General features: G+C 48.3%; 2 protein-coding genes across 4 annotated transcripts; both read right to left on the reverse strand.

The window, feature by feature from the left end:
• Positions 1–226: 226 nt before the first annotated feature.
• On the reverse strand, positions 227–34,574 carry LOC126521652 (uncharacterized). 3 transcript variants are annotated; one of them, XM_072288627.1, is made up of 4 exons: positions 34,169–34,574; positions 29,351–29,482; positions 1,786–2,056; positions 227–783 (listed from the first exon to the last, which is right to left on the reverse strand). In XM_072288627.1, exons 3-4 carry the CDS (start codon positions 2,024–2,026, stop codon positions 599–601), a joined length of 426 nt encoding a protein of 141 aa, XP_072144728.1. In that variant the 5' UTR covers positions 2,027–2,056; positions 29,351–29,482; positions 34,169–34,574; the 3' UTR covers positions 227–598. The 3 variants fall into 3 exon arrangements, with proteins under 3 accessions (XP_072144728.1, XP_072144727.1, XP_050026331.1); XM_072288626.1 differs by lacking the exon at positions 29,351–29,482 and having other exon boundaries at positions 34,169–34,569; XM_050170374.2 differs by lacking the exons at positions 29,351–29,482; positions 34,169–34,574 and adding an exon at positions 5,074–5,130.
• A 5,110-nt stretch (positions 34,575–39,684) lies between these two features.
• On the reverse strand, positions 39,685–43,601 carry LOC126521518 (uncharacterized). Its single transcript, XM_055065714.2, has 3 exons — positions 43,238–43,601; positions 42,147–42,254; positions 39,685–41,700 (listed from the first exon to the last, which is right to left on the reverse strand). Exons 1-3 carry the CDS (start codon positions 43,241–43,243, stop codon positions 40,537–40,539), a joined length of 1,278 nt encoding a protein of 425 aa, XP_054921689.1. The 5' UTR covers positions 43,244–43,601; the 3' UTR covers positions 39,685–40,536.
• Positions 43,602–72,089: the final 28,488 nt, after the last annotated feature.

Genomic DNA, 72,089 nt, shown 5'->3' on the forward strand with positions numbered 1-72,089 from the left:
CTCTCCTGCTAATACCGTGCAATGGCGAACTGCACGTGCTTCGGGCAGCGATGAAAGGAAACATTATTTAAGCTTACCATCGTAAATTTCGTAATGATTTTAACCGAGCCATCAAAAGTTGCAATGTGTAGCGAAGCCGCCCTTTTCGAGCGCGCGTGACAAAAGAGTTCTGCTGGTGGCAGAGCGTAGCTAGAGAGAGCCGAAAACAGCGACATATGAAACACTGTCTCGTGGCGCGTTCGCCACGCCCAGCTTTTATTTAGGAATCCATCTAATATGACGCCGTTTGTGAAAAGAGCATAACTGTTGCAGTATTTCATTCACAAGTTTAATTGTGCGTTGCCCTGTATGCCTGCAACGAAAACAGCCGTGCAAACAGCAGCTGCTTTTGTGTGCACGGCCGAAGAATGGTTTCGTCGGTCGTTTCCCGGTGATGTCCCTCCACTTCTGCCGCGAGACGTTAGAACGAAGAAATCGACGCGCAGGCAGCATTCAGTGACGCGCAAATGAACACGTCACACGCTCTGTTATGGGTGTGAAGCAGCAAGACAGTGTGGCCGTCGAAGAATTAAGAGAGCAGCGCGGGCCCAGTTCCGGCTCAGTAGTGCCCGTATCCTCCTCCGTGGCCGCCACCGTAAGACTTCCCAACGTGATGCCTGGCGCCCCACTTGAAGTTTCCGTCGTAGTCCGTCCTTACGTACGTGTGCACCGGACCTACGACGCCGTAGCCGCCCCTCCTGACTCGGCGGTGAACAGACGAGCCAGCGACCGCCATGGTGGGCTCTGCACGGGAGAACGTAGCCAGGATTCACCGCTCGAGTAAACAACGCTTCCGGGGCGCTCTTTGCGGGTTGAGGAAAATGAAAGCGAAACACCTGCTACGGCGAATCAGTTCGTCGAGGAAATCCGAAAGGTGCAAGAAGATTAAAGAACGTAAAAGGTGCCACCTGAGAATAGCACGAAGGTGAGAAAGAAAAAAACACATGGGATTCTCAGAAAGCTCCCTGTTGCAGAAAATATAATCTGGCCTGGGGATCGAACCCCGAGCCTTTCCGGGGCGATCGTTCTAACGCCTGAGCTAACCAGCAGGCTAGAGGAAAATCTGGCTGATCAGTTCTGCGGGGATCCGCAAGGTAGAGGAAAGCGTTGGTCTCTAGTTGGATTCCCGGACAAAGATAAATTTGTCTTCAACTGCGAAGCTTTCCAAGAAGCCCATCTGTGTTTCCTCTGTACCTTCGTGCTACACTCAGGTGAATTACAATTTTTCCCTTTTCCGACACACCTACTAGCTCTTCTCTCTCACCGTTAGGGAATGAAGGCGCTACCACATGAAACTCGATTGCGCATAACTGCTATTAACACTCAGGAACAAAAGAAACGGTTATAAAAAAGTGAAGCTTTCAAACAATTGCATGATCGAGAGGTATAACCTCTTTTTTATGAAAAAAGAAAACGCGTGTACCATGTATACGCATCGTCGCTGGCAGTCTAGAGTTGATACAAACAGATAACGTATATACCTATAGCATGCAGAGAATGCTCAGTGTTTAGTAGTAAATATAGTCCGTATTCTTGCTTGCTCCTTTCGTATCTTCTCACAGTTACTCTTGTTTCATGTATACACTATCCGTGTCTCTTACTTTCTTTCTTAATTTTCGATTTCTTCGCCCTCGCAGGTCTGCTAATTTTCGAGTACACAGAACCTTTCCTCTCTGCACGGGCACACCTTTCCTCGATCCGGATCGTCATCGCGGCCGCTGAGGGCGCCACTGGGCGGAGGCTCACCGTGGCCGGGGGAGCGCCTCTTGCGGTGAAGCACCACCGCGGGTGCCGCGATGGTCTCCGACGCCACATACACGGGCTGCATGGCTGTTCCGTCGTAGGCCCCGTCGCCGTATCCACCTTCGCCACCAACGAATCCGTCGTCACCGCCTCCGAAGCCCCCACCGAAGTCTCCGCCTTCGCCGCCGTCAAAGCCATCGTAACTGCCACCGTCCAAGTGGCCGCCATCTTGGGCGCACACCATCACCACGGCAGCGGAGAGCAGCAGTGCGAACTACGCGCGCGGAGGTGAAATGTGACAGATTAAGTCGCATTCCAAAAACAGACATTCTGCGCAGAAGCGTTTCACGTACGGCTTTCTCCCGGTGACTTCCTGCCAGGCACGTTTGTAACGGAAATGGCACCTTGGCACACCCGCATATCGTTTTACGCAACAATTAAAACGCACTGACGCTCAAATATGTGTCGAGCCGTCCTGACTACTATACTGTAGCGGCACCTTTGGCTCGATCTGAGGCCGCTCTCATCACCTTTCACGGCCGGCTGGTTCCATTTATAACGCGGGCAGAGTGTCGTACTGAATAAGCGCGAAAAGGAATGGCCTCGGAAAAGGCGCATCCCTACAAAATCGCGGCCTTGAGTACGTTAGTCGGGAGCAGCGTGCCTGTTGACGTGCTTTGATTCAGAAATAGAGCGAGTGCCCGGACGACATTACGATCGCAATCCTTCATGGCGCTTCGCCGTCGTTATCACCTGCATTGGCAATATATATATAGTTAGCGGTGGATGGTAAGAATGGGATGTGATCGAGCGAAAGAAACCGACCCAACTTTCTTTTTTCTTCTCCTTGGCGGTGGGGCCCTTAGAGACATATTGCCCTTGCACGTTCATATCGCTGCAAGCCTTTACAGCTGCAGCGGTGGTGGTTGTATGCTAAGGGAGCACTGTAAGACTTGGCACGGACGATTCAAATTGATGAGCAGCAGCGGGACCTTCGACGGTGATTTTCTACCCAACAAGATGACATGTTGGCACACAGAAAACGGTGATAGACTTCTAGACGAATAATCTTTCGATCTAGCACCACCTAACATTTTAGTTGAGTGTCCCTTTATAGAAAGGAAATGCAGGCAAGATAAATGAGGATTAATCGTTGGGGACAAAATGAGCCTGAAAAGGTGCACGATTTTCTTAGGATGTAGCTATACGGCACAAATGTCGAACGCTGCCTCTTCTAGCTGACGCCTCAGTGTTCCTGCTGCTGCGATCGGTGTCGCGCGGGTTCGGCTCTCGGCCGTATTTGGATGATGAGGGCGAAATATGCAAGAAATGGGTTTACTTCCATAGGCGCACAAGCCCGATAGGTGTAAGTGCACAACATCAGGGCTCGGATCGCGTCCGCACTTCTGTCCCAGGACCATAGGAAATCACTAGACTGCATTTCTCCTCGTACAGCAAGTACTCGCTGTTAATCGCGTGGTGGTACACAGCGGCGGTGACACGGCGCATCATCAACGCCATCAGGTAGTTTGCACTCGTTGCACAGCGCCGATCTGAGTTGCCCGATCTTAAACAAAAAGCTACTCGTGTAGACCGCACGAAGACTCAGCCGATGAGCGACGTCCTCAGCGTGCTTGCCCGTGTAGTCCCCAAGGGCCGTTGTAGGTGCACTGACGGCCAATGCCGAAAAGAGGGGTGCACTGACTATGAGAGCCGATTCTACAAATAACTTGCATCCATCTGATCTGCGAGACAAGAGCTCTGATATCCTCAAGGGAAAATGTAATCTCTGTAGTGGATTGCACACATCCCACGAATCACGAAATCAACATTTAGGTTCAGTGTATATTACAAACCACGGAGACCAGGCCTGTTTCATGCTAGTTTGACAGCTATATGAGCTTCACGTGCCTTTTTTTTTCTCTTTTTCTCCTACCATGGATCAACTCCTATCGTCGATTACCCCTTTCTAATTCTCTTTGTTTCTTGGCCCGTCCCCTTCAGTGGGCATGTTCCCCCAGGTCGCACTCAACGCATCCGGCCTCCTTCGCCAGTAGCACGCAAACGTACCCTCGCGCTGCACTCTGTGTGACGCTCGCCTGCACACACAAGCGGCGCTTGCCACGCAGTGCTGCATGACACCCGTCGCGCGCGAAGCTGTCGCTGCCCTACCGGCTCCGTCGCCGTGAAAATTGGTTCATTTGCCATGCCACACAGCGCGGTTCCGTTCGCGAGCCACATGCACGAAACTCGTGGCTCTGCACGGACCTTCCCTCAGCCGACAACCGGGCCGCCTGGTGGCTACACTTCGGCGGGAGGACGCAGTCATCATCAGCGCCACGCATGCACTCCTTCATCCTGACGCTTATTTGTTGCTGATCTCGGAGTCACTCCTACTCGGCGCGTGCAGTCTCTGCACTTTTCTTGAGCGCTAGAATCGGCCAAGCCTTGACTATGATCAGTCAGCAAACTCGCCACATTCGCCGCCGAAATGAGCCGCTTGATATACGTTAAAAATAAAATAACAAAGCTTCTTTTCATTTGCCTATGCATTGTAGGTCCTTGTGGGCCAATTCTTTCCGGTATTCGAATTCTAGGCAGGAGTGGCAATGCCTTGGCCAGAGAAATCACGGAGGCATATCATATTAGAAAGAAAGGAAGTGCCTGTATTACCGATACGTCGGTTGTTATGCGTAGCAAAGAAAAACTGTTTTTAGAAATGATGCTGTAACCTATACGCTTCTTGATATGATGCATTGGTTGGCTTGATGGGCAGAGCGCTTGCGCGATCCTGGTCTGCTGTGTACTTAAGCAGGCGAAGTCTTCAGAATAAAATTTAATTGCGAGTTAGCGCTTGTCCTGTGCCTCTGTATGTTCTTCTGTCCCGTCTTAGAATTGCGCTTGCCAGTAGTCAGTTGCTGAGCCGCCTTGAATTTGGGGCGCGACGAGCAGATGGTTGAAAACTCGGGTCTCGCGCGATGTTCGTGGTTCGACAATGTTGAAGCGAAACCTTCGCGATCTAATAATCATATGTATGGTCCCAAATCAGCCACAACAAATAAAAGTACATCATTCAGACCATCACGTTTCCATTCGGTAGATTCTCTCCTATTTCAGGTCTCGTGTTTTAGCAGGTCTAAGCGCGAAGTTATTCGATCGTGCCTGTCGCCGCACTCCAAGTCGATATCTGAGCCGACATATGCAGCCCTCATAAACAACGAGAAACCTAACGGGCCGTCAGAGGCCTTGGCGTGAGCGTGCGCTGAGGTATAACGAGACAAACGTTCTCACCCTCCAGAGCGATGCCATACCAAGGCTGCTACGGTTGTGACAATCCTGAACTGCGCCTGCTCCCTGCCGTTTATATACGAGAAGTAAGACACGGCGTGCCGAGTGAAGCGCGCCGGCAGGCACAGGCAGGCACAGGCAGGCAGGGACTTCCTGCGCGGGCCGCGTGCGCGCAGCGACGTCGCGAGAGGAAAACAGCTTTCGACGCTCCAAGAACGCGTCCTCCCTCAGCCATACACACACCTCCCTCTCCCGGAAAGAAAGTCCCGTGAGCCCGAGTTCCGCTTCACTGCCGCGATGACTCCTTCCATCGCCACAAAGGAGTGCCTTTGCACGCCGTGTGTGCCACGCGAAAGGACTGCCACAGTTTGCACCCATGGAAACCCCGAACGCGCAGCTGTTCTGCCCATAGAGCTTCTCACAAAAATAACTAATGGGAACTCCGACCGCGATCGTTCAGATGCCACGGGAATGATTTACCACGCTATTTTCAAGAAACTATACTTTTCTAAAACGCATGAAAGCAATAAGTTTCTGCGCAATTACATGTACGCTGCGGCTTGTTACATTTATAACGCAATAATTTGTTGAAAATGATCAATTTGCAAATTCACGAAGCCGTTTGAAGCCGGAAGGACATGGTTTAGACATATATCCATGCATCATCTGCCATGCTGGCTGATACCTGCCGTAGGCTCTGTAGCGTCACATTCCTGCCCATCAGGCTGCGAAAGCATCCTTTCCTGTAATGAACTCTCTCTGTGCTGATTACTGCAAAAGCGCCTTATAATTTACACGTAATTTGGCAGCATGTCGCTGAATTTCGCGACGCCTCTTGCTATCAATATTTGCTTCTGACGTTTTTGTTTAAACTTCTGGCGCAAAGTACATAATTATTATTCGAATTGTATACACGCATCCCATGTAAGGAATTTGTTTGATTGTAGAATACACAGTCTTTTCGATTAAGATAATCTCTAAGTACAATGCGACATATATGAATAAAGTGATTATTTCAGCAATCTGTTAGTAGCGGCGTGGGTGCTACGTATATACTTGTTTAGCTACCTAACACCGGCTAAGCTTTTAGTTTGTAACTTTAAGCGAACTACTGCTCAGGCCCTGTGAAACATTTTGATGGACTTGTTGGTTCGTCATGATGAAGTTAAGCTGCAGAACAACATAACAAAGGCGAGAACAGAGAGATAGCGCGATCCGTCTTTGTCAACGTCACGCTGCAGTTTCAATTCAGCACAATGTTGAGATAATGTTTGTTCAATTAGAATTCTCAGGTCAGCGCCAATCATGATCTCTTCCTCCCCGAAATGGGCTAAATAATCTGGAACGTCGTCTAAACATTTCCCCACGAAGTTATGTTGTGCGAGAATAGGGAGAAACGAGGGGCTGAACATTTTGTTAGTCACAATTATAACAGTCAATGAAGCCAAAGCAAGCCTACATGGGAAGGTTGAAAAACAACATGTATTAAAAGAATGCAGTCTCGTAAGATTAGCCACGCGATTCCAGTCACGCAGCAAAGCCGCTGCTGATTATACTGCAAAATGCATTGTTGTCTGGATGTGAGTTATTAGGGAAATTTAGAAATCGCCAATTCAAACGCTGTTGGCGGGTGATAGGTCCAAGCAAAGGTCGAGTTTCTGAGAACATGCAATGCCGTCAATGCTTGGGTGGGCATTTTATTAACCTCTCAGTCGTACCTCCCCACATTGGCCAATGGTATGCGGAATTTCAGCGGTTTCGCAACGCGCTTTGTGAAATAATACCTCCAGACTGGAGCTGAGCTTGTCGTGGAATATCGATCGAACTGAAGTACTCCGAAAGATTGGATGGTTTCAATATATGAATTAATAAATGCGGTTTCAAGCTTCCAAGTATAAAGTCGCTAATATTTGTTAATTGTGCACTACTCTCAGAAGCCCGACGTCGCTGACAATGTTAAATTTTGATGCGCTCTATTGTTACCGCCATTTCATGTTTCTTTTTTTTCCCTTTCTTGGCTCTGTTTATTTATTTCGTTTATTTATTAATTTTCTCACTCCATCTCATTTTTTCTTCTTATTTTTTCAAAGTGCACTATATGTGCTCAAAGAGGTAAGGACGCACACAGAAACGCTTCAATGGAGGCAGGAATGGCAGCAAGGCCAGCCGCAGCACCTCAAGCTTTCTGCTAGACGCCTGCTTCAACGAGGCACGTGTGTAATGTGCCGTTGCAGCATTTAAGTTTAATGAGTTAGCGACACTCCAAGCGTGAAGTTTATTTAATACCACGTTGCCTTTTTCTATGAGGCTAGAAGGATCACACCCTGTTATGAAAATACTTGTATCGTCTGCGTATATAATACATTTTCTGTTAGTGTATGTTTACTATATCGTTCACATATATGTTGAAGAGTAATGGGCCTAAGATACTGCCCTGAGGGACACCAGCATGACAGGCACGTACCCGGACCCCCCCCCCCCCCCCCGAAATTAAGACGCATACCCCCCCCCCCCCCTCCCACACCCACACTCTTCGTCCACGCCACCGCTTCTCAAACGCATTCCTAAAGCGCCGCCAAATCAATGTTCAGACTTGACAGCTATTCGGCGGTCAACATTTTGCTGCCTTTTTCACTCCTTTTGGGTGGGGTAGTTATCGGGATCTACTGGCATGTGAAGGCCAGTTTGCTCATTGATTCCGTGCCCGCGCGATTAACTCGAGATGCATTCAGTTGTCACCGTATAATCAACGGTCACACGCATAGCTGTTGGTTCGTTAGTTCAACCTTCTTTGTTAAAGCTGATCTAGGGATTAGGAAAGGGATTCGGTTCGTGGTCAGCTGGTCTGTACGCACGTGGAACGAGCTGCGGCCCGATAAAACGCCAATTGCGTTTAACATTTCCTTTTGCTTCATTATTTCTTCAAGTGACGGCTCGCCGAAACGCTGACAGATCCTCAAAACCATATGTCCGTGATATGGGTTAGTTAAGGTGGAAAATAAAATAATGCGAGGCAGCATCCATCATCAAACTCTGCAATAACCCTTACACTCATGGGCAATACGACTTTCACCAATTAACTCGTCTGGTTTTTCCCTAATTGTACACCTCTTTTCGTGCAAAATTGCCCGCTGGAAACGAGAGTCGCAAGGAGTTGAGAAATTAAGCAATCTACTAAGAGAGAGAGAACAGCCAAACAGGAAGGAAAAGTGAAAATTAACAAATTTACCCATTGTCTATGAAAATATTTATGGATCAACATTTTTTTTATTTAACTAGAAAGCAGAGAAAATGCCGCCGGAAGTGGATGACGCTTATACAATTATCATTCGAGCCGCCTGACGTAGCCTCTTCTCTGCTGTGCTTATATATATAAGTGTCTTTCTAACCTTCAGCGGTGGGCGCAGTACGTTTAGAATCCCAGCGTCCTGTGCCCTACGCGGTTGTATGGGACTGGCGGCCGCGCATCGTTACGTAACTTCCCAAATAAATATACGAGTCAGTTGTGGCACTTGCTGGAGCAGTCAGCGAGGGATCCAAAAGAACTGTGATTGTTCCGCAAATGCATATTTTTCTCTATAATTATTCCAGAGCGAATTCAACAAACACAACTATAGTCGGCTACAGCTTAAAGGGACACTAAAGGTTAATATTAAGTCAACGTGGACTGCTCAAATAGCATCCCAGAAACCTCGAAACGCTTGTTTCATGCGAAGAAGAGACTTATTTTAAGAGAAAATGCGTTCTGAAACGTCCGCGTACCTCTACCGCTGTTCAAAGCGCCTGCCCTCCGATCGAGGAGTGGTCACGTCACGGTCTCATAGTGACGTTGCACCGTCGGTGAGTAAAACGGCGGCCACAGATGGCGCTACGGATTTTCTGCGCAAAACGCAAACGCGCGGCCAGAAACAGAGCCAAGACAGAGCCGACAGCAGCGCGAAAGCGGTACTATGGTTATGGTGGCTAGAGGGGGGTAGTGTGACGGGCGCCTCATCCGCGCCATGGAGGAGGAGCGCGCGGAACGCGGTGAAAATTTAGCCTCCGCTAGGGGCACTGCTGTGTTCAAAGGTGCCACGCTTACGACGGCCGGGCACTGACAAGGCTTCGCCGGCTGCGTTGACGCTTCGCTGTCGCCTCTGTCGTCGTCCGTGAAATTTCTCTGCAGTGTTGGGTCGTCGCGTTGCCACACGAGGAATGGACTCTTCAGATTCAGACTGTTGGATGTAATTAACCCTGCCGTCAAGCCGCTCAAGCACGTGCTTTATACTTGGATGCAAATGCGGGTATCGATCTTGCTCGCAAAAGCTTTCTGTGTTAAAAGCCCCAACTGATGTCTTGCGAAGGGAGCAGTGGGCCTGAAATATTAAACGGGCTGAAAAAGCGCTTACTAACGACAATGTGGTTTGTGAACGGCACTTCGACGAAAGATTCGTCGAAAGGACCTACCGGCACACAGTCAACGGTGAGGTTGTGGAATTGCCGCGCGATCGTCCGCGTCTGAAATAAGACGCCGTGCCCGCTGTGTTCCCTGAGGCACCTAAGTATTTCACGAAGAAAGCTCCGATGAAAAGGAAAGAGAGAAATATATGCGAGCAGCTTGGACCTGCTGCAAAACGGCAAAAGCTGAACGCAATCAACAGGCAAGACGCCCAGCAAGAAAACACCGTAGCGCAGTGCGCGCAGCTACGCCAGGGGCCAGATATACCAGATATCGTTGCCTCAAATAAACAGCACGCCGTGCAACTTGAGCGTGCGTGTCATAATGTCTGCCTACCTGATGCAACATGGAATAAGGTAACGTTTCCAAGTGAACGTTACAGTGAGTTTTTCGGAGCCAGTGAGCTCGAGGGCGAGCAGGTTGACCACATCTTGGTGCCGAATTTAGGGAAATTCAAGTCAGAAAGCAACCAACCGGAATCGTTGTGTTGCTATGTATTCCTCAGGGGCCAACTGCGCTCACAGTGCACTGTTTCTTCGCCGGAGGAAGCGCAGTCAGTGCTCGACAGCACACGTGGACTTGTATTGTGTGGAGGCTGCGGCGTGAAACCAGAGAAGCAAGAAACATACATATCGTTTGCTGGGTGTTACTTTTCCATCAAGTGCACTTACGTATGTGAAAGTAACGCCCCTGAATTCATTGCAAATACTTGAGAAAACTGCTGCAGAATCAATTTTCACGAAAGCGACGGAACGGGAGAGAAACAGTTAAAAAAATAATGAATGAAAATGTTCGGTGCAACAGAGCCCTGACTACAGCATTGCTATTTCTACTCTAAAAATATAAGCTCTCCAAGGAAAAGAGAAAATTAAATTTAAATGATTTCAACACTGAACCTTCGAGAGCGAAAAATAAACACGCGAACCATTGCTTCTTATAAGAGAAAATATTAAGCAGTTTACACTCCAAAGCCCATAAATAAACAAACACTCAAGACACAGTGACTGTGCGCTCACGTAAATGGATTAATTCACATAAAGTTGGCGAAAGATGTGAAATCTGGTCAATGCTGAGAAACATTTAATTATAACCTAAACGCCGCTTGCCAGTTGCGTCTATCAGAAATATTGTGGTTTTCGTTTATGTTAAGTAGCACCATTTAAAATTTCAAACGCACGGTTTTCAACGAACTAACAAAATTACTAGTTTATGTCCTGTTGACACGGACCCGGCGTGTAATTATTGGAAACAAGGTGAAAGTAAAAACACGCGGCCCAACGCGATACCGGCCAGCGCCGCTGGCACCTGTCGCGCAGCCAGCGCCATCTACTGGGACCGCCATTTTTCATCACAAATTTGTGCACCCCTCCGCTCCCGCCCGTCACACTACCCCCCTCTAGCCACCATACTATGGTGGCTAGCGGAAGGGAAAGCGCACGACGATAAGCCAGGCCCCGCACACTCTCAAGTTCAACAAATGGCCACAGAGGGCGAAAAATCGATCGAGGCGCGTTTCAGCATAAGCGCGCAAGTGGAGCTACTGTAATTTGGTCGAATAGTTTAATTTGTGCTTTCTCTGCTAGGGGCGCTGAACATGCTGAATTTTTTAATTTACACAAACCATTGACATGAACAATCGAGGTGTCTAAGGATGCTTTTTTACCTCAGGCAAATAGGAAGTTGATTTTCTTTTAATTTGATTGTTGACGCTGCTTTTTAGTCATAGCGTCAAGGTTTTTGTGCTCGATTAACCACCGACAGCCGACAGCCTATTGGTATCGATGTGTTTCCTGGCCGTTGGCGTTCGAATACTACGGCGGTAAAACATTTTCGAAAGTATGCTGGTTTCGTCTGCGAGTCATTACATAGACTTGCTGTAAGAAGGTCTACTCTTGGCAAAGAATAGTGCCTCATTTTGTTTAGGCGTTGACTATCATAATGAATGCGGCGGAGGTTGAGGGAGTACGCTTGAAGGTACGTTTTTATGCCGTTGATCTCCATAACACCGTAAGTACGCAAACCGATGTCGCAGAACACCCGATGCATCATTGTGTGTTCTCCGTCATCGCTTGTTTGCTGTATGCCTACTAATTCTTCATTTCTTCAAGTGTTGTATCCTCCTTTTGTCCTTGTTCTCTTGTGCTTCACTTACAGTATGTCGTTCCGTCAGCTGTAATGCGCATTTGCAAAACCAATACGTTTGATAAGACGCAGTGGTTATCATAATTTCACTACACGTGTATTAAGCTGGCACATGTGGTTCAGATACAGATACCTGTATGCGAACTTGCACGACGATGATGCGGAGATTAGGATAATTATGACACCCGTATGGAAGAGGCAGCTGACGGCCGTATAAGCTGTTGCGTTCTTTCCGCCAAACTACCCGGCCTGGTAGTGCTGTAAAGATGCTGTATAAAAGTGACACGCGGTGACAGGGAAATTAATATACTTAGCAGCCGACCGTACGTTTTGTAGCTTAGGTCTTCTTTCTTGTGCGTTTGTGCTACCCTTATTAATGAGCCATCTCTTGACTATGTTCTTGACTATGTAACCGCGTTTGTGTGGATGCGTAGACGTGTGCTTTTTGTTGTACTTGTAAAATGCAAATAAAATATTTTCAGGCTTACTCAATCTTTGGTGTCGTGTGCGTTTATTCCAGTCGAGGCCATCGTGCCACCTGGAAACCGCATTCTGTCAGTAGCCCTACACGAAATACAACAGCTGGAGCGCGGCGGCACAACTCGCCGTAACGGCGGCGTAATAAACGAAAAACCGCTCGGAATGCCCTTAAAAGTCAGTTCAGAGTGTGCCTTAACTCGATATGACTCAGCGCTACATGTATTCTGCTGCGCCTCGATCGTGCTCCCGCCAGTTTGGTTGCTGTGTGGCAAGCGTAGCGCCTACATAAATATGTAGGCGCTACGTTTGTTACACAGCAACTAAACTGGCGGGAGCACGATCGAGGCGCAGCAGCCAGAAACCCAGTAAAGCCACAGAACACCTGGTAAAGCGTGTGCAAACCTGGTGAAGCGTGTGCAAAACCCCGTTTCCGTTTCCTGTTGTACAGCGCCACCCGTGGTCACATACTTTAGTTCACGACGCCACCGCTACGCTTATTTCCGTAGCACTGTGGAAGGTACAGTTTCCCTTCTCTAAGTTTGTATAGGTGTTCTGTGGATAAGCTGATTCTTCATTTTATGACGCCAACTTCGACGCTCGTGGCAATGGACGACCCTGACAACGACACATTGGCTCGCGATGCTGGGCTCGACTTCAGCGATTTAAGCACTGATGAACGTGACCTGCTGCTGAGGGCTCGCGCTGCCGACGTCGTTGCGTACTACTGCGACGGCAACTGTATGTCATGGCTGCAAATATTCGCACATTTGTAGGTTTTCCTTCGTGAAAACCAAATGCCGCACTCACCGCCGTGTGTTCGACTTGCAGTTGTTCTTGCGCTTCGGAGAATGCAGGCAAGACCAATGAAACAGCGCTACGGGAAAGCATTGCTTTGAAAGGCACTCCACACGACTTCAGTAAGTCGGCGTTGAACTCGTAATCCTCTGAACGAAAGTGCAGCGAGCACACTATGCGATTTTTCGGCTCTTTGCCAACGCGCTGTGGCAGAGGCACGGCACTTAACCACTTCGAACGGAGAGGTTCACTCGTTGGTACACAGTGATAAGCAACGTAACGAACGTTAGATTCGTCGCTGCAACTGCCCTTGGCCAAGTTCCGTGGACCGTTCGCGCATCCCACGACATCACATGGACGTGTCATACTCGCTGCTTGCTCCAAATGCAAGTTTCGCGAGCCAGCAGAACCAGCGCAGCACAACGCGATAACGAAACAACTGAAACTCCCAAGCGCGCACGGCGCAGAGTCGAGTGCGCAGAGGCGAGTGAAAACAAAATCTTTCGACCACCCATACCACTCAAGGGTAACGCCAAAAAGTAATTTTTTCTTTGAATCGAATTGAAGTAGACAAGTACTATTTTTTTCCCGTCTTATAATCTAATGAAATGATCTTTTTACTACGAGTAGTTGAGTACTAGTGACATAAATTATGATGAGGAGTGCCTTCGTCATCGGGATAGTACCGGAATGTTGCTGGGGGGTCTCAATTCGTGTCATGCATTTACCTCAATTTCTCGGTTACTAAAGCTCTGTTCGCGATTATACTGACGCTTTAGACGTTCTGGAGCATTGCTTTATCACTTTAACTTGACTTTATAGTAACCTTTAGTGTCCCTTTAAGTCCGCCAGCCACTGTTCCTCCGTGAGGCCGCAAATAATTCGTACTTCAAACTTTTTCTGTTACCCTATTAAGGCGGTAACCACAAGAATAAAATTATTAACGCGTAATTTTATACCTTTTCCCTCGCCTATTATAGGGGAATGGCGAAAGCCTAATTCTTTATTGAACTAAAATAACACACTTGCTTCTCTGCAGCTATTTATTGTCAAGTTTTACTTCAGTTGGCGGCGAAGTTTCATGAGTAAACGGCTTCAACAGTGAAATGAACTGCACCGCAGACTTTTGAACAGTGAGATGCTCAGACTCCATACACTTTGTCCATGTCTGTTACACACCTCATTGTTTCCGCCGATGAAAAGACTCTTCAAGAACAGCAGACGCTCTGGAGGTATCAAGTACGACGTCATTTTGAAAAGTCCGCATGACGATTTTGTTTGCTTCTGTGATTGGCTGGCGGAGTAAAACAACTCCGCGCGGTCCGTGTGCCTTGATTCCCAACTGCTGCTTTCTTTAAGTTGTATTCTACTAAAGTAATTTGTAGTTTACGCTTTCGGTTCTTGTTCTTGGCACTGTTCTTCCTGCGCTTCATTCCTGCGCGAGTCCAGTTGACATGGTTCCTTATTTTCCAAGTAAAGGAGAGGGGTATGGCATCGGTGTAGCTGTAAAACACACCTTATTTCATTTCTCTTTTGTGGATTTACACTTGTTTATGGTGAATGGTGGGTGTTATTCACATTTCTACTAGTAAAGGTACGCCCCCCCCCCCCCCGTCATTTGCATAGAAAAGTGACCTTGGGTTGGGCCCCCCCCCCCCCCCCGAAAAAAAATCCTGGGTACGTGCCTGCAGCCTGAATTGGTTTTACTTCATATTGAAAACTGTTAACAGTGGTTTGCTGCCGACGATGATGAAAGGATGATGCGAGAAGTGTTAGGAAAGTGCCTCTAAAGCCATAATGTTCCAGTTTCTCAATTAAGGAATGGTGATTAATTGAGTCAAATGCTTTAGCGTAATCAACGAATATGCCTAGTGTACATAGTCGGTTTTCAAAGGACTGCAATATGTGTTCTTTTTCACTGAGAAGGGCCGTTTCGGTTGAGCAACCTTTCCTAAAACCGTACTGACATGGCGTGATAATGCTGTGCTTTATTGAAAAGCAGGATATGCGTTCATATATCAACCTTTCAATGCATTTTGAAAATACGGGAATAATTTAAATTGGCCTGTAATTAGATAATCAAGTTCTACACCCAAATAATTACAGGAAGCACTAAGGGCGATAAGATTACTACCAAGGTAGAGCAGAAGAACGAATCCGGATGAGCGCTAGTGGGACGTGAACAAAACAAATTTAGTTTTAGACTGCTTTATATTGGTCGCGGTGCAACGAAGACAGGAGAAGAGGACGCGTGTAACAAAACAGCTTGTTTTAGGATGATGATGATGATGATGATGATGATGATGATGATCCTCTGTCATGCCTCACACCCACTAAGGGGGATAGGCCATGAATTGGGTAGCAGGAGGTAGCTAAAGGAAATTCTTATTTGAAGACGATAAACGCAAAGCAAATGAGGTACAAAACAAGTTGATGCAATAACTAGACTAGTATACGAGCGAGCAGTCAGACTAACTTAAAGGTTAATAGGTTACAGTCAAGGAGAAAATTATTGTTAGTAAAGAATTTGGGAAAACCAATTTAGGTGAAATGAATACAGATTTGATATCTTGAATAAAGATACAATAATTCGCAGGGCAATCGTTTTGTTTCAGTTAAATAATCAAATACTGCGGAACAAACGTTTCTGTGACTATAGCCTAGTGTCGAGGCCTCAAACGATAATAATACTGGTATACTTAACCCTAATCCAATTTTGCAGAGTGGAGCCTCAAGTTTTATCTTTCTCTGGTGTGAATATCCTCTACATGATAAACAGTAGTGGCCTATTGATTCGATTTCCTTACATTTGTGGGATAGAGGGGACATCGCCAGACCAGCTCTATGTAAATAAAAATTCAATTGCGGGAAGCGACAGCCTAGTCTGGTGTACGTAACTTCCAATTTCCGACAAGGAGACCACTGTTTATTCTAGCAAAAACCGAGATGCTGAAAGTCTGGAGATGGTATCAGCGATAATTTACTTACATCATTTTGCAAACAAGCTTTTCTGTATCTCGATGCAGTGATGTAATCTGTATCCGGTAAAACAGGAATCAAATGTCCATTTAAAGACGCTCTGGCTAATACATCTGCTATTTCATTTAAGTATAAACCGAAATAGCCAGAAACCCACAGCAAATTAATTTTTTGTGAAGTTTCAGGGACTACATTTTGAAACATACCTATGATAGCTGTATTTGTTGCCGTGGAAAGCGACACACATACCGGTCCATAGAGAATCTGAAACTACGACAGCTGACGATTGATTAGCGAGAAGATTAAGCAACGCTACAACAATAGCCAGTAATTCTGCCATGAAAGTAGGCGTGTAATCTGGAAGGCAATAGAAAAAGACCAACAGAGAGATGGAGAGAAAATGCCTACGCCAGCCTTCTCTTCAGGCAGTGAAGCATCAGTGGCTATCATATTGCTTGTTTCCAGGTGAGAAAGGTACTCTAGTAATTGGTCATTTAAATATTCGCATGGCATTAGTTTAGCATTTGAGGGGAAAATATCGTCAAATTCTGTCTGGAGACTTATCTTGGATTGACCTGTTCGTTGACCTTATTTTGTTGTAGCGCAAGCTGAACGACAAGGACAACAGACACACACAGCGCTAACGTTTCACCAACAGATTTATTTCCCGTTCTCGTCGCTATATATACACCCTTGCAACGTCATACGGCACGTGTAAAATTTCGTCAAAAAGGAAAATGAAAAAAGGTATATATAAATAAACTACGAACCACACGTAAGCAGTTTTTTACTCACATATTAGACATGTACGCCTTCAGCGCGAACAAAGATAATTGAGCTGTTTTGAGGATAATGAAATGGAAGGTTTACTGACGCATGTGTCGCCGAATGTTGAGATGTGTCTAGCATCTATTATCAAGCGCGTCATCTCACACCTGCTTCTGCTCACAATGGCTGTTTCTTTAAATCTAGATTTGTATTTGCATCTCTGGCAATGGATGGCAATAAAACCGTGGGCGGCCAAGTTGTTTACTTTGTTATTGTGTTCTCGTAACCTGTCATTTATGCATCTGCCTGTTTGACCAATGTAGGATCGTCCACACCCGAGAGGAATGTGGTATACCACACCCGCGATGCAATCAATGAATTTGTTTTCATGTTCTTTTTCGCACGCGGTACGTGCGATTCTTTCAGGCCTTGTGTTTCTACACAAGCTGACCAATTTATTGGGCGCCGAAAATACAACGTTGATGCCGCTCCTTCCAGCAATCTTCTTTAATCTATGGGAGAACCCATGTATGTATGGGATGACAGCAACCTTTCTTTCGTTCATGTCATCTGTAGATCACAAAGCACTTCAAAGTGACCTCGATCACGTAACCGCTTGGTGCACATCATGGAAAACGTCACTTGACATCGATAAATGCAAGTTAATAACATTCAGCCGGAAAAAAAGTAACTCTTATTGCAGTTACTTACTCAACCATTCTTTAGTGTCTCATGCGTAGATACCTTGTTCATTTTACGAAGACGAAGTGTCTGCGAGCCAGAACGTTATTTCTCTAGTTCAGCTGTTTTTTCCTTATTCCTGCGTACATCTTTGGAGAGCAGGCATGGATCGTGGCGCGGATGCAAGTTGACGTCCCCGTGCCTCTGCCGGGAATTGCGACTTCAGCGGCGGCTGCGTCTAGGAAGCGGACCGGCCTCCAGAGCGACATCGACGGCGATGACACCAGCGTCTACTCGCTCAGCAGTGAGGACTTCTCCGATGACGCCTTCGAGCTTGTGCGGAGCCGCAAGGCGAAACGAAGACACACCACCAGGGCATCCATGTCTTCGAGCACGCCAACGGCAGGACCAACTCAGAATACCGCAGTCAGTACGATTCTATTTGTACCAGAACTCGCTACCAACAACCTGAGGCGACTTAACAGAAAGTCTGTATCGGTGCAACTTGAAGCGGTGGCGCCAAATCAGATAGCAGACGTTAGAGTCAACACACGAAAAAATGTGTTGGCTATCGACGTCACACATGAGATTGCGCTGAGAAATTTGACTAAAGTTACAAAACTAGGTGGCGTTAAGCTCCACTCGTACATCCACCAGAACAGTGATTCAACTACTGGTGTCATCTACGACGTGGACGTCTCGATCTTCAGCGCCGACTTGCCGATTTTAGTGAAGCCTGCCGTTGGTGGCGTCGCCATAACACATGTGTATCGCCTCGGCACATCCCGCTGTGTGAAAATTATATTCAAGGGCGAGACTCTCCCTTCGCACGTCAAGGTCGGCCACTTTAGACACCCTGTGCGATCATTCATCCCAAGGCCACTGCAATGCCACAATTTTATGAGGCTGGGACACGTGAGCGCCGTGTGCGAGAACACGACAGTTTGCTCACGCTGCAGCGAGCCCCACGCTGCAGCGAGCCCCACGCTGCAGACTTGTGCAGCCACAGTTCTGAAATGCACCAGTTGCCTTGGGTCCCATGATGCTTCCTCGAAGGACTGCCCCAAAATGAAGAAGGAAAAGGCGATCTTGAAGCAGATGGCGAGAGACCATTCGTCTCGTCGGGAAGCTGTTGCGGCCGTTAAAAAGCGACCCTCCCGACGCCGCCGGACTTCAAAGAACGCTGATGCCTCTGTGAAAAGTACGCCCCATCCGACAACACCTCGTCCTCTGCCCCCTAGGCCTGGGACAATTAAATCTAGATCTGACAAGGCCATGGCAGAGAACAATATAACTTGGTCATCACTACTAAAGCAACAACCAAAGCCAGAACAACAGCGGAAGTCACAACCGAAGCCACAGCTGATGCCGCAGCCGATGCCAGCCGGAGGAGATGCCACAGCCGGAGGCGATACCGCAGCCGATGCCACAAGCAGAGGCGATGCCGCAGCTGATGCAACAGCCAGAGCCGGAGCCACGTCAAGTGATACAGCTGCGCACGCCTGTAGAGCGAACAGCGCGTGTTCCTGACAAATTGCCCGAAGAATACCGGCAAGTGGTTATGATGCTCCGGTCTCTGATGAATACCTTTCGAATGCTCTTAAATAACCTCCACACTCCGTCAGCGCGAAGCGCAATGCAAGTGCTGGATGCTCTCAATTCAGTACTTGCAACACATGAGTAAGCATCATGGCTCACCCGCATCATTATATTCGCACTGAAGTCAGAACGGCTGGGGTTTAGCTTTATACAAAATATACTGCCACGCACTGCAACGTACTGCTGACGCTCACCGGATCCTTGGTCTTCAGTGGTGACTTCAACGTGCATCCCCAGCTATGAGCCACCAAGATTGACGGCAGCCTAACGTATCGACGGAACACTTGCTTTGACTTGACTGATTTCCACGCACTTTGCTGCGTGCACAGACAGTGTTCCCTCTATCCCGCTTTCCTCTTTCTGTTCCCCCTTTCCCTTCCCCCAGTGTAGGGTAGCAAACCGGACGCTCGTCTGGTTGACCTCCCTCCCTTTCCTCTCTGTGCTATCTCTCTTGTTCATTTTACGAGTAAACTCTGCTCGTCCACTCTCATACAGAAAGTAATAGCTAAAGTGTCACGCACATTAGGCTATCTAAAACGTAATCTCCATGTAACCCCAGCCACAACACGTAAGATCGCCTACCAAACATTCGTTCGTCCGCAGCTCGAATACGCATCACCCGTCTGGTCCCCCCATCAGGCTTATCTAATAAATTCCTTTGAGATGGCTCAAAATCGTGCAGCACGTTTCATTTCCAGAAACTACGACCGTCACTCGAGCGTACCAAACATTAAATCATCGCTCTCTCTTCCTACATTGCAATAACGGAGAATAATCGCACTAATCTGCCTATTTCACAAGATAGTCTCTAATTCGGGCCAAAAATAGTCTCTTTCAAAAAGTCCTTCTTGGAGAGGTTCTCTTTTTCATATTTTTTAGCTTTTGACTTGAGGGAAATTTCAAGGGGAGGAGATCTGGTGCACTTCAGACTCTTCAGTTCCATTTCTACATCCTGGAACTCTTTATAATCGTCCGTTAGTGGTTTTAGTTTAGAAGGTCCTGCACAAAAAGAATCAGCTAACGGATTGGGTGACGATGTTTGCTTTTGACCTAGATTTAGAATATCAGTAACTTGGGATGTATGACCCCGATTACAGGCAGCACTAATGAACTGTGCCAGCTGACTAAACAGCATTTGTGCGAAGGACTCAAAAATAGTTGTCGCAAGACGTTCCATAGCCTTTTCCGTAGCTTTCTCTACTGCGTTTGCTATGGCCTTGGATACAGAAACATCTAAGCCAGCAGTTTGACGAGCTGTACCGCCTGCATAGCACTGGGCTTTTCCTTGAATTTCAGTCACTGCTTTCCGACGTGAGCATCGCCTGCGTTCCACCACTTCAAGTATCCTTAATTATCGTTCTTTCGCAGAACAATTCGAATAGCCTGCAGCTGTGACCTTCATAACACAGACGACAGTTCTCTTCCTGAAATTTACAGTCTGTGCTATCATGATTTTCTCCGCAAAGTGGCCATCGAGCAACTGACCTGCAGCCTCTGATGCTGTGCCCGTAACGCCAACATTTCAAGCACTGCAGTGGTCGTGGAGAAAGTGGCTCTACTCTATATATCAGAGGCGATGCCTTTATTTCAGGAGGATGGACTGTTCCCGCGAATGTAACAATCACCACTTCCATAGGTGACTTCTTGTTCTCAATAAGTCGGCTACGTCGTTATACAGAAACAGCACTCGCAACTGAAAACAGTCTAATACTTCTGACGGGTCCAGGATCACGCCTACCCCGCGAACTAAGCCGTTCTAGCAAACAAGGTGTGCTGGAATAAACGGGCTCAGCTGATTCGATGCAAACTCGGAACAGTTGAGGTCTCAAGGGCACTCCTGGTCAGTTGAACAGCACAGCTATACCACCGCTACCAAATTTACGGTCCTCGGTAATTTTTTTTTAATCGGGAAGTGGCCTTCCGAGGCTCCACCTGAATAGTTTTCAGGTTCCTCATCTGAATGGATCCCCCATTAGTAGGCACTAGGACCACAGAGACACTATTGACACACTGCGTAAAAACGTCTATCGGTCACTCTCGGGGACGGATGGAAGCTAGCCAAGAGGAATGTCCGTGACCAGGAGAAGAAAGAGACATGAGGTTAGTCTGACTGCATGCCTTGAACTCTCGACACATTAAATGGACAGGTGAAAAAAAGAACGATATACAGGGCAAAGGAACAACGAAAATGCGAAACGAATAGTATAATATCGGAGCCCGACAATTAACCCTACCGCCAAGGGGCCAGGCGACCGTTCCAGTGGAGATAGGGAGACCGGGGCTGTGATGCCGGCAAGAGTCGAGCCTAGAGATGCCTTCGTCTTCTAATTTCCGCTAGGCCGATGAACGAGACGAAGTCTACTAAAGCTCCAATCGTTGTCTTTGTCGACATAGAAGAGACGAGGCATTAGCCTCCGTCTAAAAAGAAGCATCATCCCGATGCTAGAGGAGGTCACTGGTGTGAAGTTTCTCGCACAATCACTCGCTGATGTACGGTTTCATGCGTACTACGTGCACAACTGCAGACCGGTGTTGGCGGCGCCTCGTGCAATAGGGATTATCTGGGACTACCTCGTAGGCAACGTCACTTAGGCGTCGTAGTACTCGATACGGTCCGAGGTATCTCGCCTTAATAGCTTCCCGCATATGTCTTCTCGCATACGTCTACGAATAGGCGTCCAAACCCACAATCTGTCGCCGGTTTCGTAAGTCACTGGTCTATGGCGAGCATTGTAGCTGCCTGCGTCGTAGTCCTGCTGTTGACAGATACGTACGCGTGCGAGCTGTCTAGCTTCTTCTGCGCGTTGTGTAAACGCATCTGCATCCGTGTCAGTGCCATCTCATTCGTGTGGGAGCATTGCGTCCAACATTGTCCGTACTTCTCGTCCGTGAACAAGGCTGAACGGATTCATCCGTGTCGTTTTTTGCTTAGCAGTGTTGCACGCAACAGTTATATAAGGCAAGATCTCGTCCCACTTTTTGTGTTCGACATCCACATACCTGGATAGCATGTCTGCAAGACATTTGTTTAGGCACTCTAAGTCCGCTGGTTTGGGGATGGTAGGCTGTTGGCTTGCGGTAGGTCGTTCCACTGAGCATCAGGACGTTATCTAAAAGCGCTGCCGTGAATTTCGTTCTTCTGTCTGCGATTACGATGGTTGGTGCACCATGTCTCGACACAACATTCTCTATGAAAAATCGCGCCACCTCTGCTGCTGTGCCTCGCAGGAGAGCCTTTGTTTCGACGGAGCGAGTCAGAGATAATCAGTCGCGACAATAACCCAGCGGTTGTCTGCACTAGACGCAGGAAGTGGGCCCAAACGGTCCATTCCGATCTGGTCAAATGGTGTGCGCGGGACCTCAACGGGTTTTAGCAGGCCGGCTGGTTTTGTTGGGGGCGACTTGCGCCTCTGGCAATCGAGGCAAGTCCGTACATGATGTCTTACGGATTTGGCGAGTCTTGGCCAGTAGTGCCTTTCGTACTATGTTCAGTACCTGCGTGTAGCCTAAGTGGCCAGAAGTTACCACGTTGTGGCATACTTGGAGTACTTCAGTCCGAAGTGGTGTTGGAACGACCAGTAAATAGTTGCATCCGATGGGTGAAAAGTTCCTTTTGTAGAGAACATCGTTGCGTAAACAAAACGATGACAGTCTTCTTGAAAAAATTCTAGGAGCCTTGGGAGTTCGTCCGTCTAAAAGATTGATAAGAGCAACATTGCTGGCATCAGTGTGAAGCGTCGTAGGGGCTGATTCGTCAAAGTGGGCAAGTACTGGAGGTGTTTGTAGCCGTTGCCTCAGCTCATTAAACACAGTTTTCTGTGCGTCATCCCACACAAATGCCATATCGTCTCTCGTGAGGTGAGTTAATGGCGATGCAATGCATGCAAAATCTGCGATAAACCGACGCTAATACGTGCAGTGGCCCAGAAAGCGCCGACAGCTTTCTTGTCGGAAGGTATAGGGAACTGTGCGACGGCGGCAGTTTTCTCAGGATCGGGACGAACACCAGCGTGACTGACGATGTGACCAAGAAACTTCAGTTCCTCAAAGCAAAAGTAGCATTTCTCTGGCTTCAGCGTGAGGCCCGCCGACCGGATGGCTTGTAGAACCACTTTCAGTCGTTGCAGGTGCTCATCACATGTTGCAGAAAACACAATGATGTCGTTGATATAGACGAATCAGGTTTTCCACTTCAGCCCCGATTGCACAGTATCCATGAGCCTTTAGAAAGTTTTGGGCGCACAGCACAAACCGAAGGGCAAAACTTTAAATTCGTACAGTCCGTCTGGCGTCACAAAAGCGGTTTTCTCACGGTCTCTCGGGTCCATGCACCTCGATTTGCCAATATCCACTTTTCAAGTCCATTGAGGAAAAGTAACGAGAGTGTCGAAGCCGGTCAAGGGAGTCATCTGTACGTGGGAGTGGGTAGACGTCTTTCTTTGTAACTTGATTTAGCTTGCGGTAGTCGACACACAAACGCAGGTTACCGTCCTTCTTGACTAAAACTACAGGTGATGCACAGGGGCTCTTTGACGGTTTAATTACGTCGTCTTCGAGCATTCTAGTTACTTGCTCCTGTATCACTTCACGTTCTTTTAGAGCCACACGATATGGCTTCCGGTGGATTGATCTGGCCGCGTCTTCATTGATTATTCGGTGCTTGGTTAAGGGTGTGCGACCGACTCTTGATGTCGACGCAAAGCAGTCTTGGAACTCGGCTAGTAATGGGAGGAGTCTGTCTTCTTGCGGCAAGGTAGCGCTGCCGTCAAGCGCAGGAGCCGGACCTTGGGCACATGCTTCTTCAAGCATTGAAAAGCAGCCCTGAATATATGTAGCACCGTCGAAATAGGCTGCAGCCGAGCCCTTTGGAAGGTGCCGACGCTCCGTACTGAAATTTGTCAGCAACACATCTCTGTTCCCATTAACGACGTTGACAATAGCTCGTACGACTGAAATACCTTGAGTAAATAACAGCGGCGTTAATTGGTCTGCAACTCCTTCCCCGTCGAACGGCGCGTCGCATGCCACAGAAACCAGGGTGCAGGACCGAGGCGGGTTGACAACGTCGTCATCACAGCAGTCCTTATCTCTCACTAATCCTTATATGGGGCCCTGTCCACGCCGTCTTTACTTTCTTGAGACGACCTGCGAGGTCTTGGCTTATTATGGAGAAGCCAGCACCAGTGTCGACCAAAGCTGTCACTTGCTGCCCGTCAACAAAAACAATAAGGTATTCGCTTACAACTTCCTCGCTGTTATGCCTCGTCGGCTTCATAGCGTCCTGCGTTGGAAGCAACGGGGGCTTTTTATCGCCGTGACGGCTTGCAAGCTTACCCCCAGAGCTCGCCGCCTTTAGTTTCCCCGGCGTCAGCTAGGTGACCTCCTGTCCCCGAGGTCAGTGAAAGTGCGGCGTATTGGTGTAGACGAATCTGTAGGAAACGGAGATCGCGACCGATCGTCCATGTCGGCCTGCTGATTAGGCAGCGACTCCTCGTCGTTAGCTCGGCGATCGTCAAAATGAGAGCGGGTGGCTGGAGGCCCTTGAAAAGGAGCTTGGGGGCGTAGCGAGTAGTCCTCGTTGGCACGTCCACCGTCAAACCATGGGCGGAGAGGGCGAAACGATACGTCGTGAGGCCAGCAATGGCGAGAAATGTGGCCGACACCACCGCAGTTGAAACAGAGTGTGCGCCGGTCTGCAGTCCGCCATACGTCCGTTTTCCGAAACTGCGGACGTCACGGAGGCTCTTCCTAGGATGACCAAGGTGCGGAAATCGATGGCTGGCGGTAGGGCGGTATCGGCATAACAGGTGGTGAACGTCGGACCGCGGCGGCGTAGTACATGGAATGCGGCTCAGGACTAAGGTTCGGAGACGAGAACGCTTGCCTGATTTCGTCACGTATGACTTCGGCGACAGACGCCACTGTAGGTTTCACTGTCAGAGTCGCGAGCTTTTGAATTCCTTCGCGAACAATCACCCTAATCAGATTGCGCAGAGAGCCCTGAGTGTCAACAGTTATGGCAGCGGCGTTGGTTTCGTTGCTGCTGGACAAGCGATCATACTCCCTGCATCGTTGTTGAAGTGCTCGCTCAATAGCAGTAGCTTCCTTGATAAAATCAGCCACGGTACTTGGTGGATTGAAGCCAGTCAGGCGAACAACTGCCCTCTCACGCCGCGCATAAGGTAGCGTAACTTCTTATCTGTCATGTTTGGGTCGGCTCTACGACCCAGACGGTCCATGTCCTCGGCGCACATTTCGACGGTTTCGTTGGGTTTCTGAAACCGTAACTCAATTATCTGCGGGGCACGGTCCCGTCGGTCGGCACTCGTAAAGGTGCCAAGGAGCTGCTGGCGGAAGCCACTCTAGGTCGATAGACTGCCTTCTCGGTTGGTCAAATTGGTCAAGCCAGTCTTCGACGTCTTCAATGACGCCACCGTGAAAGCGATCAGGAATCCGTAGTTGAAGGGTTACCTTGGGCGAGCTGGACAAACGGACGCTTTCGGGATCCTGTGGCGGGATGGCGTCGGCTATGGGCGGCGATGGGTAGCGCCTGGAGGAAGGTTCCTGCAGGGGGGTAAGCTCTGGAGCAAGGCCTTGCAATTGACCGACGACTTAAACGATCAACAGGCGTTGCAATGGACGACAAAGTGTCCAGGCTGGATGAACGGCTCCCAGGAGGGGTCCAGAGCATCGGGTTGTCGTACCGCACCTCCTCCAGTCTCGCGGTGCAACGAAGATAGGATACGAGGACATGTATAACAAAACAGCTTGTTTTTAGTGGTCGAGCCTAGAGATGACTTCTTCGTCTTCTAATCTCCGCTAAGCCGATGCACGAGATGAAGCCTGCTAAAACTCCCATCGTTGTATTTGTCGTCGACATAAAAAGAGTCGAGGCAATATCGACTTGGTTAACATTGCATCAAGTTTCGTTGGCATTAAGTTTCGACACTAGGTTGGTTAAACATTTGTCAGAGTTCAAGATAGTTGTGTCATCTGCATAAAGAATGTAGTGTGGGGGTCTCACCCGTGCTCTTGGGACAAAGGAACAACAACACGGTAGTGCAAACAATTACAAGGGAATTTGTTGCACCTTTCGTACATTAATGCCTACTAGCCGAATTGCCATCTAAGAACATGCCGATAGATGCGCGACCAATCGAGAAAGTCCGACTCACCGTGACCGGATAGCGAGCGAATATATTCGCCCCATGCTATATGCCAACGCCGGGTCGTTCGCATGTAGGGTCACGCGAACGGTGGCGCGTTCGAACGAGGTCTCGCGAGATGGTCTCACAGGAGCATGGATCGGCACACGCGCGGAACGTCCGTGCCGCTTCCCGAACCCGAGCGAAAGAGGAAGAGTCTATACTCCCTGTCGCGCCCGACTAACCCTACGTTAGGTGGCGCTAGCAGCGCAACACTCGCGCACCCTAGTCATAGTAGTCGTGCTCGCGCGACCTTGACGCGTGTGCAGCATTGTCATAGCGGCAGGTGGGCTAAATGACGTAATAAACAGGAAAGGGACAAGCTAGCCCAGCGCTTGGCGAAGGGGGTGGACGACTTGCGCGAGCTATCCCCTCAGGTGCAGATCGCGGTGTGCACGGGGCCGGAGGTGCCTGTACGTGACAGCCGTAGTGGCTGCTAATGCGGCTATATGGAAAATGAGCCGACAGAAAGGTTTCGAGGTTGTCGAAGTAAACAGGGAAGCGAGAAGGTGTGGTGGTTTTGAAAGAGACGGGATTCACTCCAATTCCAGGCTTGGATGAGAAGTGGATTGGCGACTTCCTGGTCGCGCTGTTGGCTCTTTAGGGGGTCCACGATCGCTCAGGAGGCCAGAGTAGGTAGTAATGAAGGTCCCCTAAGGTAACCTAAGAATCGCATCGCCGTCAATAACAAAAAAAGGAAGAACGCAAGAAAGAGAGCTCGCCATGCAATAGGCTACATAAACATGCATGCGGGCAGAAAAAAATGAAAAGTGGGCAGAGATTGAGGAGCTGGTAAATAGAGAACAAATAGGGGTGTATGCGGTTACAGAAACGCACCTTAGAGACTCGAGTCGCCATTGATTGAGAATTATGTTTGGGAAGGGTGAAACACAACACTAAGTCGGAAAGAAAGGGAGGGGGAGTCGGAATGCTCACCCATCAGTGAACCAAATGGAAAAGAGTAAATTCAAAATGTCAAGAGCATCTTTGGTTATCAGGCACAATGAGTGGAAAAAATACTTGGCTGGATGTTATGTATTTGTAAACCGGAAATAATTGCGCAGAGAAGAATAGAGTAAGTGGAATGCATAAGCGCTGATATTAAGGGTTTCGGGAATGGTGCTGAAATTATCCTATTAGGTGACATGAATGCCAACGTACAGGATTTAGATGGCTATACTGACAACAACGGGAAGTCAATGCTAGGCCTTTGTAAGCAACATAACCTTGTTATCGTGTATACAGGGCCTAAGTGTGAAGGGCAGATCGCGTGGGAAGTGGGAAACCGGCAATCAACCATTGATTACTGTCTGATGACAGAAGGAATTCATGATAAGTTAGAGAAATGGTCATTGATGAGTAAGGGCATAGCAGCATAGGGAGTTATCATAAACGCATCGTTTTGAAAATGGGATATGTAGTTGGGAAAGAGAGCAACGAGTGCAAAATGACCAGTGCAAGTTTGAACACTGAACAAATAACAAATATAGTCACTAGAGTCGAGGAAGAACTTGGCAAATGGCCAAATAAAGAGTGGGAATATAGTGAGCTTCTAAGTGTAATAACGACAGAAATACGGAAAGAGAAACAACATATTCGTTGGAAAGGAAAAAAGATACCGAAAAGCTGGTGGAACAGGGAGATACGAGAAGCGATCGCCGAACGACAGAAAGCATCCCGAGAGCACAGGCAGGCAAAGAAGGCGCACTTGCCGCAGGATGAAGTAGCCAGTAAATGGGAAATATACCCGGGAAAAAAAGTACATGGTTCCAATACTGGTGCAAGCAAAGATAAAAAGTGAAAGCGAACGTTGGTTGTCAGAAATACTTGAAAAAAAGAAGGCCACATCTAGAATATTTTGGAACCACATAAAATTATTAGGCAGGAAGTCAGCAACAATACAACAACATATCCTAAACGAAGATGGAAACAGACTAGAAGGAGAAGCGGCAATAAATTACATCCGAAAAATAACAGCCGAACCTTTCCAAGGAAATGACGAGGTTGTATTTGAAGAAGAAAAGAGCATAGAAGAGAACCAGGTGGAAAAGGAGTTGGTGCTGACAAATTTCAACTGGAAGAAAGCCGAAAAGAAAATTTCTAAGCACACAGTAACGGAGCTAGACGAGGTTCCCATTAGGCTGATTAATGCAATAGGACCAAGAAGTAAGGAAGCTCTGGTGAAAGCAGTGAAAAAAAAATTAAAATATAGACGAATACCAGACAGGGGGCGTCGAAATAGAATGATTTTAATTTATAAACGTAAGGAGGAGAAAGATGGAATTCACTCATATAGACCGTTGACCATTACATCAGTAATATACGGGCTAGCAATGCAGGCAATCAAATTAAAGCTGCAAGCATGGGCAGAGAATAATGGCATTTTGGGAGAACTTCAGAATGGCTTCAGTATATGTAGGCCGTTGGATGATAACTTATTTGTTCTTACTCAGTGTATTGAAATATCAAGAGTAGAAAGCAGACCGTTATATGTGGCCTTTTAACACATTACAGGAGCCTACGACAACGCAGAGTGCAACATTTTATGGGATATTCTGGAAAGGGAAGGCTTAGGTGACGATTGTCTACAGCTTTTGAGAGATATTCACCCAGAAAATACCGTTTGCGTTGAATGGGAAGGGATGAGGAGCGAGGAGAAAGTTCATATCAACAAGGGACTGAGGCAGGGGTGCCCTTTATCCCCTCTGCTGTTTATGATGTACATGGTGAGGATGGAGAGGGCGCTAGAAGGAAGTAATATCGGGTTTAATCTCTCCTACCAACAGGCGGGTACAGTAGCACAGCAGCAGCTTCCAGGTTTATTTTATGCGGACGACATTGTGTTGCTAGCTAACAAGCAAAGTGATTTGCAACGTCCGGCTAATATTTGTGGGCAGGAAGGCAAGAATTTAGGTTTTAAATTTAGTGTTAGAAAATCAGGTGTTATGGTATTCAATGAAAACAGCGAACAGAAAGTGGCGATACAGGGCCACGGAATACCTCTGGTAAGAGAATATAAATACCTTGGTATATGGATAAACGAGGGCAAGATATATATGGACACACAGGAAAAAACAATAACAGTGAAGGGGAAGAGATATGCAGCCATAATGAAGCACAGAGCGCTATGGGGATACAATAGGTACGAGGTCCTCCGAGGTATGTGGAAAGGTGTAATGGTTCTAGGACTTACTTTTGGAAATGCGGTTGTTTGCTTTAAATCAGGGGTACAATCAGGACCCGGTGGGAACCAAAGGTCAGGGGGACGCCTCGAATTGGGCGCTCTCGGGAAGACTACAAACGAAGCTGCGCAGGGTGATGTGGGCTGGACAAGTTTTGAAGTAAGGGAAGCTCACAGTAAAATTGATTATGAGGAACTACTGAGGAATATGGAAGAAAGTAAATAGGCTGGGAGAGTGTTGAGGTATCTGTACAGGAAGAAGTTAAGAGGAAAAAATGAAATCAGGAAAGAAACAATTTATGAGAACTCAAAGGGAAGCACATTACTTTTCGAAGCGAGGTCGGAATGCCTTCAAGGTCAAGTTCATTTATTTACTACATACATGGAGTTTTACACAAGTGGTTGGGACGAGGGAAGAAAAGCTGCATTGAAAACAGCTTGACTAGCCCCAACGTCCCCGGTTCACTGTGGCGGCATGTCCAGTAAAAGAAAAAATACATTACAACGTCGGTGTCAAATGAGGAAACACATGATATCCACAGAAAACATATTTTACAAAAAGTGAAATTTAACTAGGAAGATATTTAACACAGCATGCTTAAAACAGAAGTGTTAGAGAGTGCGAACGTTTTCATAAGAAATCTTGAATTTATTTAATGTCTTCGACAAGTATTAACTTAATGTTTGAAGGCCTTAGTTTGTGCGCGGCCGTGGCACATACCATTCTTCCGAGTGTCTGTTTAGGCACGAAGAAGGATTTAGTTGCAAGTTAGCTACACTGTGTATATAATCGCGATTTTTTACAGTATCAGATCTAAAGGAAAGTAATAAACTGTGTTCATATAGCACGTTTAATTTAATTACATTATATTTAACGAATAGTTCTGAAGTATGTGCATTAAATGGTAGGTTTGCAACAGAACGTAGGGCCTTTTTTGTGGGATAACAAGATTAGTTATGGATTGCTGTGTTCCGTTACAACAAATCAAGTTGCAATAGCACAGATGTGATGAGAAGAGTGCCTTAAATATCGAAAGCTTTTGAGGAAGTGGCAATACACGCTGACATTTTCTCAGTACGCCCAAGACCTTGCAAAGTTTGTTGTGTAAATGTTCCGTATGGTGATCCCATTTCATATATTCGTTAAAAATTACACTTAGAGATGTTACTGTAGAAGAAAATTCAAGTTTATTATGATTCAACATGAAATTGTAAGAATGAGTGAGCTCATAAAGTGGGTATTTAGAGCGAAAAGAACAGCTTTAGGTTTTGCGCAGTTAATTTGTAAAGAATTTCTGTGTGTCCAGCTGCATATCTTTTCTAATGTCAAGTTAGCTAGATTCACGAGATCATGTATATTTGTTCCTGAAAAGAAAAGACCTGTATCATCAGCGTAGATTAGGTATTGGATTGAAGGGTCAACATTTAAAATATCATTAATAAATAAATTAAACAAAAGCAGCCCCAATATGCTTCCTTGGGGAGCTCCGTATTTAACAGGTTGCATAGAAGACAGAGTTCTGCTTATCGATACACATTGATGTCTGTTTGTTAAGTAGTTTTGAATTAGATGAAGGGCCACCCCACGAACTCCAGAACACTGCAGCTTTCCTATTAATGTTTCATGGATAATTTTATCAAAGGCCTTGGACATATCTAAAAATATGCCGAGTGAATTTTTTTGCTTCAATATTTTTAAGAATCAATTCTTTTTGAAACTGTAGAGCACTTTCTGTTGAAAAATCTGATCGAAATCCGTATTGCGATTTTGTTATGACAGAATGTTTGTCAAAAAAGTTTGACAGTCTAAGATGATTAATTTTTTCAAGTCCTTTGGAGAACGGGGGAAGGATTGAAATAGGTCTATAATTACCGATCATGTTTTTATCTCCACTTTTGAATATTACCGTCACCTTATAGCATTCTTCATATTATGTGGGAGAATGCAAGTTTGTAAGGAAAGGTGGTAAATATGTGTCACACGGGCTAAGAAGATCAATAATATATTTAATCGGCTCCATTTTTAGACCATTTATGTCCTCGCTCTTACTCGTCTTAAAGTTTTTAAATACTCTTAATACTTCATTTTCATCAGTTGGGCAAAGAAATATCGATTACTTGAGCGGCACGGGCAAGTAATCAGAGGGACTATCTTGATGTGAGCTCTCAGTTACAGATGTAGAGTATTCATTGAATTTATCGGCTAACTCCTTGCCTTTGATAACTTCATTGTCAACTACAAGTTCTTCTAAACTATTTCTTACTCTAACTGGAGATATGATGGAGTGTAATTTATTCCACATTTGTTTGATATCTGTGACGCCCTCGAACATGTTATAATAGTAATTTCGTTTTGCTTGCCGTTGTAACTTAATGATAAAATTTCTAGATTTTTTAAACATCCTCAAAGCATGTGGATTTCGGTTATCTAGGAATGCATGAAAAAACCTATCCTTTTTCTTCATCATTTTTAGGATCTATGCAGTCATCCAAGGTTTGCGGGCACGATTTGCTTTTCTAAAAGCATGAAGTGGGAAATATTTATTATAAACTGAAGTGATCGTTCGGATAAAGTAGTCGTAAGCTAAGCCAGCACAGGAGCAAGAACATAAGTCACCGCATTGCGTTTGCTCAATTTCATCACGAAAGAGTTTAAATTTACAGCTCTATAATGTATACCAGAAGCAGCCTGCCTGGGTGTGCAGCGGGATTGGTGTACAATAAGGTACACAGGCAGGTGATCACTGATAGCGGTACAAATGGTGCCAGAAAGTACAGAATCAAAGGGAAAGTTTGTTATGAACGGGTCTATTAATGTTGCACTCGAGTCAGTAATACGAGTAGGAGTGACAACAACATTCGATAAAAAGTGGGAATCAAGAAGTGCCGAAAGATCGTTTTGCTTATTTGTGCTTGCTAACATATCAATATTCAATTCTTCACCTCCCAACACGAGTCTATATCCATTGTCATTAACAAAGGAAAATTAAATTGTTTATGCTGCCATCGGGTGGTCTGTATACTGCAAGAAACACACAGTTTTCTACTTTAAGACATACAATTTCAATATCAACCGTGCATTGAGACCACTCGTTAAGCCATTCGTATCTCACCTCATCTTTAACATACATACATGCGCCACCTCCTGTCCTTACTTTCCTATTTAAATAAACTGGATTATAACCTGCGATAATAATAACGTTCGAGTCATCACGGTACCAAGTTTATGTTAGCATAACTATGGAGAAATCAAATTTAAACTAATCAAGAAGAACAAAGACGTTGTCGTCTTTGCAACGAGCAGACTGCATATTAATGTGAAGCACGCCTAGGGGTGATATGCGCTGGTCTACAATGCGTGAATTTAGTTCCGATGTACTATAACCCACTGTATTAGAGTCCATTAGTAGACAGTGGTCATAACATATATGTATACAGAAATTAATTATAGCAAGTATAACAAAACAGCAGCCTTTGAATAGGGTAAACGTACTCACTAAGAGATGTTGCTCAATCGTTACGAATCCATACTTTCGTTGCACAATGGTAGAAAAAGTAGCATAAACAACAGAGAAGTGATATACGGCACTAATCCAGCACACAGCAATATTCAAAGCTTTATGCAGCACTGGTTACAGAAAATGCTGTGTAATACGAAGAAATAGGTTTAGACACATATAACACTCTACAGAAGGACAGGATTATGTTTTCCTGTTTAACAAAGTGATGAAAAAAATAAAGAAAAATGACATGCAGGATCACAACTAAGAAAACCATTTTTCCACCGTGCAGACCTGTTAAACAACTTGCGCCAAGTCCTCACACGTTAGGCGCAAAACTCGTGTCTTTTCCAATTTCCGCATGAGAACTTTGCCTTGAGACACCCAGATAAACTTCCTTTTTTTTCTGTCTTTACTTGCTTGTCTCGCTTTTGCTAGCAAAATTTTGTTTTCGCGACAGAGATGCGCTCATTTACATAGATCGAAGCATCTGTGTCATACCCTAGATCCTTTGCATTTAGTTTTCTTTTCCTTGCTGCCGAAAGCATTCTGCCCCGGGCGGCTCTCAAACGAAACTTTACGGCCACATGCGGCCTACTGTTATCTCTGGATGGCACACGATGCACAACGTCTATGTCATTCTCAGTGACGCCGGCCCTCACATACCCCGCAAGTTTTCCAACTTCCTTCAGAAGGTCCTCATCTGGTACAACCGGAAGCCCTTGAATTTCAAGATTCATATATCTGGAGTATTGTTTTAACTCAGTTATCTCCTTCGTAGCCTGCTTCAGTTCTTTTTTGAGGAGTTCACTTTCAATGCGGCACGGCTCATTGTCAGCCCTAACAGCAGAAAGCTCACCGCGGAAGGCCTCAACATCAAGTTTGAATTTTTCAAAACCATCCCTCAAGAATTGTACGAATCGTTGAAGAGCAGTGATTTCCGACCGAGTTTCACCGTTTGAGGTAGTGATCCGAGCAACGTCACTTTTAATGTCTGACGCGAAAGAATGTAGCTTAGTTACCAACTCAGTCAATACTTTAACGACCTCTTTTATGCTTACCGGCTGCTTCTCAGCCATAGCTGTAGCAATGTCTTTTAGGTCACCAGAATTAATTTCCCTGCTCGACTTAACGTTGGCAATAGAAGACGACAACAACACAGCAGAAAATAGAAGGCATTCACAAAAAAAAAAAAAAAGAACCCAGCGCAAGTGACCAGGTACGGTGCTACATTAGCTTTGGGTACTACACTATTCATGGTAACACTCGCGGCAGCAACAGCGACGGGAGAGCAGTGTACGCATGAGCGCGATAGAAAGAATGCACCAACCTGCAATGTTGTCGAAGAGTGAATTAGTTTGCGCCCGCACACCTTCGTCGTCGCTGCCACAGTGAAAAGAATGCGTTCCCAGGAAACACCACCCCCAAGATGAGAGCGATAATCCAAGGTTGCGGCAGCCTCAAACAGATGGCAGTTCTGGCATGGAAGTCCGGCCCTGGTGCAAAGCAGGAAATATAGATTGCGATGAATCGGTGCCGTTATTTCAGTAGCCGGGTATACGATTGCACAGGACTCCTTACGATCAGATTGGGCAGGCACAGGCAACTGCAATGTTGCAGAAGAGTTGATTAGTTCGCGCCCGCACACCGTCGCCGTCGCTGCCACAGTGAAAAAAATGCTTAGAACACGCACCTATAAAGCGAGATATAAGAAGGAAGAAGAAGCATATGCTTGCTGCGGTAATTGGCCTCCTTGAAGCCCTTGGGTTTAGCGAGAGCAGGGGAAAAGTAAACATGTCCGCAATAGAGATTAGTAAGAGGCGATTGGAAGATTGGTGGAAGAAAAGTAGGGAAACAACAAAAAACGGAGACGCACAAAAGCAAAGTTCACAATAGGGGGTCAGAAAATTTGATTGTGGGAGTTCATGGTGTTTCTTTTTTCTTTTTCTTTTTTAACTTAGGTATCACATTAGGCAGTATAATAGCAAGAGCTTGGTGGCGCCAACCACCGCCCGGTTCCAAAGCGGACGCTCATAACATCCATCCATCCATCCAACCCTCCGTCCATCCATCGCACGTCTCTCGTAATGCGCTGCAACAAGACTGCGCCGGCACTAAGCTATGCGACGAAGCCGGATCACAGCAGGAGCGAAAAAGCTAAAAGCACGCATCATAGAGAAGGGCGGACAAGCACTCGTTCTGTCTTTAGGTCCTCCCCTGTCTGTGATCGTGTTTCTGCCGCTAAATTAATTACTGTTCACAACACTCGGGTGTTCGCAACACTCAATTGCATGACTACGTGTGTCGTTCTCGTGAAGTACGCTAACAAAACAGCATAAAGAAAACGCACGTGTCTCTAAATCACAGCCCTTAAATTACCTCATTGGGTTTGCTTGGGAATAAACAGAGCTTTAATGCCAATCGTTAGGCTCTACAGGGCAGGAAGACGATGGTTGGTACAAAAAAATTTGACCGCCCTTCCATTACTGTGAAGAGGAGCGCAAGCGAAGCTCGGGATTCGCGGCCCTTCGTTGTCGTAACGCCTCGGCTTCACGCTCCTTCACGGCGAGGTGGCACGTCGACGACGAGCCCTTTCTCGAGCGAGGTCCCGGCGGCGTTCATCAAACGCCGCCTGTTCTTCGACCGAACGCACGACGCGCGGCTGACCCATCGCAGCTGCGATAGTGTTCTGATGCGAGAAACACTCGTTCCTGTCACGACACCTAGACACGTGACCCCTATTGGCGGATAGATTGACGTGATTAGTCCGGCAGCGCAGCAGGATTCTCCGTTCAGCGGGTCTATTGCTTGTTTTCTTTTTGTAGCACTCCGTGCACGTGTGCGCCTCTGAGAGCAGCTGTTTTTTTTTTTCTTTTGTTTTTTTTAGCGTTCCATCGCCGTCGCAGGCTAGCGTCTACAAGCTTGACTTGAAAAAAGGAAAACGCCGCGGTAGCCGCCCGCGCATTGCACTGCTGAGCGCGAGAGGTCACGCGTGCGATCACCACTCGCGGCGGCCGTATCTGCAGAAAGAGAGAGAAACGCCGGTGTACTTAGATTTAAGTGCACGTTAAAAAAAAAAAGAGGTTGTCAAACTAATCTGGAGATCCCCGCCACAGCGTGCCTCATATTCACATCGCCATTTTGACACATGGAACCCAGGCACGTACCCAAGGGGAGGCCCGGGCCCCCCCACATCTCCCCGCCCACGCCACCACACATTCCTAAAGCACCGCCAGATCAATGTTGAAACTTGACAGTTATTCGGCGGTCAACATTTTGCTGCCTTTTTCACTCGTTCTGATTGGCGGTAGTTATCGGCATCTCCTAGGGTGTGAAGGCCCGTTTCCTCATCGATTCAATGCCCACACGATTAACTCGACATGCATTGAGTTGTCACCGTCTTTTCGGCGGTCACGCGCATCACCGTTACTTCGTTAGTTCAACCTTCTTTTTCCAGGGACCAGGAAAGGGATTTGGTTCGTGGTCAGCTGGTCTGTATGTACGTGGAACGAGTTGCGGCCAGAGAAAACGCCAATTGCGTTTAACTTTTCCTTTTGCTTCATGATTTCCTCGAGTAACGGCTCACCGCGACGCTGACAGATTCTCGGAACCATATACCCGCGATATGGGTTAGATAAGGTGGAAAATAATATGAGACAGCGTCCATCATCAAAGCCTGGAATAACACTTCAACTCATGCGCAATATGACTGTCCCCCGTTAACTCTCCTGTTTTATTTTTTTCATAATTGTAGAGCTCTTCTCGTGCAAAATTGCCAACTGGAAACAAGAGTCGCAAGGAGTTGAGAAATGAGGCGATCTACTAAGGGAGACAGCCAAGGCAGCAGCCATACAGGAAGAGAGAGCGAAAATTCACAAATTTAACCGTTGTTTGTAAAAATATTTATGGATCAACATCTTTTTATTTAAAAAGTAAGTAGAACACAAAAAAGAAGCGGAGAACAGTTCCGTGTGCTCCGAATGACGCTTCTACAGTTATCATTCGAGTAACGTAGCCACTTCTGTGCTGTGCTTACGTAGGTATTTTTCTAACCATCCGCGGTGGGCGTAGTACATCTAGAATCGCACCGTCTTGCGCCCTACGCGGTTGTACAGGACTGGCAGCCAGGCATCGTTATGTAACTTCCCAAATAACAATACGAGTCGGTTGTGGCACTTCACTTGGTAGAGCATAAACGAGAGATCCAAAAGAACTGTGATTGCTCCGCAAATATATATTTCTCTATAATTCTTCCAGAGCAAATTCACAAAAGGCTACTATAGTCGGATACAAATTACATCTGCTGTGAAGCCCCGCCCACGCCCTCATAACCGCCAGCCACTGTTCCTCCGCGAGGCTGCAAATAATTCGTACTTCAAACTTTTCCTTTTATCCAAATAAGGCGGTAACCGCAAAAATAAAAATATTAGTGCGTAATTTTTTACCTTTTGCCTCGCCTATTATAGTGGAATGGCCAAAGCCTAATTCTTTATTGAACTGAAATAACATGCTTGCTTTGCTGCAACTATTTACTGCCAAGTTTGACTTCAGTTGGCAGTGAAGTTTCATGAGTAAAACGGGTTCACCAGTGAAATGAGCGGCACCGCAGACTTTTGAAGAGTGAAATGCCCAGACTCCATACACTTCGTCCATGTCTGTTGCACACCTCATTGCTTCCATCGATGAAAAGACTTTTCAAGAATAGCAGACGCCCCGGAAGTATCAAGTACGACGCCATTTTGAAAAGGCCACATGACAACAATATTGTTAGCTTCTGTGATTGGCTGGCGAAGTAACACAACTCCGCGCGGTTTGTGTGTCTTGGTTGCCAACTGCTGTTTTTTAAGTTGTATACTACTAAAGTGATCTCTATTTTACACTTTGGCTTCTGTACTTGTTCTTGGCAGTGTTCTTCCTGCGTTTCTTTTCTACGCAATTCCATTTGACGTAGGTCCTTGTTTGCCAAGCAAAGGAGAGGTGTATCGCACAGGCGTACCTGTAAAATATACCTTATTTCATTTCGCTTTTGCGGATTTACGCGTTTTTATGGCGAATGGTGGACGTTATTCGCATTTCTACGTGTAAAGTACCCCCCGCCGCCCGAAAAAAAATCCTGGGTACGTGCATGCCTGATAGAACCCCAGAACTTATTTTGTCAAAATAAAGATACTTCACACGAGGTTCGAACAATGACTGCACAGCGCGTACGTCAAGCTCTCCACGTGCGAACACAGTTGCGTAGACCTGGCGCCCAGTTCGAGCAGGTGCTGCAGAATAACATGGATATGCGGCGAACACTGAGGGCGCGCCACATTTCACATTTGTAATAGTACTTGGAAATTTCCGAATCTTCTAGAAATGATTAGAAAGCGCCTGCCGGACGTTTCTGTGGTGCAGTTCACCGCCATGGTTAGTGACAGAACCATTTTGTCTAAAGCAAGTGCTTTCTCGCCCAGCGTTTTCTGTGCACAGTGTATGATTGCTGTAAAGCGACAGACGGTGCACATTGTGAAATTTACCATTCCATTAAGAAGAACATCGCACTCTACATATACACACACTCTTCCTCTTCTATGCCACATGTTTTGTTTACTTATTTCTTCAAGTTCCAACAGACTAAATCCGCATCGCTTGCTGCAGGTTATTCCACTTCATCAGATGCATCACTGAAACAGGCAGACGTTGCTTGCACGAGAAATCGCAATGCTTAGGTAGCAGATTACAATGTTTCTCTTTGGAATAAACAATTTGTCCGAAATATCTGCTGAAAAGTAAATCGGCGTTGCGGTTAATCTAGTCCTGATGTGCGTGAGCTAGGCTTTCGGAAAACCATTAATCCAAACGCCAATGCGTTTCTCAGCACCTCCTGGAGACGGCTTTATACTTCTGTTAAATAGATACTACCCGACTCCCATTCGATGTTTGCAACTTGTACACTTAAATTAATTAGTAGAAGGCTGCTAATTAGGTATAGCAACATTGAGTAGTTGTGCCAGTTATGTCCCCCTCGCTGAAGGGGCCGAACCACGCTGCGTGCCACGGGGAATGTCATTGAAAATATGTTCGAAGCAAGCAAACAACGAAACAGTCGAGAAAACGTTTTGCGCACGCCGCACAGCCCGCATTTATCACATTTCGACAGAACCGCTGACCGTTATAAACGGAACATCAGAGTGTATTTTAGAGTCCGACTAAAACATCAATCGCCGTGTTGAAATCAAGTACGCCTCTCGACATCCGAGTGCCCTCTAGACTGGTGTATTTCGCCTCCGTGTGAAACTAGTGTCCTAGCAGGGCCAAATCAACAGTGCCCACGTGGTGCCGTAGTGTAGATGTATTTACAGCCGTTGATGACATAGGCCATGGAAGTCAGTGAATGATGCGGCGGCCGTGCTGATGCAAAGTCTATGCAGTGCATGCCTAACCATGAGATGATATGTTTATTAAATACAATAGAAATGTTGAGACGGATGCCAACATCCTGCAATGTCGCTAACTTACTGGGAAAAAAATATTTTCAGCATGTTTATGTTGACCACAGCCAGTTTATAATCTGTTCTCCAAAATTAAGTTCTTTGGTAATACACATATGCACAGCGCAGAAGTACCAATTCTGCCTGATATGTAGTCTTTATGCATAATATGCTGAGAATACACATTTTCAGAAGAAGGTTATGTACGTGTTAGTTCTTTTCCGCATAAAATTGCGTTCAAATGCGCGAATGTTCCGGTTAAATCCTGACTCTCGTTAGTATATAGGTACGGTGTACCTTTCTCGGTGCCTATTTCTGCCGGATACAATAAACAGATGCGAGACACACACACATACACACACACACACACCTATACAGTAAACGTGTTTATTTCTGCAGCGTATATTCAGCCGCCTTGGCACCACGACAAAAAAAAAAAATAAAAGAAAGCGCAGGAACTTCATCTCCGAATTCGAAAGACGTCGGCACAACTGATCCTTGAGTCCGCGCAATGTAATGTTGCGACAAGCCTGAAGGAACGAGACGGTCGAGAAAGGCGCGTGCCGCAAATCGCGACCCACGCTCTTGTAAGACCAGCTTTAGGCCTGCGAATGCCGCCAGCTTATTTCTTCCAGCCGAAAAACGATTTACTTAAAAGCTTGTCTGAAAGACAGCGAACGACAGCGCGCAGCCAGAGGCACCCGTGCATCTCGACACAGCAGCGCGAGTACAGACCGGCGGTGTCGTGAGAAACTGTGAGACGCTGAGAGATCGGTGGGTATCATCCTAAATGCGCGAGCGTATTCCACCGCACGTTGTTTGCAGCGGCGGCGCTGCAGTTACAGTTGGCAGTGCAATCGCGAGTAGATGTTTGCTCGACGAAAGACCAGGAAACGCAGCCATCCAGGAATACGTCCGCCTTGGTGGGTTTCCGTCACGGTTTCAGAGAAGTTGACGTCAAGAAGATGCCTCTTGGCGAGGTACGATTGCATATATAGGAGATCGTAAGGCCCTGCGCACTGTCGGGCCGTCAAGCCCCTTGATCGACACTCTTCCCAACTGGTCGGCTGAAAACGTCATGCAGGGGCTTTATCGGGCCGAAATGGTACGAGAACAGGGAAGCATAAGTGTGGATCATCTCGCGTACCCGCCGCCAAACATGCCGCTGCAAAACTGAGCGTGCGTCAGAGTGGGAATAGCGCATGAAAGCGAACCTCGTTTGCTCCTAGAAGGGGAACGCCACCACTGGCGGCAGGAAGGGTGCGTGGTAGGGCCACTTGAGCTGGCCGAAGGGAAAACCCGCGTGGCTCAGCTGCGCAGAGTGGAAGAAGGCGGACGCTAACGCTGGGTTCGCGTAGAATGCCGGGTGGAAGGCACCAGCCGGGTGGCGTGGGGCGAAGGACAGCTGGGGCACACCGGCGGGAAAGTACCCGAACGCGGCCGGCGAGAAAGGCGGGTGCCTCGCCACCTTGAACGGGAATCCCCCGTGAAAAGCGGCCACCTGGAAGCCTCCGGGTCTTCGGTGGAAAGGCACAGCCGGTGCCGGGTGAAAGGCGGGCCCAACGATGTGCACGTCTGCTGCGTCCACGTAGAACGGGTACCTGGGCATACTGACTTTGCGCCTCGGAGGGGCGCCGGGCCTTTTTGGAGATGGACCGGAAGATACCCCGCCGATCTCCTTAGCTGCCGGAGCAGCCAATGGCACGGACGGAGGGGACTCCGAGGGCACGGGTCGGGGCGCTGGAGACGGCGGGAACACGGGAGGCCTGGGCTTAGTGCGGTGACGAGCAGGCGGCTTCGCGCTAACCTCATCCGCATCGGTCAAAACTTCGGGCGGGGCAACGTCGCCTCCCGCATGGACACTCACAGACGTGTCCGTGTCTTTGGCTGCACCAGGCTGATTTTGGATAACGTCGGGCTCGATGCTCACTGGAGGCACCACCGTCGAACGACCCGAGGTGGAACTCGTCGACAACGTGGGCGCCGCAGGCACATCCGCGGTGCCTTCTGCAGGTAGCTCGGCCGGGAGTCCCGTGGGTTCTGCGGTCACTGTAGCCACAACCTCTTCGTCCTCATCGGAGGGCTCCTCTGCCACCGCGCCGGATGGTTTGCCTGCCGTGAAGTCCACGGGCGGCAAAGCAGCGACCGGCGGCGGGCGGCTTATGGTGGCGCCAGCGGGGTCCTTCATGGGTTCTACCCCCGGCTCGTTGGTCCGCACGTCGGCGCGGAATCCTTGCGCATCCGCCACGTAGTTGACGACGCGGACGCGGCCATCAATGTCTCGCAGCCCGTACGACCCCACCTTGACTCCATTGGAGCTCTCCTCTTTGTGGAAGCTGCTGCCCGAAGAATGAACTACGTCGTAGCCGAATCTGTAGTTTCCTTGGCTCTGCAAGGAGCAAGAAATGGATAACGCGTCGCTTGAAGGTCAAGAAAAATTGCTGATTACATAAAGTGCGCAAAAGAAGCAAGTATTCACGTTCGCCGAGTACATGAGTACCCATGATCTCTTTACCGTAGTACGTATAAGTGTGCGCCTGCACAGGAAGCATGTAAGACGCTGCCTTTGGGTGGGAAAGAAGCATGCTAATAAAACGAGCTGAAAGAAAGTAAGAAATGGCCTAAAATGCTATCAGGTTTCACGGATACATAATCACTTTCGACAAGAACATTGGATTGTTTTCAAGAAGTCGTTGCTGCCGACTGCTCCATGCAGACGAAATTCTCCATGCTCACACTTAATACACCAGTGAAATTAGTTAAAAGATGATGGTGGCGACGACCATGGTTATAGACATCACATAATCAAAGGAATATATGGGCGCAAATACTCACGTCCTGTGTCTTGAAGTGCGTACTTGTGCCGGTACGCGTTGCAACCCTTTGCTGGCTCACTGAACCTCCGCTCGCAAATGCAAGGACAGTCGCCAGTACTAGAACAGGCTGCGAATGTGAACGCCAAAAATTAGGGCGAGGAAGATCACTATACGGTTCGCACACTTGTAAACTTTTTTTTTACGTCTTTGTGGCAGCAATGAAAGCTTTCCAGGCCCACACATTTTACAACGGACAAAGAACCGCGCGACCGCCGCCGCCTTACATCAGATTCTGGCTCACATAAGAAAAGTAAAGAAAAATGCTCAGGTCCTCTCATGTACATTGATGACATTCGGTGACACTGCTTAGATCAGCCCATATGCTTTCACGCCTATCTGCGGTAGTAGCCGCCGACGTGATCGACATCATCGGTGAAACATTGAGCACAGCCCCTACAGGAATTAGAGGAAAAGGTTTTGCAAAGCAAAATACCACCCACACAATTAAATTTAGCAGACAAAATGACAAGCCGATCATTTTGAATACCCCGGTTTTTAAGCACAGATGATGTCGATTACAGAGCTGCCGGATACGGGCGGGAAAGGTACCAAACACAATTACTTTTGCTTGAAAGCCCCAAAAGAAACGTACGTACGTTGAGCGCGGACTGGGGTATCAGCATGCGCGTCGCAAAATATGGCTTGCCTACCGTGGGTTAACTACGCAGGTCTCAGCTGTAAACATTGCTCTAACCTTCGACAACAGCGTCTGTTACAGGCAACGAGAATCGTATTCGAGCGGTGCACACACTAAGTGTCTTAGCTAGCTGCTCAGAGCAGAGTAGCAGACCTAGAGGCTACTACCATCTTTCTTCAATCAATTCTCATCTCTCTCTCTCTCGCTAAATGCTGCAAGTATAACCACATAAGCGACAAGTCTGAGGCTCAACTCTTCGGAGTGCCATGGTCACGCGTCTGTACCAGCCTGCTCGTCTACCTCCGACAACCGTTGGACGCCGTGACAACTAGTGACGCGTCCATGGTGTACGCTCCACGTGGTGCCGCACAAGAAGCCGCAAAACACCGGCGTGGTGATCGCGCTCAGCTCACCTTCATGGTGCGACGCGCACTGGTTGTCCTGCTCGTGAGAAGAAGCCTCTGCCGGCGCTCGCATTAGCCTGCGCGCAATGGGCATCCGACTTGCCCCTTTATAGAAAAGCACACCGGCGCACACAATCATAAGCAAATAGGCGGTCACGTGACGCTCCCGTGTAAACGGCCTGGGACAGCGTCATCACCTCGCCAGGAAGGAAGCGCCGTTCAAGTTCATCCCTCCTCGCCGCTCGGGTGGCTTTCGCCGGAGCGGCGGAGACGAAAACAAACGTGGCCAAAGACGGGCTGGGAAGCCGTTGCTCCTTCGCCGTCACAACCGGACAGGCCGCGCCTGCGGACGTGGACCCCGGCGGTCACTGCGCGACCGGCATCCATTAGCCGATCCCCGCCCATTATGCGGCGCCCTGTCACGAGCGCGCTCCGCCAGGGCGCGCAGCGATGCCCTTCCTCGAGACGACACCGAGTCGAACGCGGATGTCGTCAACGGTCGGCAACGATCGGTGCGTGGCAAACGCGTATAACAACGCTCGTCGTCCGGAAACGGGACGATCTTGTGTTCTGCTCTTCGCGTACTGTAACGCATGCCTTCCGTGCAGAGACAGCTCTTTCGACCCACACACTTCGCACACCTTGGATGCTATTGTACACTCAGTCATCGTTCGACATTTCTCCTCAAAAGCTCAGGCGCAGTAGTCATTCGGGCAGCTACTCGCCTGTCACGTGACGTATCTGTATATTGCATATAATCGGATTGCATTAGGATATTCAGATAGAGCGACTTTCTCTGGTCTTGATATGGTCGGCCTCAGTGCGCTTTAAATGCTTGTGTAGACGCTCGGTCTGGATTTTAATCACAGTGGTACACCTGGGTGACCTTTGCTAGCAGTTCGCACTGCGTGGCCGCAACAGGTTCAAACTTATTCTCGCAGTGAGCAGGAAGAAATTAAAAGTCACTAAATTATACTGGTATACGCGGGAAGACAAGCAAGAGAGACTGCCGCCGGAACATTGACAATTAATGCGAGTTGACGTCCACGCCGCATACGTATAAGCTGGAAGCGCGCAGCTAGAATCGCTCCATCTTCGAGGTGACGGAAGAGGGCAATCGGCGCAGCTTCCCCCCTTCTCCCCGGCGCCACAAGCTTCGAGCGTAAAAGTGGTAGGAAGCGATGCTGTTCCTGGCAGAGAAACCACTGCTGCAGTCGCATCGCTCCTTCTCGCAAGCGGCGACCTTGAACGCGCTCCTCGAAGTGTGTTACGCTTCGCGTCGCCTGTGTTGCTCCCGTTCGTCTGCCGTTCGTGTTCTCCGCAACAAGCAGTCCTAAAACCGCGCAGCACTGCGAAACCGACTGCGGTGCCGAATTCACAGATGTGGCTCTCCGGTTACAGACGGCTACGTTCATCTCGACTTACACAAAAGGCCGAGAAGCGATTAGTGGTTATCGAAAATTTTGTTAATGGTTCGAAAAACTTCGACTGGCCCAACAGAACAATATTCTAAAGCGTAAATATTAATTTCACCTGCACACGCGGGCAGTGTGCTGCGACACTTTGCTACAGTCGTGCAATTGCGCGTATTTACCCGAATATCTTAGACATTTGTGTATGTTTTTCTGCGTCCTTGCCACTTCCACCTATTAGCCGGTGCTTTTCAGGTATTAACCTAGATGGTGCGGCCGGCAGCCCATTCGCTTATCCTGGTCCTTTCTTTTCATTCGGTAAACAAACCAACACGGCCGACCACCAAACCACTAATAGGTGGTGAGATGTGTTGCGCGGTCATTGTTTGCCTGACTTGCATTAGCAGTGCATTAGCAGTCACAATAGACGACAAGACAATGTGCAATGCAGCTGCCAGACGCGAATCGTTCCCTCGAGCGTGTCAACGGTGCGGCGCTCAGCTCTTCATTGGGTAGCGCAGCAGCTCGCGCTGCACCGTTTTAGCGCCAACTAAAGCCCATATGGGGAGCGTCATGCCAACGAACTGTCGAAGAGGATGGGTGACCCGATGGGGGTTCCACCTGGAGCGGCGTGATTATGGTAATGCGGAGTCTTGCTAAATATGCACAGGCGTCGCCCACCAGAGGGCGCCGTCTGACATCTCGGGGAGTGCCGTTGTCGCGCGGATCCATTGCCCGGTCACCAACCTCTCCTCGCCCACAGCAGCGATCGAAGAAGTGCGGAAGAAAGCGCTGCAATGCTTGCGGCACATTCGTTTCTTTGAGCAAGAAACGAAAAAGAAGAATCGCGAGAGAAATCCGATCCAAACTATTTAAGTACGATTATAGCATTACATGACCGGGGTAGTTGGAAAAGTATGGGAGAGGCCTTTGCCCTGCAATGGGCGTAACTAGGCTGATGATGATGATGATGATGATGATGATGATGATGATGATGATGATGATGATGATGATAGCATTACAGGCTGAATGGTCATGCGGAATGTCGTTTTAACTTGTTTTTCGTTGCATTCCGCACGCCTTGCCGACACTATGGAAACAGCAGATGAGCTGAGTTCCCGCCGAGTTTCGATCTCATTTATTTCAACCAGTCAGTCACTCGGCTGTACAGCTTTTATCAGCCTTTGAGGGGATTCACACAGGCAGTGGCGTAGCAAGGTCGTCTGGCACCCGGGGCCCATAGGTCTTCTGTCACCCCCCCCCCCCCCCCCCCCCTGATGTAGTCGAGGAAGGCGAGGATATCGACAATGTCCGGGTTTCAGCACAAGTACAGCCACCTTGGATACCGCGCACGTTCCCCGGGTCCCCCTCTCCTTCGCTTTCTTTCCCAGAGATCGCGAATGCAGCAAATATACACGCTGTTTTTCCTGTGCCAAATAACACAGGGTGCTGCACGGAAGTCCATGTTCACATCTTCTGTCAGACTGTAAGGCTTGGCAGCCAATACAAATGCGGCATCGTGGAAAATATGGCTCACGTCAAAAGTAACAAAAAATCTTTATAATAAAGTTTTAATTACCAATTTTAGCGGCAATATTGCATTTGCAATATTGAAGTCCGACATTCATATCTTGCCCAACAACAACTTCACAAAAATCGTCGTAGGTACTATGGCATGCAGTATTTTGTCTGTGGGCAGCCCTGAAATAAAACGAAAATTAAATTGTTTGTCAGTGACGCTGATCTCCCCACCCTATTAGAAAACGCTACCTGCCTCCCCGCTGCGCGGGCGCCAATGCTATGACAATTACGAGTTCTCTTCATTCTGATCAATAAAGCTTTGTTTTCATTTGCTGCTATACGGACAAACGTGATTATCCGAGCTGCGGTACCACCGCAAGGTTGGGGACAGAATAGACCACGCTTCGCGTCGATTCTTGGCGTCACCATAAAAAAAGAAAGAAAAGGCCGCGATGAAGCCCGTACCAGCGAAAGCTTGCACTACTGTTGGTCTGCACTCGCAATGGAGAGGATTAAGGGATCAACGTCACTGGTACACTATTTCATATTTCTTTCGCTGCTGCCATATACTGGGCGCCGCCCGCAGTGCCAAAGTACTGTAGGTTGTAGCACCCAAAACGATTTTGTTTAAGAAGTTTTTGTTGAGTCAATAATATGACTTTGAGTCCTCAATTCTCGAATTGAAGTGCTTCCTCTATAGGTGCTAATTACGGGATTATTAAGGATATGGTTATTACTTATCTGCCATATTTTTCGCGCTACCGAGTTCCTAGTAATCACAAGAAGACATAACTTCATAGAATCTCAATCACGAAATATCCTTACAAAATTCAACTTTCTTTTGGATAAAATTCTGTGCAGCTGATACGGACACTGTACTTGTAACATGAAGTCACACAACAACAACAGTTTTCTGAAACTTTCGAGGGTAAGAAGGAAAACATGAAACATAACGGCAGGTTTCGCAGTGGCTTCTCGGAGCGAGCGGGAGAGGGGAAGTAAAAGCGAGCCGGACATCGCGGCGGGCCCGCGACAACAGCCTGTCAAGTCATACGCCGCCAAACTCTTCGGCCGAACCGAGTCTGAAGACGATCCAGAGAATCCCATTCGCGACTTTTGACGGCCCCACTTATGCAACGTCGCCCAGAACGAACGCTTCGCCGTAAACACGAGCGCCGGGCACGCTGGTTTAACGCCCTCTTGCCGCTGTCTCTGTTCGTCTTCGCTGCGCGTTCTGAACGGAAGAGGGACCCAAGAGCCCCAACGCCTTACAACGCCTCACTGTATGTTTAGCGACTCCTGCTCCCAGCATGAACGCACAGCACGAGCGCACCCCACATGAAAGGTTCCGCTAAGGCGAGTAGTTTAGCGACCATTTCTCGAATTAAATTTTTTAGCCCGCACATTCTTGCAATTATTTCGTGGGGTGTTGATAGAGCTGCAGCCGACAATTCTGCGGTGCAACGCATCGGGTGCATGAGCTCGGGCTACTGGATTCCGGAGCATTCTTTGCAATTTGCGCCCAGTCAAGCCGGCGGAAGGAGGGGTGTCTTCAGGCGCATATGACACCCCCCACTGGTCCCTTGCACCCGGGGCCCCCGGCCCCCCGGCCCCCCCTGTTGCTACGCCACTGCACACAGGTTCGCGTATATATAGATCGAGATTGAAGCATGCGAGATTTCTGGTTCAACGGACATTTAATTTGTTTATTTATTTCATTTGTCTGCGACCACAAGATGCTCCCACTCCGCTGAAGCGTGCTGAAGCGTATATATTGATGCGCGAAGGAGTTACTGGGTCTGCTTGAAATTATTTGCACACAAGCCCCGCCAGACTGCCACACGTAAATGTCGCTGGTTGCAGGGCCATCGAAAGGCGTATCAAGGCAAAAAGCGTCCCTCTGCTCAAGAGCTGTGGTCCTTCGCGGATGGAGACGGCTCGACCTGTGTGCGACTGTTTCTTGCGCACAGAAGTCCGCAAGTGCGAACGATATCATCTGCAGCGTCGCTCGATCGCAGGCATCCCGAGGAACGGTGTCTGTCAACACACATCGTAAAGATCAAGCGGACATAAGCTGAGCACTATTCTCGCGTCACCTCTCGAAATTTGTGCGTAAGTTTCTATCAATTATGCATGCAACATCGCGATGTAACTACACCTGTAGGAAGCAAAAAAAGAAAATGTCTCTCGCTGCAAGATCGCATCACCAGCAGGGATCTCGCGTTTACGAGTCACACGCCGGTACTGACCGCGAACGCTCGTAACCTCGCAGGAGTTGCGTATGTTTGAGCATTGGCGCAATCTCCTATGAACAGTCGCGGTGAATTGAGGGAGAGAGATAAAGAGGAAAGGCAGGGAGGTTATATCAGTCTCCGGTTTGCTACCCTACACTTGGGATGGGAGATAGGGGTTAGAAAGAGGACAGAAAGGAAAACGTTAAAAAAAAAACACGCACACACGGAGGCACACACACACAAGAGGCGTTCCAGTTAAAGACGTTCACTAAGGCCGGTAGATCACAAAAAGCGCAATAGTGCTTGCACGGCCTTCTTCTGTGATGTTAGGTCCTTTCGATAGCGTAAAATTCTTTTTTTCGATAGCGGTTGGTCGTCCAGCTGGTCAAGTTCGTGGCGAAGGCATTCCCTCTGTGGACTGTACTGCGGGCAGGCGCACAAAATATGTTCAATCGATTCTTCATGGCCGCAGTGGTCACAGGTTGCGGTGTCGGTCATCCCTATGCGGAATGCATAGGCTTTCGTGAAGGCAACGCCCAACCACAGTCGATATAGAAGCGTGGCGTCTCCACGGCGAAGCTGTGATGGCGCTCGAAGACTCAATGTTGGATCAAGTGAGTACAGCCGCGTATTTCTTAAATGTGGCTCATTCCATTGCGACATGGTGCACTGCCGAGCAAGTAGGCGGAGCTTCCGTGCTGCGTCAGTTCTAGAGAGTGGAATTAGGACGTGGTGCTCCTCAGTATGGGCTGAGCGGGCAGCTTGATCCGCCCATTCATTGCCGATAATCCCGCAGTGACTTGGAAGCCACTGGAAGGTTATTTCATGGCCTGCATCACTTATACGGTGTACCGTCTCCGTAATATGAAATATTAATTGTTCGTGCGGTCCGCGTCGTAAAGGTGACAGTAGAGACTGCAGTGCCGCCTTCGAATGGCAGAATACCGTCCACTTGTGTGGCGGTTCATCACCAATGTGATTAAGGGCAGTAAAGAGCGCTGCGAGCTCTGCTGCCATCGATGTTGTCACGTGGGTTGTCTTAAATTTGATTGTTGTAGCTTTCGCTGGTATGACGATTGCCGCCACGGAGCTGTTTGGATGGACAGATCCGTCAGTGTAAATATGCGTAGAGTCACGGTAGTTCTCAAACAAATGTAGTAGCGTGAGCTGTTTAAGGGCTGGTGATGATAGATCAGCTTTTTTCGATATGTCAGGTATGGTGAGGTTGATGTTTGGCTGAGCGAGGCACCATTGAGGAATCGAAGGTCTCGCAGCCGGAGTGAAACAAGCTGGCAATGGTTCATCATATGCAGTTGTCGTTTGGCTGAAAGATGCGTGTGGACTGTCCGCTGGTAGAGAGGCTAAGTGGTGACGAGGAGTCCTTGCTAGATGCCTTATATGGGTCCTGGGCACTTCAATTGCAATGTGGGTCTTGACAAGGTGGTCTCTAGCGATTTCTATCGTAGCCACTGTTGAAGCACTCTGAGGCAGGCCTAGACAGATCCGGAGCACTTGAGCCTGAAGGCTTGGTATTGTGCGTAGATTATTTTTACCTGTGTTGGTTATTGCTGGCAAGCTGTAGCGCAGAAATCCTAGAAAAAGTACCCTGTACAGTTGTAACATGGCACTTGTCGACATTCCCCATGTCTTGCCAGCGAAAAACTTGAACAGGTGGCAGATGCCTGTCAACCGTTTTTTCACGTATGATACGTGAGGGCTCCATGACAAGTCCCTGTCGATTATGACACCTAGAAACTTGTACGATAGGACTCGTCGTATTATTTGGCCATTTATCATTACGCTGTAGTTTGCCATAGGTTTGCGCGTAAATGGCACTAGTGCGCATTTCTCGGAGGAAATTTCCAGGCCTCGATTACGGAGGTAGATAGCAGTTTGTGTGGCAGCTCTCTGAATCCTCGCTCGCAACTGTATCCGTGTTACTGCAGACGTCCATATACAGATGTTATCCGCGTACACTGATAGCCTGACTGTGGTTGGCACGTGCTCAAGGAGAGCAATTAGTGTTAGATTAAATAACACAGGGTTAAAGGGACACTAAAGGTTACCAGAAACTCAAGTTAAAGTGGTAGAGCAATGTTCTAGAACGTCTAAGGCGTCAATATAATCGCGAACAGAGCCTTAGTAACCGAGAAATTGAGGTAAATGCATGATACGATTTGAGACCCCCCAGCGACATTCCGGTACTAGCCCGATGACGAAAGCACTCCTCACAATTTGTGTTACTAATACTCAACTACTCGCACTAAAAATATCATTTCATTTGATTATAAGATGGAAAAAAATGCTACTTGTCTACGTCTATTCGATTCTAAGAAAAAATAACATTTTGAGGTTACCCTTCAGTAATATGGGTGTTCGAAAGGTTTCGTTTTCGCTCGACTCTGCGCGCTCGACTCTGCGCCGCGCACGCTTTGGAGTTTCAGTAGTTTCGTTAACGCGTCGTGCTGTGAGGGTTCTGCTGGCTCGCGAAAGTTTCATTTGGAACAAGCAGCGAGAATGCCACGTCCATGTGATGTCGTGGGAAGCCCTCGTTGCTTTCCCGCTCCGGAGAGCCGGTGTCGAGGCCGCCGTCGTAGTACGCCACGACTCCGGCAGTGCGAGCCCTCAGCAGCAGGTCGCGCTCGTCGGTGTTCAAATCGCTGAAGTTGAGCCCACCATCGCGAGCCAATCTGTCGGTGTCAGGGTCCATTGCGACGAGCGTCGAAGTTTGCGTCATAAAATGAAGTACCAGCTTATGGGCGTCTTGCGCTGGAGTTTGAGGTATAGTAGCGGCGCCTGGTGGCGGTGCGGGAAACGACATTTGGGTCGTGCCAGCTTGGGTCGTATTGAGCCCTGGCTGTGGCGAAGCACGTTTCTGGACCGAGTTTTGCGTCGATTCGCACTTTTTTATGCCCTGTTGCAAGTGCGAAAAGGCTCGTCACTTCTCACAGACCACGCCGACCACGCTGCGAGCTCGCCGCAGCCTATAGTTTAACGAAAACGGACTCTCCGTGTGCCGTGGGACGTAATGTGGGACGTAATTCGTTTCTCCTTCCGCTAGCCACCATACTCCCGCTTGCGCTCTGCTGTCGGCTCTGTCTTGGCTCTGTTTCTGGCCGCGCGTTTGCGTTTTGCGCAGAAAAGCCGTAGCGCCGTCTGCGGACGCCGTTCTACTCACCGATGGCGCAACGTCACTATGAGACCATGATGTCAGTACTCCTCGATCGGAGGGCGGGCGATTTGAACTGCGCTAGAGGTACGCGGACGCTTCAGATCGCATTTTCTCTTAAAATAAGTCTCTCCTTGGCACGAAACAAGCGTTTCGAGGTTTCTGTGATGGTATTTCAACAGTCCACGTTGACTTAATAGTAACCTTTAGTGTCCCTTTAAGTACTCCGCCCTTGGGGACGCCGCGGTAGCTATAACGTAGACAAGTATGGCGTTTCTCGGTGCTTACAAAAAAGGATTGCATGGAGAGATAGCTCCGTATCCATTGGAACATCCGACCACCCACTCCTACCTCTGCGAGAGCAGAGAGGATGGCTTCATGCGTAACGTTGTCATACGCCCCTTTAACGTCGAGGAATAAAGAAGCGCAGAGACGCTTACGGCATTTCTCATGCTGAATGTAGGTGACCAGGTCGACGACGTTATCGATCGATGATCGACCACGTCGAAAGCCCGCCATGGCATCCGGATAGGTGCTGTGGTACTCCAAGTACCACTCCAGGCGTCCTAGGACCATCCTCTCCATTACTTTGCCCACACAGCTCGCCAAAGCGATCGGGCGATATGACGAGAGTTCCAACGGCGACTTGCCAGGCTTCAGCAGTGGAACAAGGCGACTTGTCTTCCAGGTTGTTGGTAGCGTGCCATCTCTCCAAGATTCATTGTACAACTCAAGGAGAACACCTCTCGCTCGCTCCCCCAGGTGGGACAGAGCTCGGTAGGAAATTCCGTCAGGTCCTCGCACTGGTGTTCGGCTACACAAAGCTAATGCTGCCTTAAGTTCGTGGATTGAGAATGGTAGATCCATGTGGTGATCACGTGGTGGCGGACAACTACTCGAAGGCGATGGAATGTTCGTAGCTGTGAGTTGGCCGGATAATCTGGCGCAGAAATCCTCTGCCACGTCAATCTCCGATCTCTTTTGAGAGAGGGCAAGAGACTTGATTGGAAATCGCTGAACGGGCAGTGTCCGGAGACCGCGCACCGTTTTCCATAGTTGCGATAAAGGCTTGCGTAGATCTAGCGACTCACAGAAGGCAGTCCAACGTGGCGATTCGAGCTTGTCTAACCGGCGCTAGATCTTCTTTTGCGTGCGCCTGGCGGTCCGTAAATCGTCCATTGTCTTCGTACAGCGGTATCTTCGTTCAGCACGTCCTCGGATTGCTCGAAGTCGTTCTAGTTCCACATCAAATTCCGTCAGTTTCGAAGAGCATGTGAGAACGCTTAGTGTCTGCGCCGCGCTCTTGATTGCCTCTTCCAAGTCGAAAGATGGATTGGCGTCGCAGTGTTCTTCCATAATAGACTGAAATTTAGAACAGTCCACTCTTTGGATCGTGGCCCGTATTTTGGAAGGGGACAATCCTCTGATCTTGATATACGTGGGGATATGGTCGCTTCCATGCGTCTCTATGTCCGCAAACCACCCTGCACGTCTGACAAGGCTTCGTGAGACGAAAGCCAAGTCAAGACAGCTGCTGTACGTGGAGCCACGTAGGAACGTAGGACTGCCATCATTCAGCAGCCAAAGTTCATTACTGGAGGCGAAAGATACCAGAGCTCTGCCTCTTCGGTTGATCTTCGGACTTCCCCAGAGTGTATGATGGGCGTTGAAATCTCCAATAATGACCCAGGGACCGGGAGTTGAGGATAGGATGTCTCGTAGTCTTTTGTGACGAAATCGACTTGACGGAGATAGGTAGGCGGCCACAAAAGTAAAGGTAAAATTTTTTTTCCTTATGGTTAGGCATATATGATGTTACGGAAAGGAAGAAGCGTGCGTCTATTTACAGATGGCTTTTAATGGCTGGGCCAACAAGCGTAGAGCAGCGATAAAAAAACTACCCTTTTCCTCGTCGTCTCTCAGGCTACCATCATAGTCCTCTTCTTCACACATTACCGACTGTGACATCACCCCCGTCGGAAAAAGCACCTTATTGGTGCGGCTCATCTGTCCGAGAAAGGTAATGTTTGAGACGGCTGACGTGGATGATGTCAGAGAGAGGTGAAGGCACCGTGGCATCCAGCGGAGACACTTCATATGTGACAGGGGTCACCTGGCGAAGGATGCGGTAAGGGCCATAGTATCGCGAGAGGAATTTCTCCGAAAGACCAACACGCCGAGTTGGATACCAGACTAGCACAAGAGCACCTGGTTCGTAATGCACGTCGTGATGGCGCTGGTCGTAACGGCACTTCTGGCGTGTCTGTGAAGCAGAAAGACGAATGCGGGCAATCTGGCATGCTTGGGTCGCTGTGGTTATGACATCCCGAGTGTACTCTGTCGGCGAGTCAAGCGTGGTCGAGAGGAGTGTCTCGAAAGGCAGAGTTGGCTCACGGCCGAAGAGGAGATAGAAGGGGGAATAGCCAGCTGTGTCGTGGCGCGAGGAATTGTAGGCGAACGTGACAAATGGTAGAGCAATGTCCCAGTCGCGATGATCGGAGGAAACATACATTGCTAGCATGTCAGCTAATGTGCGGTTCAGGCGTTCGGTAAGACCGTTAGTTTGAGGATGGTAAGCAGTAGGAAGTTTGTGTTTAGTAGCACATGATCGAAGTAGGTCGTCTATGACTTTGGAAAGAAAGTATCTGCCGCGATCGGTGAGAAGTTGACGAGGTGCACCGTGGTGCAAGATAACGTCGTGAAGCAAGAAATCAGCGACGTCTGTAGCGCAGCTGGTCGGTAGGGCTCTAGTAATGGCATAGCGAGTTGTATAGTCCATAGCGACGGCAATCCACCTATTTCCGTCATTCGACATAGGGAATGGTCCGAGAAGATCAACGCCAACGCGAAAAAAAGGGTCAGCCGGTATATCCAAAGGCTGCAGCAGTCCGGCAGGAGGCACAGCTGGTCTTTTTCGGCGTTGACACGACTCACACGCGGCAACATAGCGCCGAACGGAGCGGTTGAGACGGGGCCAGAAAAACCGTCGCCGAATTCGGTCATAGGTCCGCGTAACGCCAAGGTGTCCAGCGGTGGGAACGTCGTGCAGTTGCTGCAGTACAGTCTGTCGCAGATGAGACGGAATGACGGTCAGGAGCTCGGGCCCGTCGGAGTGCATGTTGCGGCGATACAGGATGCCATTTTGTAGCACGAACATGTGAAGGGATAGGTCAGACGGATCAGAGAGCAGGTGTTCGATAATGGGCCGTAACGACTCATCGCGTCGTTGTTCAGCGCCAATGTCTTGCAAGGCAGAGAGCGAAAGAACGCAGATCGGTGCGACATCCACTAAGCCGTCCGGTACATCGACGGGATGACGAGACAGGCAGTCGGCGTCCTGATGTAGACGGCCCGACTTGTAGACCACAGTGTATGTGTATTCCTGCAGCCGTAAGGCCCAGCGACCGAGGCGTCCGGTGGGATCCTTAAGGGAGGAAAGCCAACAAAGGGCGTGGTGGTCGGTTGTAACTGTAAATGGCCGACCATATATATAGGGTCTGAACTTGCCCACCGCCCAAATGAGGGCGAGACACTCGCGCTCAGTAATCGAGTAATTGCGCTCTGCGGGAGAGAGGAGGCGGCTGGCGTAGGCGATGACGCGGTCGTGCCCACATTGGCGTTGAGCTAAACTGCGCCGATGCCGTAACCACTAGCGTCAGTGCGGATTTCTGTCGGAGCGGAGGCGTCAAAATGGGCGAGAACAGGAGGTGTGGTGAGCAGCGTGATGAGCTGCGAGAAAGCAGACGCTTGTTCAGAGCCCCAACAGAAAGGAACGTCTTTCTTCATGAGGTCAGTCAGGGGACGGGCAACATGGGCGAAATTTTCCACAAACCTGCGGAAGTACGAGCAAAGGCCAATAAAGCTGCGAACATCTTTGGCACAAGTTGGTACCGGGAAATTCTGCACAGCATGAACTTTAGCGGGGTCGGGGCGAATGCCTGACGAATCGACGAGGTGTCCGAGCATGGTTATTTGGCGGTGACCGAAGTGGCACTTGGACGAGTTGAGCTGCAAGCCAGCGGTGCGAAAAACAGAAAGAACAGATGAAAGTCTTTCAAGATGAGTCGCAAAAGTTGAAGAGAATAGGATGACGTCATCCAAGTAGCACAAACAGATGGACCATTTCAAACCACGCAAGAGCATGTCCATCATCCGTTCAAAGGTCGCCGGGGCATTGCACAAGCCAAAAGGCATTACCCGGAACTGATATAGGCCGTCTGGTGTGACGAATGCGGTCTTTTCACGGTCCATTTCATCCACGGCAATTTACCACTATCCAGAGCGAAGGTCTATAGATGAAAAATAAGTGGCACCGTGGAGAAAATCCAGAGCATCGTCAATGCGGGGAAGTGGATATACATCTTTCTTGGTGATCATGTTTAGATGACGATAGTCAACGCAGAATCGCCAGCTGTTATCCTTCTTTTTGACGAGATCAACAGGGGACGCCCACGGGCTGGAAGAGTGTTCAATAATCCCTTTGGCAAGCATCTTGTTAACCTCACTCTGGATAACGTGTCGCTCAGAAGGCGACACCCGGTATGGGCGTCGGCGAACAGGTGCTGCATCGCCGGTATTTATACGATGCTTCACGACCGTAGTTTGACACAAAGGGCGACCGTTCAGGTCGAAAATGTCGGAGTAGGACTCGAGGAGGCAACGGAGCTCTGCGGCTTGTTGGGTCGAGAGGTCCAGTGCAATCATCTTTGTAAAGTCGTCGGTCGGGGCTTATGTAGACGGCGGAGAATGAGCATTGGTCGAAGACGGCGCAACAGATAGAGCGGAAATGTGGCACTCGTGCGTCGGTGACAACGTGGCAAGAGATATGCCTCGAGGAACTACTTGTGGGCACTGTCCGAAATTTAGGATGGGAAGACATGTCTGATTGTCCGCAACAAAAACGATGGTGTGTGGGAAGGAGACATTGTGAGAAAGCAGGACTGAAGTCGCGGGAGTAAGGACGTAGTCTCCGTCAGGTACAGGTGGGCAGGCTAAGACAGGGATGCAGGTTGCTGCAAGAGATGGCAGGCGTATAAAATCCGCGGAACAAAGCTGAGTTGGAGCTTGAGCAGGAAGGTCAACGGGAACAGGTAGGGGTAGGTCAAGTTGTACAACGCCGGCGGAACAGTCAATCAGAGCAGAATGGGCGGCCAGAAAGTCGAGTCCGAGGATCACATTGTGAGGGCAACGTTCGAGCACACTATACAAAACGGACGTGTGGCGACCGGCGACACTGACACGAGCAGTACACATTCCACGCACAACCGGAGTTCCACCGTCGGTGACCTGTAGCAGTCGAGTCGGAGCAGGAGTCAGTACTTTCTTCAAGCGCGTTCGAAGCTCCGCACTCATAATGGAAATTTGGGCTCCAGTGACGATGAGTGCTGTATCGGGCAAACCATCCACGTCCACGTCCAGAAGGTTCCGATTAGTAGGCAGGGTCAGCAGAGGAATTTCAGGCCGGTGTTCTAGAGCGGCGTCACCTCCAGGAACTGCCCCAGTTAGTTTCCCGTCGGAGAGCGGCGACGGTAAGCTGGGGATGGAGAGCGACGCAGCTGGGGCGAACGGGAGCGGCGACTATGGGGTGATGGTGATCGGCTGGTCGCGGTGGCTCGAGCGTTGTCAGGTGCGTCTTCAACCTCAGTGGAGAGGGATGGCGGGCGGGGATTCAGTGAGGAGCGGCGGTAGGCGGGAAAGCTTGGTCGAGAGTAGGCTGGCCAGGAGCTTCGACAGTGGCGAGAGATGTGGCCCACACGTCCACAGTAAAAGCAGATGGGTCTGTCATCATGGGTGCGCCATTCGGCCGGGTTGCGATAGCCCGGATATGGACCGTATTGGCTCCGGTGAACAGGGGCAGAGGCAGCAGACGAAGCAAAGTCAGGACGGCTGGCGGAGCAGATGGACGGAAGACCTACATTGGCAAGTTCTTGGCGAATGACCGACTGAATGAGTGACACAAGCGGCCTGGAATCGTCAAAGCACTGCGTCACAGGCGTGGCAGGAGACGCTGCTTCGATTTCTCGCCGAACGATACGTACGACGTTCTCGGAGGAGGTGGGCTCACGCGGTGGACAAATGTCTTCGCACGTCGATGAAGCTGCGGTATTGGGTAGCCGCGTAAACTGTTGAACCATGCGGCGACTCTTCGCGTCTTCAAAGCGGCGACATTCGTTAATGATCTCATTGATCGTTGTTAGGTTCTTATAAACAAGCAGGTTAAACGCGTCGACCGCGATGCCTTTTAAGACGTGGCTGACCTTGTCTGCCTCTGCCATATTATTATCTACTTTGCGGCAAGGAGCGAGGACGTCCTGGATATACGCCACGTAAGATTCAGTGGACGTCTGTACACGGGTCCCAAGGTCCTTCTTCGCAGCACGTTGGCGGCCGACGGGCTTGCCGAACAAATCTCTAAGCTTCTGCTTGCACTGGTCCCAACTCGTAATCTCTTCTTCGTGTGTTTCGAACCAGACCCGTGCCGTTTTCTTGAGGTAGAATATTATATTGGCCAGCATAAGTGTGTTGTCCCACCTGTTGTGTGCGCTGACCCGTTCTTAATTCTGCAACCAGTCATCGACGTCAACGTTGTCGATCCCGGAAAACATGCCAGGGTCGCGAGGCTGGGCCAGGATGACTGTCGGTGGCGACGACGGGGCCGTGGTTGAACTCTCCTTCGGATGACATGGCGGCCAGGTTACGTCCGCTGCGGAGCTCCGTCTTGCGCAAGTGATTACCCCGCACGTCCACCAATGATGTTACGGAAAGGAAGAAGCGTGCGTCTACTTACAGATGGCTTTTAATGGCTGGGCCAACAAGCGTAGAGCAGCGATAAAAAAACTACCCTCTTCCTCGTCGTCTCTCAGGCCACCATCATAGTCCTCTTCTTCACACATTACCGACTGTGACAATATTGATTAAAGTCGTTAGGTGGCACAGGCTGATGAATGTGAGGTCACGGCGGATAAACACCGAAATCTTACTGTTTTCACCAACAGTTGGCGACATAAACGATTCATATCCAGAAAGCCTGATCGTGTTCGATAAGTTCGGCTGGCAAATGATGATAATGGGAAACATATTGGCATACACGAAGCGATGGAAATCCGAAAGGCGCGCTCTGAGTCCGCGTGTATTCCACGAAAAAATAGCTGCTTGTCGGACCTCATCCCTGAAGGACCGTGGCTGGGGAGCCATGATCTACTCAAGGGTTGCCAGCACCGGACTCAAAGCGTCCAGTACTTGAAGCGCACTTCTGGCAGACGGTGTGTGCATGTTGCTTAGCAACACGCGAATGGCATTCATTACAGGCCTAATAAGTGCTATCTCTTGCTCATCTGTTTTCCGCGACTCCTCGGATACAGCACCTTGCTGTACTGGGGGCGGCTTCTTCTGCGGCTCTTCTGGCGGTCGTGTACGCGGAAGTGGCGGCCATTCCATTGTAGAGAGAGATCTGGCAGTTTTCTCCCATCCAACATCGGTGTTTGGAGTGCTGGAAACTTCCGCTGACGGTGCTGCTTGACGAGTTGACTTTTCCTGAGTAGTTGATGTTTTCCGTCGAGAAGACCTTCGACGGTGACGTCGTCTTCGCCGCACTTTAACAGCGGCCTCTTTGTGGGTAGAGTTGTCTCTCACTCTTTGTTTAAGAATGGTGATCTCTCTCTTGATCTGGGGACAGTCTTTGAAAGAGGCGCAGTGATCACCCTGACAGTTAGGACACTTCAACGTGGTTGCGTTGCAGTTGTCTTCTGAGTGGGGTTGGGCGCATCGAGGGCACCGAATTTCTGCAAACACCCTTCACCTGGCCAATCTTCTGACAATTGAACCATTACATTGGTCTTGGAATAAATGGTCGAACCTGGTGGCGAAAGTGGCCGACCTTCACGTAGGATGGAAGGTAGTCGCCGTTGAACGTTATCCTCACACAACGTGTGTTGCCGAGGCGACCTACATGCACAATGGCGTTGTGTTCACTTGCTGGTTTTATGAGAACTGGGAGGTCTGCATTAGGTATTTCATTGTCAATGTCATAAATGACTCCCGTTATTGTGGCGCCATTCGATGGCACGATGGAGCGGACCTTGATGTTTCTTAGCTAGGTTACATGTTGCAGTATGTTCAGTGCGCTCGGGTTCATCACATCGATTGCCAGGACGTTTCGCCTAGTGTTTATCCTGACATCCTTGATCTCGTTCGGCACGGTGTTTTCTAGATACACGGAGAGTGCTTGCCTGTTGAGGACGGTTGTCGGTTTACTCAAGGACGTGAAGCCATAGTGCCGGTATATAATACGAAGGGCACAGCTCCACGTTCAGCCAAATACGTGCCGAGCAGTGGCGTAGCCAGAAATTTCGTTCGGGGGGGGGGGGGGGGGGGCTCGCTTTGCAGCTCGGCCTCCTCCTCATAGAAAGAGTCGATGGATCAAATACATTAAACATTAATAATAACTGCGTTGCCATTGCCAAAGATGCTGCAAACGAATTCTTGAACGCTACGCACTGTCAAGACAAGTAAAATGTGTATTTTTTCATAAAAGAATATAATCGTACGTCTCAAAATTATGCCCGAAATATCTTATATCATGTTTTCTGTATATTTAATAAGTAATGCAAATGTCAGATGAACTTTAGAACTATATCGGTTTGAAAGCAGCAAAGCAGTGCATGCCGCTGATATGAAAAATGTAAAGGCCATGAAATGTACAAGTTGAGGGCAAATATTTGAATGAAAATTTGTTAGCCTCCCGGCATTTCTGTCATTTGCATCTCTCTCTCTCTCTCTCTCTCTTTCCCTCCATGTCATTCAAGAACCTTGTTTACATTTTTGTATATATGCAACAGCCAGGGAAAAATCTCAATGACGCTGTCCTTTGTTCCAATGTATTGCGCAGCAGCAGCTGTCATCGGTCATGTATTGTGAGTAATTGCACTGAAACTATAGTCAAAACAGAGAGCACATATAAAAAGCAGGAGTTCTGCTAAATATAAGAAGGCGAGTCAAATGAAAGGGAGCCAATGCGAATATGTGACAAACGGGGTACTTTATTTAAAAGTAGTCTCCATGAGCATTTAGACATTTGTCCCACTGACTAACGAGTCGCGTAATGCCCGTCTCTTAAAACTCCTGGTGTCGCTTCAAAAATCTGTAACTGACTCCACGTCATCGTCCGACACGAATCTGGTTCGTTCCCTTGAGCAGTTTTTTCAAATGCTCCCAACTGTGGAAGTCGCAAGGCGACAGGTCTGGGCTGTATGGCGGATGTTGCGGCGTTTCCCCCTTGAACTTTGCCAATTTTGTATTAACCACAACAGCGACGTGGCGACGGTCAATGTTGTGGAGCAAGATGATCCCATTGCTCAATTTTCCACGTCGCTTGTTCTTGATTGCGACGCGCAGCCGATCCGACGTTTCACAATATAGGAAACTATTGATAGTCTCTCCAGGTTTAGCAAATTCGACCAATAATGACCCTTGACGATCGAAAAAAAAAAGTCCACAACACCTTTCTGGCAGAAATGACGGTCTTTCCTTTCCTTGAGGGTAGTGAATTCAAATGTTTTCACTGTAAGCTTTGCCGTAGTGCTTCACGCTAGTAGTAGCGGCACCATGATTCGTCGCCGGTCCCAATTGCAGACAAAACGTCTCGTCACCCTCATCGTGATACGGGATTAGATGAGTCAAGGCAGCGCCGAACTTCTCCGTGTTCTGGCGATGGCTCAAAGTATTGGGCATTCATTGCCCACACAAGAGCCGATAACCGAGATGTTCATGAATTATGGTGTGACCCGAACCGTCACTGATGTTCACACGCCCTGCCAATTGACATCGATGCTTATCCTCCGTTCTTGTCTAATCAGCCTTCGCAATTGTGTTGGGCGTGATTGCACGGCGGCTTTGGCCCGGTCATTGATCGTCTTTGCAACTTTCACGTCCTTCTTCGAACCGTTTGCTCCAACACTTCACAGTGGCCAATGAAACGCAATGTTCAACACACACGGCAGCCATACGGCGACTAATTTCTTTTTGGGAAACATGTTCATCTGTCAAAAACCTCAGGACACCACGCTATTCAACTTTTGGAGCGTCCATATGTCACGCAACCATGTTCAACCCAGTGTATGAGAGCATTAAAGAACATTTATCCTCACCCCTGCATGTCCCTTTTGTAAATGAGATGCCTATGTGCTATGCGCATGCCTAGCAAATAATGAACGGAACCATTATTGCGCGGAGTGAGTTGGCGCTCTTTCAACTGACCAGCCCTCGTACGTTAGAAATGCGAAGATACAATGGAATATACAAATGTGAAGACATAGCTTGATAAAGGGAAAAAAGTGTCACTGGAAACAAAGTTCACTGCGCATATACACAAAACCTCGCAACATATTTAAATATACGTATAAGTCTTCAATAAATCTACGTAGTAAGAAAAATCACTATATATGATGCGTCAAACAATGCAAATAAACATGTTGCGCAACCACAGATTCACAGATCACAGCCCCCCCCCCCCCCTTAAATCTCCCATTGTATGGCGTGCGACGGAAGGTGGCGCGCTTCCTCCCCGCTTTTCTCCCTTGCGCACACAAGACTGAGCCACCATCATCGGCTCACCCATGTCGCCCCTCCCCTGCCCTCACGCAAATACAGCATGCGGCGCGCGGTCACGATGTTATCGCCCTTGGACTTTATTTATACAAAACATGAGGGCGACGGCGACGGCAGGAATGTTCCTGGAGTCGCCATATAGCTGCTATCGCAACATTATAATAAGAGTATTCGGCAACTGAAGCGTCCCGTGGCCCATTACTTTCCGCAAAAGAAGTAACAAAATAGAACTTTCACCATGCGACAATTCGCTGCGCCGAAACAGTCTTTTTTTTTTTTTTCCTTTTGTGGGGAAGGGGGCACCGAAATGAAATAGCGCAAAGGAAAGCATGTTGGCTACAATTGACTGCCTACTTTGGGCACCTAGTGTGGCTACCGAAGGAATATCGAAGAAAACGTGAGACGCTCGGTCCACAGAGAACATTACGCATAATGCTGGGTATCCTACACCAGCGAGACAAAATTTTCCAGAGGTTGCGCTCAAGCGAACGCGTTGCAATCCGTCGAGTCCCCGCAGTGCTGGCGGCGAGCGACTATGCATTGTTTCTTTTTCTCGTCTGCTAACCAGAAAGTGCCCAAAACTCTGCCAGGTGAAAATCCAGTCGGCCAGAGAAAAACGAACGCGCATCCAAGTGCGCCGCGCGGTGGTCGATGCAGCAAGAGGAAAACGCATGCGCTCTGTCTGGATCGGCAGACCGCGGGTATCGAGAACAAAAAAGAAAAGAAAAGGAGGCTCACTGTGTCCTCGCAAACAAAAGTCCAAGTAGAAAAATAAATAAGAACTTAGTTACCTTTGCTGGCTTTAGCGTCTTGACATGAATGCTTTGGCGCAGGTGAAAAAAGAATGTTGATATTCTTTTATGACATGACGGCACAAATGAACCACCACAACGCTTCGTCTCATCGAACCTCGAACATCGTTGCGTGCTTTGTCAACTTCTCTGATAATGTGTTGATTTGGCTTGTCTCGTTGTATGGTCCAATGCACGACTTTAGAAAATTCAATACACTTTGGGCATCAAATGTTTATAACAGCATTAAACCCACAAAAATTCGGAACTGAAAATCTAAAGCACGACTTTGGAGACGTCAATGCACCTTTCGCATGAAAAGGTTATGAGAACTTTACACCCATAAAGTTTCAGAATTGAAATCCAAGCGCTCCGTAGATTCTGCGGCCTCCGCGAGATGCCGAGACGAGCCCGCTTGACATCAAAACGCCCTCGAAACTTTGTGCTCGGATGGGGTTCCTTGCGTTACGATATGTGACTCCTGATGCATGGGCGTTACCGCGAAAGCCAGCCCGATTTCGCAATGTTCGCGCTAAAATGTCTTTCCGAGCGTGAAAAGGACATTCTAGACAAAACCGAGCATGATTTCCGGCCCCGGGAGTTGTTTCGGTCGGCGGCACATGACAACACGAAAAAATTTCGGGGGGGGGGGGGCTCAAGCCCCATAAGCCCCCCCCCCCCCCTGGCTACGCCCCTGGTGCCGAATGTGTGGTGTCTCTGAGATGCCAAGTGAGTCTGCGACACGTCTGAAAGTATCCCAGAGAAGAGCTGTATATATAATACGAAGTAAGCGTATAACGATTTCTGTAAGGCGCATTGCAGCTTTTAGTCTGTCAAGCTGATCGGTATGCTAATCATATGCGGGAGCTGCACGGGAAACCTGCCAAAAATCCTCAGCGTAATTTAATTTTCATATACACGTCGCGGCGAGACGAGCATGGAGCACGCAATGTTTACATTACTATGCTTATTCAATGAATATAAACCTTCCGAATGTGAAGAAACGGGCGCTGCGCGTAGCATGCGCGCCTTTTCAGCTCGTGCCGTTCGACGAAAACGTGGCATGCGCACTCGAGAACAAGTTCGTGAGAAGGCTCGGCTGTAAATCTTAAAATTACATATGCGCAGTCAACCACAAAAGTTTGCGGACCGGGATCTCAGAAAACGTTCAATTTCCGAGCAGCCTGTAACAGTAGTCAGTAAAGCCAAACGTCGCAATGTTGTTCGCGTATACTGGTAAATACGGTAAGTGCGAATACTAAGCTGCGTTGCGAGGCTGCGCAGATAGTCAGCTTCTTCTCAGATTTCGTGTTCCGTAAAATTTTTGTGGCGGAGTATACAGTAACGTGCTCTGTACATCATCAGACTCGCACATCGTTTACCGAGTCGTCGCTTAGTCACTGGTGCTTTAGAACTTTCGCGGCCGTACACTGACTGGTATTTCAGAGGTCGCCCATGGTGTCGTGTACAGACGACAAAACACGGCAGCCGCGAGGGAAGAGATCCAAAATGCGGAGGAGCAACAACACACTTGAGTAGGACTTGTTCTTGGCCGAGTTGGTTCGTCTAGGTAGAAACGGCACCAAAACAAGGCGACAAACAACAACATATATCCGCACTACCCAAGCCGACCTTACAAACAGTCAGCATCCAAGTGCTCAAATGGCAAGCTATGTGCCTCGCGAGAAGGTGTGAGAAACGATTAGTACCAGGGGCGTAGCCAGGGGGGGGGAGGTCTCATGGGGATTCAGCCCCCCCCCCCCCCCCTGCAAATTGTTCGTGCAGTCACGAACAGCCGGCCATAACAACCCCCGCCGCCAGAAATAATTCTGAATTTTGTCTAGAAACTCTTTTTCACGCTCAAAAAGACATTTCAGCGGGAACATTGCGAACAATTGCTGGATCTCGTGGCAACGCCCATGCACCTGGAGTCACATAACGCAAAGAGCCCCATCCGAGCACAAAATTTCAGGGGCGTTTCGATGGCGAGCGGGCTCGTCGCGGCATCTCGCTGAGGCCGTTGAATCTACGGAGCGCATGGATTTCAATTCTGAATTTTTATGCGTATAAAGTTCTCATAAACTTTTAACGCGAAAGGTGCATTGACATTTCCAAAGTCGTGGATTAGGTTTTCAATTCCGGAAATTTGCGGGTTGAATGTTGTTACAAACATTGTACGCCAAAGTTCATTGACTTTGGAATTCTAAAGTCGTACAACGGACCATACAACGAGACAAGCCAATTGAACACACTATCAGACAAGTTGACAAGGCGCGCAGCGAGGTCCGGTAAGACGAAGCGTCGGGGTTCATTTGTGGCGTCATGTTACAGAAAAGAATATCAACATCTTTTTCACCTGCGCCAAAGCATCCATGTGAAGACACTAAAGCCAGCAAAGGTAATTGCGTTCTTGTAGGTTTTTTTTTTTTTACTTTGACTTTTATTCGCGAGGACACATTGATCCTCATCAATTTTCTTTGTTCCCGCTACCCGCGGGCTGCCAGAGCCAGCCAGATCGCATGCGTTTTTCTCGTGTTGTCCTGACCACCACGCTGCGCACTTTGGTGCGCGTTCGTTTTTCTCTGGCCGAGTGGATTTTCGCCTGGCAGAGTTTTAGACGCCTTCCGGCTAGCAGACCAGAAAAAGAAACCGCGGTCGCTCGCCGCCACCACTGTGGGGACTCAACGGATTGCACCACGTTCGCTTGAGCGCTACCTCTCCGGAATATTATGTCTTGTCTCGCCGGTGTAGGATACCGAGCACTACGCGTGTGGCTCTCTGTGGGCCAAGCGTCTCACGTTTTCTTCGATATTCCTTCGGTAGCCACATCAGGTGCCCAAAGTAGGCATTCGATTGTAGCCAACATGCTTTCGTTTGCGTTTCTTCATTTCGGTGCCTCGGCCTCAAAAAAAGAAAGAAAAAGGACACCGTTGCGGCACAGAGAATTCTCGTATGGTGAAAGTTCGATTTTGTTACTTCTTCTTTTGCGCAAAGTGATGAGCCGGGGAACGCTTCAGTTGCCGAATACTCTTACTATATTATTGCGAGAGCAATTATATGGACACTCCAGGCGCATTCCTGCCGTCGCTGTCACCCTTATGTTCCGTATGGGCGTCTTGCGCTGGAATAGTAGCGGCGCCTGGTGGCGGCGCGGGAAACGACATCTGGGTCGTACCAGCTTTGGGTCGTATTGAGCCCTGGCTGTGGCGAAGCACGTTTCTAGGCCGCAACCAATTGGTTGAGGGAGAGCGATCAATGCAATTTTTAACGAGCAACATTCACAAAACATCGCAGGGAAGAAGCATCTCCTCACTCGCCTTTCCTCCAAGCTGAACAAGGTCTGAGAAACACACCCGCACGTAATGACGTAAAGCAAGTGTCGTGAGGCTGTCTTCTCTGTAACGCTAGATGTGCCCCATCGGATCCAACACGCTATATTGACCGCATAACTGCGGTAGAAATCCAGCCAAGCACTTGGGCAATGGTACATTGCACTCTACAAATGATTTCAACATTGCGTAGACCTTCAGTAACTTCGCCCTTCAAGGTGATAGTGAGATAAGGTGATACAAAGCGCTAAGTGCGAGTTTACGATAGGCGTTGCGCTAGACGACACCGCTAATGTTGCCGAGCCGAATGGACTCGATTGTAGCCAGCTTCGCTCGCAAGGTGATGCAGCGGTGCAACCAAACGGCGCTCTCCTAGTAATTGCACGCTTTCGCTCCCCTTTCGCTACTTGCTGCAGACACCACGGGGCAACGACATCCACGGGTCAGATCTTGACGAGGTCGAGTGCCTTCGGAGAGGCATTCCCCGTAGCGGCCAAGGCCATCAGTGGGCCGTGCCACGTGTATGTTGCGCCCCCTCCCCGCCATTCAAGTTACCCCTGCCAACAGACAACGCATTTCTGGAGCGTCGATGGTGGCGGTCGTGGTGCAGCAGGCGCCTGGAAGTCCGCTTGCAGCGGCTCTTTCAACGATGAGAAACTTTACGAAGAATCAAAAGCAGAAGGTGCGAAAGATTTCTCTTCGACTTACCTTGGCACGTAACCAGGTGGGGGGTGGGGAGGGGGCGGGCCTCCCACCCTGAAATTTAGCGGCATACGCCCCCCCCCCCCCCCCCCCCGATTCCCCGCCCACGCCACACATTCCTAAAGCGCCGCCAAATCGATGTTGAGACTTGACAGCTATTCGGCGGTCAACAGTTTGCTGCCCTTTTCACTCTTTTTGGATGGCGATTGTTATCGGCATCTTTTGGGGTGTGAAGGCCAGTTTTTTCATCGATTCGATGCCAGCTTGATTAACTCGACATGCGTTCAGTTGTCACCATCTATTCAACGGTCACGCACATTGCTGTTGCTTCGTTAGTTCAACCTTCTTTGTTTAGACTGATCTAGGGACCAGGAAAGGGATTCGGCTCGTAGTCAGCAGTATGCTCGTGGAACGAGTTGCGGCCAGTTGCGTTTAACTTTTCCTTTTGTTTCATTATTTCCTCGAGTGACGGCTCGCCGCGACGCTGGCAGACCATCGGAACCATATACCGGCGATATGCGTTAGATAAGGTGGAAAATAAAATAATGCAAAACAGCGTCTATCATAAAACCCTGCAATAACGCTTAAACCTATAAGCAATATGACTGCCACCCGTTACCACGTCTGGTTTTTCCCCTAATTGTACAACACTTTTCGTGCAAAATTGCCAAATAGAAAAAAAAGAGTCCAAGGAATTGAGAAATAAAGCCATCTTACCAAGGCAACATCCAAACAGGAAGGAAAAGCGAAAATTAACAAATTTAACCGTTGTTTATGAAAATATTTATGGATCAACATCTTTTGATTTGAAAAGGAAGTAGAGAAAACGGCGCCGGAAGTGAACAACAATTCCGCGTATTTTGAATGACACTTCTACAGTTGTCAGTCGAGCCGCCTGACGTAGCCACTTCTCTGCTGTGCTTATGTGGGTGTTTTTCTAACCTTCCGCGGCGGGGCGCAGTACGTCTAGAACCGCACCGTCCTGCGCTCTACGCGGTTGACGGGACCGGCGTCCACGCATCGTTACGCAATTTCCCAAATAACAACACGAAACGGTTTTGGCACTTCACTTGGTAGAGCAGTAAACGAGGGAGCCTAAAGAACCCCGATTGTTTGGCAAATATATATTTCTCTATAATTCTTCGATAGCTAATTAAAGAAAACCGCTGCTGTAGTCGGATACAACTCAAGCCTGCAGTGAAGCCCCGCCCACGCCCTCATAACCGCCAGCCACTGTTCCTCAGCGACGCTGCAAATAATTCGTACTTCAAACTTTTCCTGTTACGCAAATAAGGCGGTAACTATAAAAATAAAATTATTAGCGCGTAACTTTATATGTTTTCCCTCGCCTATTACAGTGGAATGGCGAAAGCCTAATTCTGCTCGGAATATAAGAAGCAAGCATTAAATGTCATACTAAAACGAATCGTGAACAGTATATCTTACGGTACCGAATTACACTCGCTTGACATGAAAGAGAAATACGTTGAGTTAGGCATCCTACAGATTCGTGAGCTGTTTTATTTTGTTGTGTTGACGCGGTATTATTATTCAAATGAATATAAAACTCCTGTAAAAAAAGATGTTACATTGAGGAAAACAGAACATTTTGTTAAACCACCGGTCTATACTAATTATGGTAAAAAGATGCGCAATTACTATGTACCAGCTGTGTTTAATGAAATTCCTGATGATATATGTCTTGCAAGCAGCAAGAGAAAGATGATGACTGGTGTACGAGATTGGTGCGTAAATTTATTGCCTTGTGTATAGTTTTACTTGTTTTGTATGTTATCCTGTGCTGTCAGATTTATCGGCAATGTCGTGTATAACATAAAATGCATGTATATGAAGTTATTCTTTTAGAAGATTCTTCACCTGCTGCCTGACCACCCAACAAGCACAACATGCTTAGGCAGGTCAGAATTTATGTATTTGTATGCTGTATTGACAAATAAACTTTGAACTTTTGAACTTTTTTTTTTATTGAAGTGAAATAAAATGCTTGCTTCGCTGCAACTACCTATTGTCAAGTTTCACTTCAGTTGGCAGTGAAGTTTCATGAGTAAAACGGGCTCAGCAGTAAAATGAACTCTACCGTAGGCTTTTGAAGTGTGAAATGCTCTGACTCCATACACTTTGTCCATGTCTGATGCACACCTCATTGCTTCCATCGATGAAAAGACTGAGACGTTTTGGAGCTATCAAGTACGACGCCATTTTGAACAGGCCGCACAACGATGATTTTTTTTGCTTCAGTGATTGGCTTGCGGAGTAACACAACCTCGCGGGGTCCAACTGCGGTTTTTTTTTTTTTTAAGTTGTATTCTACTATAGAAATCTTTATTTTACACTTTCGCTTGTTTACTTGCTCTGGCAGCGTTCTTCCTGCGCTTCTTTCCTGCGCGAGGCCACGTGATGCGGCTCATTGTTTGCCAAGTGAAGGAGAGGTGTTCCTCACAGGCGTACCTGTGAGATACACGTTATATAATTTCTCTTTTGCGGGTTTACGCATCTTCATGGCGAATGGTGGGCGTTATTCACATTTGTACTAGTAAAGGTACCTCCCCCCCCCCTCATTTGCATATAAAAGTTACCTTGGGTGCTTCCCCTCCCACTAAAAAAATCCTGGGTACGTGCCTGCTTCGTCGTATGACGCCGGCAGGACTATTGCAATAAGGTGCTCCGCGTCACCCGACACGATCGTTCCCGTCTTTGGAGGCTCAAGATGGCGTGTACGCTGGTCATGATTCCAACCGAAAGGCCAATACACCCGCAAGTCATTTGGCTAGGTTAGGTTAGAGTAGGTCTTTAGTCTTTCAAGCAGGCTTTTCCTTTCTCCAATGTGTGACATACGAGACAAGAAGCAAGCTGAAGCTCATGTTTCGGGCCTGGGAGTCAATCACCGAGTTAAGAGACACTAAAAGAAACAATCACTTTAGATCGAAGAAGCATTCTTCTAAAACACTGTTTTCGTCAACTTCGCCGCACAGCGTAGGATGATTATTAGAAGGGAATTAAAATGAAGGTAAATAATGTTAATTAAGGTTCGTGCTGACGAAGGTTAATTCGCTCGTTAGTTCGAAGTTGTCTTTCTCTAATTTCGCGCCGCACCTCCAGAGCTGGTGCGTCAGTGTGGCGTTACGAATTTCAATGTATACGTCGTTGTAGCAGGCGGAAAAAGGTTGAAAGAAGACGAAGTTGGCGCGTCGGCTCTTGCGGTCTTTGAATACAGAGCTGGTTTTTGTTTCTATCATCCTGAATCTGCGTCCTTTCTTGTTTTTTATTTTGTTTTTTTGTTTTTTTTTTTGACGTCGTGACACTGGTAGAGGTGCTGGGTTGTAGGTGCGGCCAGACGATACAACGTCACCGACTCCAATAGAAATTGTTAGCGCCGATCTCGCCGTTTACATAGACGGACGCCCGGTGACAGCACTAGTAGATACTGGCGCGGATTTCCCTATCATAAGTCGAAAGCTCGCCGATTGCCTTAAGAAATTCAAGACTTCGTGTACGGGTCCCCACATAAGAACTGCAGGAGGCCACTTGACGCCCACAGACAAAGTTACCACCAGAATTAATGTTGGTGCCTCGGCCTTCGTTGCTAATTTTGTCGCTTTGCCGGAGTGTTGCAAAGACCTGATCTTGGGAATGGATTTTCTGCGTGAATATGGTGCCGTTATAAACATTCAGAACAGGTCGGTCACGTTCAGCATGGGCCCCGGTTCAGTTGTACTCTGCACAGAGCAGCGACGTCGACCGTTAAGCGTCGGCGATGACGATCCCACCGCGCTCATGCTCCCTTCTGTCGGTGACATGCGACATACCGAGTCACTCCGACGCTGTCGCCGAACAAAGTCCGGCGCTGCTATTCAGTCATGGCATATCAATTGCACGAAGCGTCGTCAGCATTTACTGTGGACGCACAGAAGTTCTCGTAACAAACTTTAGCCATGAGTGCCGGCATCTTACAAGAGGTATGACACTCGCGTACGTCGAAGAGTTCAGTCAGGTCACAGACTACTCGACTGTAGAGCAAGGTGGTTCCACCAGCCTGCCTCCCGTGCCTCCAGATTTGTCTATCGATGTTGGCCCAAGCTTGCTGCCTGCGCAGAAACAAAGCCTCCTGGAGCTTGTACATCAGTTTCAGGACTGCTTCTCGTTGACGTCGAGAGTTGGTCAAACGCCGTTGACCAAATATCGAATTATCGCTACAGCCAGGCCCATACGGCAGAACCCGTATTGAGTGGCCCCACGGGAACGCGAAGCCATAGAAAGTCAGGTAAAAATAATGCTTGAAGACTACGTTATTCAGCCGTTGAAGAGTCCTTCGGCGTCGCCAGTGGTGTTGGTAAAAAAAAAAGATGGCAGCTTACGTTTCTGCGCTGACTACCCAAGCTCTATTATATCACCAAGAAACACGTCTACCCGCTACCTCGTATAGACGATTCCCTCGATAGACTGCGACATGTACGTTATTTCTCGGGGACGGATTTAAGGAGTGGGTACTGGCTAATAGAAGCTGACGAGAGAGCGAGAAAAAACTGCATTCGTGAGACCTGACGGCCTCTATGAATTTAAGGTACTTCCCTTCGGCTTGTGCTCCGCGCCGGCAACATTTCAGCGGCTAATCGACACAGTTCTCTCAGGCCTCAAGTGGCAAACATGTTTAGTATACTTAGACGATGTGATTGTATTTTCTGCAACTTTTGACGAGCACCTGAGGAGACTATACAGGCGGGTTTTCAAGCCATTCGATCTGTCGGTCTCACGCTGAAGCTGGAAAAATGCCACTTTGGCTTTCAAGAGCTTGTCTTCCTCGGTCATATGGTCAGCAATGAAGGTGTATGGCCTGATCCCTACAAAATAGCTGCCGTTGCAAAGCTTCCAGCGCCATCTGACAAAAAGGCAGTTAGACGATTTTTAGGACTGTGCGCCTATTACCGACGCTTCATTCGGAACTTTTCATGAATTGCGTCACCGTTGACACGCCTCGATCAACACCTTGATCAACAAGGCGTTCAAGGTTTTCACCTTGATCAACAAGGCGAAAATAAGTGATATTCGAAATTATAACGTGAGAAAGACTGAGGAAGCC

Source organism: Dermacentor andersoni, chromosome 6, assembly GCF_023375885.2.
Source record: "Dermacentor andersoni chromosome 6, qqDerAnde1_hic_scaffold, whole genome shotgun sequence".
Taxonomy (NCBI): domain Eukaryota; kingdom Metazoa; phylum Arthropoda; class Arachnida; order Ixodida; family Ixodidae; genus Dermacentor; species Dermacentor andersoni.

Coding starts and splice junctions, on each gene's coding strand:
- LOC126521518 (XM_055065714.2), bottom strand. Junction 41,701..42,146: donor CGCACTTCAAGACACAGGAC/GTGAGTATTTGC, acceptor TGCTCCTTGCAG/AGCCAAGGAAACTACAGATT.
- LOC126521652 (XM_050170374.2), bottom strand. Junction 784..1,785: donor GAGGCGCTCCCCCGGCCACG/GTGAGCCTCCGC, acceptor TCTCCCGTGCAG/AGCCCACCATGGCGGTCGCT.